The sequence below is a fragment of the Rattus norvegicus genome, chromosome 13 (assembly GCF_021556685.1).
Source record: "Rattus norvegicus strain SHRSP/BbbUtx chromosome 13, alternate assembly SHRSP_T2T, whole genome shotgun sequence".
NCBI lineage: Eukaryota > Metazoa > Chordata > Mammalia > Rodentia > Muridae > Rattus > Rattus norvegicus.
Genome location: NC_141546.1, coordinates 88,225,596 through 88,297,684, shown reverse-complemented (window position 1 = coordinate 88,297,684; position 72,089 = coordinate 88,225,596). Strand labels below are relative to the sequence as shown.

Sequence of the window (72,089 nt, the reverse complement as noted above, 5' to 3'; positions counted from 1 at the left end):
ACACACACACACACACTCACACACACCCCCCACAAAATTAACCAAATAAAACCATGCACAAAACCACTTGTGGAGTCCATAATATGTTGGTTAACTATGCCTGAAAATGAGGCCTGTTCTGGAGTGGTTGATATAGCCAGTTTTAATCTATTGGCTAAGAAAACAGATTTTCTCTCTCCTAGCAGGTAAAAATGACATTTCAGTTGTTAGAACATTTAAAATAGGTTTTCTTTCTTTCTTACCTTTTTTTCTTTCCCTTTCCTTTCTTTCTTTCTTTCTCTCTTTCTTCCTTTCTTCCTTTTCTTCCTTTCTTTTTCATTCACTTTTTAAGCTATAAGAAAATAAAATATATTAAAATAAAACAAAAACCATCACAATGTGAAGTAGGACAAGATGAACCAACAGAAGGAGAAGATCCTAAGAGAACCCACAAAATCAGAGACCCACTAATTTACACAGTTAGTAGTAGTCCCAAAAACTGGAAGCCATAATATATACCAGAGGATCTGGTGCAGATCAGGCCAGGTCCTGTGCATGCTGTGTCAGTCTCTGTGAGTGCTCATGAGTTTTGCTCATGTTGATCAAGAAGGCCTTGTTTTCTTGCTGTCTTCCACCTCCTCTGGCCTTACACTCTGTCTCCTCCTCCGTGGCGTTCTCTAATTTCTGTGGAGATTTGATGGAGACATCTATTTGGGGCTGAGTGTCCCAAGGTCTCTTACTCTCTGTAGAGTGCTGGCTGTGAGTCTCTGTCATCAGGAGTCATTCTATCACTACATATTTATCTGTCTGTCTGTCTATCTATCTATCTATCTATCTATCTATCTATCTATCTATCTATCTATCTATCATCTATCTATCTATGGCCACTGGCATTTGCTTTTACCTCAGGTCCCTGGGCTATTTAATCTCTGTTTCTCAGTCACCCTAGCCATGTTAGATATGGGTCCCATCCCATCAAAATGGGCCTTAAGTCATCTCAGTTGGTTGGTTACTCCTGCAAGCCTTGTGCTGTCATTGCCCTAGCATATCTTATAGGGAGTACATCATTATAGATAAAGGGTTTGAGAGAGGAGAGAACAGAGAACAGCCATCAGCTTCTTGTTTTGTCGTACGTCCTCTTACTGTATATTCTTCCCCCTTTGTAAGTTAAGGTGAAGGAGTAGTGGGGTTTCCCTTGTGTTGGTTGTCATAGTTACTCTAACAGTGATCGCATTTCCTTGCTTACCCATCGTTCACATGTTGTTTTGTAGATGTTCCCTTTTAGTTTCTTCATTTGCATTTCTGTCTTGTCCGTCTCCTTATTTCTAAGAATGATCTAGCCATCTGAGACTCCATCATTTCACTCCCCTCTCAGTGCAGGAAGCCTGTTCCACAGCCTCTCGCTGGTATAGTCCTTGTCAACCACACATTGTCTCTCCTAGGATAAATAGCTCTGAGGCTTGAGATTTCATATCTCACACAGACACACACACACACACACACACACACAGAGAGAGAGAGAGAGAGAGAGAGAGAGAGAGAGAGATACAGAGAGAGAGAGAGAGAGAGAGAGAGAGAGAGAGAGAGAGAGAGAGAGAGAGAGAGAGAGACTATGGAAGAACTAAGTAAATACCACATGAATTTGGACTGCATGTGTCAACTCTGTGTGCCCTTTTGGGGGAATCTATCACTCTTGACACTCTCCTACAAATTCTAGTAGTATTGAATCCTCTGGTGATACAATGCTTGGTAAATACAGCAAAATTTAGACATGAGATTCCAACTTACAGAAGATGGAATGGTTCAATAACCCCAGCTTTTGTAGCAAACATGTTAAAAACAATACAACACACTAAACACCTTCCTATTCCCACACATAGAATCCTGGCCATCCAGACCTTTAAACTTCAATATTGACTCTGTAAGTCATGCGATCTAAACTTCTATGTCTTATGAAAGCCACGGGTGCTAGCAGAGCTCATAGGACTCCTGTGAATCTCAAGTGGGAAAAGCACGGCAGCTGACACACAGTAAATATTCAATAAGTGCTATGAATTAATTATGGCTGCTCGATAATTATTATTTTTACTAAAATATGTTTAAATGTTTTCATGATGATTTCTGCCTACCGAGATTAATATTTTTAAAAAAGCAGTACATTTAGAAAGTAAAAAAACAAGCCCTTCTGTGAATCTTTGTCCCTATATAGTACTCAGTGTATTGCTAAGCACATAGCAGCTGCTTAATGAAGGTTTTAAAGAGCTGCAGTATTGCTGTGACCCAATGCATGTTTATGAAATTCAGGTTAGTTCTTATTTTATTAGCAAGACAAAGGATAATAATACAAGGTGGAAAGCTCACACACAGTTTTTCATTGTATGATAATATATTATACCACCAAGAAAGAATTGCTGAACACAAGCCTTCCTTATACAGTGGAGAACACTAAGTATAGAGTCCCTGAACAATGGGTATTCACTCCAAGGTTTATTTTTTGGTCAAGTTTTGACAATAACTTGACGTGAGAATAATTCACATATTTTCCCTCTGGATCTATGTCTTTTTATCTTGTCTTTTTCTCTCTTATCAACCACTGGGAATGATAAATCTTTGCATGTATTGTTGGTTTTATTTAGCATTTAACTTAGATGTTCAATTATTTGGTTGAAATTAAAATGTTAATGTTAATTGGTTGAAATTAAAATGTGAATGGTCTAATGATGGGTTTTGCACGATTTGAGATCTTTTTCTTACGGAAGTATTCTTTGCAGAGTGTTTTTGCAAGATGCAAAAATAATTTAAAAAATCGTATGCAGAGTACTATGTCAAAAACAACTGTATTTTAATCAGATGGTGAAAACTATTTTTCTTTTCATTTGCAGGATTTAACTCCTCAAGTGTTTACCCACCTCTTCAGCTTACTGGACCTAATTTATAAGCTAAGAGATGCCATCTAAATCTTTTCAACTGAGAACTCACCTTGTTCCTGCATCCTCCAACCCCTCAGCCTACTGGAAAGCTTCTCTGACTTTATCTGTCGAGTTCCTTCTTTCTCCTGTCCTGTTCTCTGTAGCCCACTTCAGCTTGGCTTCCACACGCACCCCTCCACAGAGACCACCATCATTCATTCCCAGAGACCTCCACAGCGGCAGGCCCAGTGTTGTTTATCTTCGCATATTACTTCATCTTTCAATAAGATTCAGAAAGGAACCATTTCCCTAGAAGTGTGCTCTCTCTCCAGCTCTGGTGAGGACGCTCTTATCTTATGAGCTGTTTCCTCTAATAGCTTCTCTGGACCTGTCCCCTGCTCCACTCTTGAGATGTTGGCCTTCCTCAGTGCTCCATCCTGGGATTTGCTTTGTCTTTACTCTTTCTCTCATTTTATATTTTAGCCAACTTTATCTTATGCCAGTGATTTAAATGTACATTTCTAGTCAAAACATGTATTCCTTCAAAACTTTCTAAACTATTTCTCATTAGCAATGTATAAAAAGAGCACGACATTCTTTAAATCAGATCACTTGATTTTTTTTCCCCGAAACTGATACTTTTCTAAGCTGTAGTCCTTCCCCAGGCTTCACAAATGCATGATGTCACCACTCACAGAGTTATGAAAGGTAGAAAACCAGGAACTATCTTTTATGCTTTCTTTATCTTCCAATCTGCCAGTAAATCCTCTTAATGCTCACCTTGGACCCATGAACCCTTTATTACCATCTCTCTAGGACAACTTATTATCATATTTTATTGTCAATTAAATCATATTTTAACAATCTCCTAAGACACTGGAAATCTATAACACATCTGACTGCTGAAATATCTGTGTGCGTATCTATTTCAATATCTATGCATATAAATGTGGGCATACATTAATTATGTATATACATGTATAATATCTATATGTATTCAAAAGCCCTCCAAATGTCTTAATAGAGGGAATACATATTTATACAGGCCACACACATGTCTATCTACATGTGTGTAACTTCCCCTGCTGTGAACAGCTTGTCATGACCATTCTAAGAAATTTTGAGTCTTTGCCTTGTTCTCCGACACCCACAATCCATCCCCACTCACAGTTCCATCTCATTTTGTGCTTTTGCCTCTCTGCTCACCAAGTTTACATCTTACTGTTCTCTTAATTCCTGGATCACAACGGTCTTTCTTGTTGTGGAGACTTTGAATTCCCCGCTGTTTGAAATTTTCTCATCTCAGCTTTTGGCGTGCGCATCTTATCTCACTGTTTAATGCTGTTCCCATTGAAAGGCTCCCCCTTTAAAATAAAAGGAAAGCACAGGGACATCATTTACTTTTGGAAAACTTCAATGGAAATGAAGTAGTTCCACATTAGCTGCTTTCGTTGTCTCAGTTAACAGAAGACTCATCACAGATGGAAATGATCTTGTCCTTTTACTTTTGGTATCAGCAGTCAATAAAGATGTTTGACACATAGAAATATATAGATAGATATAGATATAGCTATAGCTATAGCTATAGCTATAGCTATAGATATAGATATAGATATAGATATAGATATAGATATAGCTATAGATATAGATATAGATATAGATATAGATATAGATATAGATATAGATATAGATATAGATATAGATATAGATAGATATATGCATGATTAACTTTATTCTTCTTGTGAAACTAAATGTTGTGCCGGGTTGAATGGCAGAAGGATCAGGATAAAAGCTGAGCCTTTATTTAATTCATTTCTTTCTTTAGTTAAGATAGTTGAAGCTCAAGAATTTTCCATTTGGAAAAAAAAATGTGGTGTACAACATGGTGTTACTGAACTTCACAGCTCAACTTCTGCTTTTTATTAGATTAAACCACATAATTTATGAAAAAGCTATGTTCAGGTCCTAACTTTAATGAGGCAGACCTTGATAATTATAGGTAGTCTCCTTATTTTACATATCAGTATCATGACATTACTGAGATATTTAGTAAATTAGTAGTATGAATCCAATATGAAAATTAAGAAGACAATTTTGCATTTTATTTTGACTAGCATGCATTGCTTCTAATTAGTTATTGGCCCTTAAGTCGTATGGAAATAGGATTTTCAACATGTATTTTTCTAAAATATGACTTTTTATTAGCAATGGTAAAGAGTACTGTTTTATGTTTGGAGATTCTTAATGGCGGGTTTTGTCTTTTTATCTGAGCATTCTAAGTGCTCCTTCAGAGGTACGATAAGGCAACTGGAATGAATTATAATTAAAAAATGAGAATGCAGAATGGTGACTTATTAACTAATCATGTAAGTAATCTGTAATATTTATACTTTATGCCTTTATTTTGTCGTCAGTGAAAATATGCATGTACTATCATTTTAAATGTGTTTCTATCCTAGGTCCCTGGGCTATCTAGCCTCTAGATCTTAGCTCTCTGGGCTGTGTCAGGGTTGGGTTCCCTTTTGTGGCATGGGTCTCAAGATGGACCAGTCATTGTTCGGTCCATCCCACAATTTCTGCAGCATCTTTACCCTTACACATCTTGCAGGCAGGATAAATTGTTGGTCAAAGGTCTTGTGGCTGGGTTGATGTCCCAGTTCCTCTACTGGAGTCTTATCTGATTATAGGAGGTTGCCTGTTCAGTCTCTGTATCTCCCATTACTAGGCGTCTTAGTTAAGGTCACTTTCACACATTCATCAGACTTTCCATTGCATTAGGGTTCTGGTTTGTCCCAGAGATGCCCCAAAATAGGACTAGAGAGAGAGGTGGGGGAAAGTGTAAAAGTCAATGAAATAGTTTCTAAAGATATTCTGCTATACTCACAGATTGGTGTCTAGTCCAGCTGTTAAATGAGAGGCTTCACCCAGCAACTGATAGAAACAGACGCAAAGACCCACAACCAAACATTAGACGAGGGTAGAGGGATCCTGTGCAAGAGGCGGAGGAAGATTGTAGGAGCCCGAAGAGTCAAAGACACCACAAGAAAACCCACAGAATCTGCAAACCTGGGCATAGAGGGACTCAGAGAGACTGAGCCACACAACCAGAGACCGTGTACGGCACTGACCTAGGCTGTAGATACGGTACAGTTGTGTTGCTTGATCTCTTTGTGGGACTCCTAACAGTGGGAACAGGGACTATCTCTCACTCTGTCGCCTGGTTTTAACCCTTTTTTCCTGCTGGGTTGTCTTGTCCAACCTTATTATGAGAGGTGCCCGGTCTTACTACAACTTGAAAAGTCATGGTTGATTGATATCCACGAGAAGCCTGACCTTTTCTGAAAAGTAAGGAGAAGGGCTTGATGGGGGAGGAGAGAAGGGGGTGGAGAGGAAGGGACTGGGAGGAAAGGAGGGAAGAGGAAACTGGGGTTGGGATGTAAAAAATTAAGTAAATAAATAATCTAAAACAAAACAAAAAACTGGCAAATCATGCATGTAAGAAACATTGGCTTAACGATCTGGCCAAGGAGAGTTCCTGGATATTGTGACAATGACTTTAATTTTAGTAGTTTAGCATTACAATGTTCCACTCACATGTGAGATGCTAAGTTTTCTTTTGGGGCGAGATCCTTGAGATTTTCCTTGAACTTCTACTATCTGTGGGTCTTAATAGTCTGGGATGAGGAAAGCACAAAGCAGTGAGGAATCCCACTGGGCTAGATTGTGTTCAGAGTGTCGTTTAGCTTTCTGGGCCCATTTTCCTTCCGTAAAGTCAGACCAGTGACTTCCATTCCCAATAGGCCCTGTTTGCTCTCATGCACATCATAACACCCTGTGCTGATCTGATATGACATCTACAGATCAGAAACTGCCAAATAGGTAGTTACAGTAAGGTTAATGAGGGTCAGGGCCTCCTGTCTTCTCACTTACAGGACATCTCCAAGGCAGTAAATAAATCTTGTATTTTTATAAATTTTAAGATATCTGTGGTACAGCCAACCATAGGACTGAGCCTGGGGACCCTAATGGAAGAGCTAGAGGAAGGACAGAAGGAGATGAAGGGGATTGCAACCCAATACAAAGAACAATATCAACTAACTGGACCACCCAGAGCTCCCAGGGACTAAAGCACCAACCAGAGTACACATGGAGGGAGCCATGGCTCTAGATACATATGTGTCTGAGGACAGCCTTATCTGACATCAATGGGAAGGGAGGGAGACTTGGTGCCCCAGCATAGGAGGATGCTAAAAGGGTGAGGCGGGAGTGGGTTAGTGGGTGGAGGAGCACCCTCATAGAGGCAAAGGGGAGGAGGGAGAGAGAGCATGGGATGAGAGTGTGTAGAGAGATAACCAGGAAGGGAGATATCATTCGAAATGTAAAAAAATAAAATGATTAATAAAAAAGAGTAAAAACAAAGATATCTGTGGTAGTAAAGTTTTTGTTCCTATTTTGAAAATGTCTTGGTACTCTTGACTGAAAAATATAACATTTTTACTTCGTTCACAGTTTGTGAGGTTTTAGTCCATTTTACCTCTTGCCTCTGAGTCTGTGACAAGCAGAACATCCCAGCAAGTGTGCCGACCAGATCTACTTGCCTCGTGGTAGAGAGGAGAACGTTAGCTGAGGGGTGCTTAGCTAGGCATTCGTACAACAGTTGGCTCTAGTAGTTCTCACAGGTAGTGATCTACTCCAGTCCGTCCTAGTGTAGGTGTGAGACTCTTCCCCCCAAAGCTGGCTCTCCTGCCTTTCCAGCACAGCGATGGAAGGCTACCCAACACTCTGCAGAGTAATGCATGTGCCAATGCAGGGCACTGCAAATCCGTGGGCAGAGATGGACAGACAAGAATGAAATATCTAACCTGAGAAGCTATTTAGAAAAAACTGTAAGTTTCAGATATGTCTAGTTTCACTAGCAGAAGACTTGAGTTCTTTCAACCTAATGAAAATACAAGTTTGCCCCCATGAAAAGTAGTCAATAATTACAGAATAGAAAATTGTAAATACATCCCAATGTTTTAGCTTTCGTGATGGGATTCAAGCACCCAGAAGCATTAGAACGCCTGCGTGTGCGAGCCCAAGCCCGCAGCTCTACAAACACTAATATCACATGTTGAAATTGCATCTGCCATGCACTCCAGCCACAATAATGGAAAATAAACACTGATCAATGATGCTAGAGGAATGAATTATACTTGTAGATTTTCCTGCTAAAGTGATATTAGAAAATTATTCTCCAATAAAGAGAAGATCAAATATGAAGTAAAAACTTGCAGAAAAAGAAAAATATCATAGAAGAGTGAGTATGAGCAACAAATTAATCTGTGAATTTCGTGTTTGTGTTACCAGGTCTTGCTCTTTGTAGTGTGTTGAGGTTTATTTACTTGTTTCAAATAAGTTGTCATCAAAATACCTAATATTGTATTCATTATTTTCTATTTACTCATTGTTTTTAGGAAGAGATCCCCGAATTACATGAATCCCAGAGTCCTAAAGCTGGATCTACCTCAGTGTAATATCTACACAGAGATACATTTTTAAGCCAGAACGACTCAGAATTTTAAGATGAGAAAGTAATAAGATCTGAACATTTATAAGGAAGTGGGAGCAGGGCGATTAAGTAAAAACCACACAGTCCACCATGAGCAGGCACATGGACGCCGACCGTTGTAGCTGCTGCTGATCTCATTCTTTGGAAACTGAAGATGGAAGGATATGGTTCCAAGAAAGGGAAACAGCATTCCTCCTTCGATATTCATGGCGGCTGCTTTTCCCTAAAATCCGGTAGATATGAGAAAATGCAAAAGCTGTTTTTGCATTTATTTGCCAAAGTCAAGATAAAAAAAATTATAAAATTCAAAACGATGTCCAGAAGCCTTGGTGCCTTGGGTGTTTGGCTGCCTACTCTTCCCACAAATATCTTTCTCAAACTTGTTACTGAGACGAGCAATCACCAACACACACACACACACACACACACACACACACACACACACACACACACACACACACACATTTCCCAAGGCTTCCTGTAGATCTTTTTCCCTTCTCTTTTATTTTGTTATTCTTGATATTCTGTATGCGAGTACATGAGTATGCTGTGTGTGCATTTGTGTGCTGCACACAACTCTTTTGTGTGTATGTGTGTATACGTGTGTGTGCGTGCACACGTGCGCCTGTTACAGAGAAACCAGAGGTCAGTATTCAGTTTTTTCTTCAATAATGATCTCCTTATTTTTGGAGACATGAATCTCAATGATTTCTCTAACCATTTCGTCAGACAGCCCCAGTGGTCCTCTGCACCCACCTGCTATCACTGGGGTTAAAGCATCTCTATGCCCGGCTTTTATATGGAATCCCAGCCTGTGTGCTTGGAAGGGAAACACTTTACTGAGCTGCTTCTCCAGCCCTATCCATTGCTTCTGTTTCTGTTCAAGACAGTCTTACCTTATAGCCCACGCTGGCCTCAAGAATGCAGCCATCCTCCTATATCTGCATCCTGAGTGTAGAGATTACATCATGAGCTGCCATTGAGAGCTCTCTCCTTTTTATTTTCAACTCCACATCAGAGATAGTTTCACTTCTAAAAACACACTGGTCACCGCACAGTGTAACCACAGTTCTGAAAGATTAGGAATCGTAATTCACTCATCAATATGTAAGTGCTCTGGGCAAGGCCAAGACCTCTTGTCTTATCTGCTGACAGACAAACAAGATTCCTTTAAGAGTAGGCTGTTTCCATGGTTCGGTTCTGTAAGGAAGCATAAAACAACCCCAGGCCATACTACATTTGGCCAGTGGGCTGAGAGCATAGCAGGAATTTCTGTCGGGAACCACATCTGTCAGTGACCTCTGCCCCCTGTCCTGTCCCTGCAGGCCTGAGAGTTGCAGCTGCTTCCTTAGGGTGAGGACAGTATTCCTAAGCGATGCCTGAGTCTAGTGACAATCCCCATCAGCTCAAGTGCTAGTGTCGTCAGTAAAACATTAGGTGCTAGAAATAACCCTTGCCAACTATTCTCCATTCAAATTTTGTTTCCGGGAAAACTTTCACCTACATCTCTCTTCCCTAACCACAAAAACTCCACAGAAAACACCCAGTTTAACAGTAATAGGCTGCTGTCCAAAGGTGCAGTAACTACCATGCTTTGTGCTAAGCACTTTACTGTATTAACTTATTTAACACTCACAAATAAATGCCTTTAAGGCAGGTACCACCACTACCTGTATTTCACAAGAGAGGTTTCAGAAGCATAAGGCAGTGAAGCCCAACTCCACCACACACCGTGTGGATGTGCCAGGCTGTGGGAGCCACCGCTATGGGAGAATGTGTGGTGGAGAGATGGGGAGCAGAGTGTTGCATGCGCTGTTGAAAGAGAAAGACTGGAGACGTGATGATGGTGACAGGCATGAGAGACATTGACAGTGGAACAAGTCTTTAACTCAGTGGGGTCACTAGGATGGTGTGCAGCTGCCTGGAGCTTACAAGAACACACTCAACCCTGAAACACACGGTCTGGCCCCAGGTTCACCCTGGCTCTGGACAATGATAGACACCTGAGATAGAGAAGGTTCACTTTTTAAATTGGACCTTCTGGAAGGATCACCATAGTCTGTGATGCACTGAGGGCCACATATGGGTCAGTGGTCCTGGTGCAGCCAGGGGCCTGGTTGATGTCTGTTGCCTGGATTACCACCTAATGCCATGAGGACATCTGTGGTCTAAGTCATAGTCTGAAGCCATGTTGATGTCTGTGGGCTGTTCCAGCCCCCAGAGCCATACTGGTATGAGTGGCCTGTGATGCCACCTGGGGCCATGTTGATGTCTGTAATCCAGGTTGTTTCTGAGGGCCTTGTCTGGTTCTGTGATTCATCTGTAGCTGGGGGACACACTCTGTGCTGCTACCAGAAACCATGTGGAAACTCATGATCCGAGTAACCCCTGACTGTTAATAACAAGGAAGATATTTTGGCAATGATATCAATGACTGCAGACACACAATTGAGAAAAGGGTATATGGAAGGTTTCCTTAACAACCCCCATCTCCCAAACACCCCTCAAAAAGTAACAGACTAAAAAGGAAGCCATCAGCAAGAACTCTTACAAATTGTGATAAGGATGCTGAAGTGTGGCTCTGCACCCCTGATGGCTCCTGGTGTGGGTGCAGGTAGAGTAGGACTCAGTTAACCAGGCTCCAGTAAGTATAAGGGCAACACAAATTGGTCTTTAAAAAAAGGTCCTGTTGGAGGGGCAAAGGTCACAAGTGAGGGACTACAGACTGCCTGCGAGATGAGTGTGATCAATGTATATGAATTAAAATTACCGAAGAATCAATAAAAGTATTATTTTGGAGAAAAGAAAAAAAGAAGCATAAGGGCATTTTGTACCTTGAGAAAGCAACATAGAGAATTGAGTGGTCTGAGTTGAAAATCACGTTTGAGAGTCTGTTCATGTCCTTTGTGAACCTAGTTTCTTTGAAATATGTTCAAATAATCTTTATTATTTAAAAAACCCAATGTGATATTTTAATATTCCAGCAACCTTTCCCTCAATGCACCCCCTTTGCACCTTCCTTAGCAGCCTTAGAATACAGTTCTCCTTGCTCCGAATGTCTGTGAATACTCACCAAATGCCTGTATCTGTAGGAAGACAGGAAGGCAAATCTAAATTCCTTTGTGACTCTTGGCTAGAAATGATGGTCATAGGCAAAGCTAATTGTCAGTTCATGTTAGAACTCAAGGTTCAGACTCCTCCATCAGTTATAAGATGCCACAAGATGCCTCATCTGCAAAGGGAGAGTCTGTTTGTATGTCTTAAATATAGGTAGCTTAACTCTGTGAAGTACTGAGTTGGAATTTTGGTGAAGATTCCATTGAATCTGTAGATTGCATTGGGCAAAATGGCCATTTTTACTACATTAATCTTGCCAATCCATGAACATGGGAAGTCTTTCCATCTTCTGAGATCTTCTTTAATTGCTTTCTTCAGAGATGTTGAACTTCTTTGAAGTTCTTGTCACACAGATCTTTCACTTGCTTGGTTAGAGTCACCCCAAGGTATTTTCTGTTATTTGGGACTATTGTGAAGGGTGTTATTTCCCTAATTTCTTTCTCAGCCTGTTTATCCTTTGAGTAGAGGAAGGCTACTGATTTGTTTGAATTAATTTTATACCCAGCCACTTTGCTGAAGTTGTTTGTCAGCTATAGGAGTTCTCTGGTGGAACTTTTGGGGTCACTTAAGTATATTATCATATCATCTGCAAATAGTGATATTTTGACTTCTTCCTTTCCAATTTGTATCCCTTTGACCTCGTTTGTATAATTGCTCTGAGTATTATATTAAATAAGTAGGAAGAGAGTGGGATTAGTGGGGGTGCTTCAAGTTTCTCTCCATTTAGTTTGATGCTGGTTACTGCTTTGCTGTATATTGCTTTTACTAAGATTAGGTATGGACCTCCAATTTAATTCTTCACAGAGTTAGAAAGATCAACTGCAAATTCATTTGGAATAACAAACCCCCAGGATAGTGAAATCTATTCTCAACAATAAAAAACTTCTGGGGGAATCACCATCTGTAACCTCCAGCCCTATTACAGAATAATAGTAATAAAAATTGCATGGTATTGGTACAGAGAAAGGCAGGTAGATCAATGGAATAGAATTGAAGACCCAGAAATGAATCTACACACCTATGCTCACTTGATCCTTGTCAAAGGAGCTAAAACCATCCAATGGAAAAAAGATAGCATTTTCAGCAAATGGTGCTGGTTCAACTGGAGGTCAGCATGTAGAAGAATGCAGATCGATCCATTCTTATCTCCTTATACAAAGATCAAGTCCAAGTGGATCAAGGACCTCCACATAAAACAGATACACTAAAACTAATAGAAGAGAAAGTGGGAAAGAGCCTCAAATACATGGGCAGAGGGGAAATTTTCCTGAACAGAACACCAATGGTATATGCTCTAAGATCAAGAATCAACAAATGGGACCTCATAAAATTCCAAAGCTTCTGTAAGGCAAAGGACACTGTCATTAGGACAAAACGGCAAACAACAGATTGGGAAAAGATCATTACAATCCTACATCCAATAGAGGGCTAGTATCCAATATATACAAAGAACTCAAGAAGTTAGACTCCAGAGAATCAAATAACCCTATTAAAATAGGGTACAGAGCTAAACAAAGAATTCTCAGCTGAGAAATATTGAATGGCCACAAAGCACCTAAAGAAATGTTCAACATCTGTGCTGATCAGGGAAATGCAAATCAAAACAACCCTGAGATTCCACCTCACACCAGTCAGAATGGCTAAGGTCAAATATTCAGGTGACAGCAGATGCTGGTGAGGAGGTGGATTGAGGAACATTCCTCCATTGTTGGTGGGATTGCAAGCTGGTACAACTACTCCGAAAATCAGTCTGGTGGTTCCTCAGAAAATTGGACATAGTGCAACCTGAGGAGCCACCTATATCACTCCTGGGCATATACTCAAAAAATGTTGCAACATACAACAAGGACACATGCTCCACTATGTTCATAGCAGCCTTATTTCTAATAGCCAGAAGCTGGAAAGAACACAGATGTCCTTCAACAGAGGAATGGATACAGAAAAATGTGGTACATTTACACAGTGGAGTACTACTCAGCTATTAAAAATAACGAAATTCTTAGGCAAATGAATGGAATTAGAAGATATCATACTGAGTGAGGTAACCCAATCACAAAAGAATACATGGTACGTACTCACTGGTAATGGATATTAGCCCAAAAGCTCAGAATACCCAAGATACAATTCAGAGACCACTTGCAACTCAAAAGATGGAATGCCAAAGTGTGGATGCTTCAGTCCTTCTTAGAAATTGGAACAAAAATAATCACAGGAGGAAATATGGAGACAGTATGGAGCAGACACTGAAGCAAAGGCCATTCAGAGACTGCCCCACCTGGGGATACAATCCATGTACATACAGCCACCAAACCCAGACAATATTGTGGATGCTAAGAAATGAATGTTGACAGGAGCCTGATATAGCTATCTCCTGAGAGGCTCTGCCAGAGTCTGACAAATACAGAGGTGGATGTCACAGCCAACCATTGAACTGAGAGCAGGGTCTCCAATGGAGGAGTTAGAGAAATGACTGAAGGAGCTGAATAAGAACAAAAATATCAACCACCCAGATCCCCAGAGCTCCCAGGAACTAAACCACTATCCCAAGAGTACACAGGGATGGACCTATAGCTCCATCCACACATGTAGCAGAGGATGGCCTTGTTGGGCAGTGGGAGGAGAGACACTTGGTCCTGTCAAAGCTTGATGCCCCAGTGTGGAGGAATGTCAGGGAGGAGAGGTGGGAGAGAGTGGGTGGGTGGGTGAGGGGAGCACCCTCATAGAAGCAGGGGAGGTAACAGGTTTCTGGAGGCGAAACTGGGAAAGGGGATAACATTTGAAATGTAAATTTAAAAATCCAATAAAAGACAAAAAAGAATTTTAAAAAAAGGATAGGTAGCTTAAATATCACACATGTCCACCCTACCAGGCTACAGCTATAACATAGATTATGAAACAAACCATATTACTAATTTTTGGTTCAGCGCATGCAAAATATAGTGAATCTCTGCCTTTTTAATATTTTGTAAGTTAGTATCTAAGAATTGTAACAATGGTTAGTAATGTTGTTTTCAGTCTATTGAGTTTTTATTTGAACCCAGAAAAGAACCACATCTTTTTTTTTTAACATTTGGCTTTCACTAATGTCAATCAATTGGTATAACCAGTATAGCTATTTATAAACAATCTATACTATATGACGGCAGTTCTATTAAGTTTTATTATCCAATTATGGGTACCTTTAAGTTTGAATGGCAGTATTATTTTGTTGTTAATGCATCAGGTGTGAGATACACGTTTTCCAGCTCGTCTCCATTTGAGTATTATTTCTGGGAAGATTTCCACTTGACTCTCCCTTTCTAGTTACAGAGAAATTAATCTTCTAAAGAAGGAGGGAAAGGATCGTAGATGACATTATTTATTAAAGTCTCAGGTTTCTTTTCCCAAAGTAATAATCTGTCTGTGCCCAAGCCAGAGCTCGGATAATCCCCCATCGTTCTCTCTTTCTGAGTGGCATTTACTGTGAGTCCCAGGAGTTTCCATTTATTTCTTTCAGATTTATTTTTTTCCTTGAATCAGAGGTAGGTAACCGTTCAGGTCAAGACAGGAAGTGAAAAATATCAAGGCCACTGACTTCAGTGGGAAACGCGTCAGCTAGCTAGTGCCCACTTAAAATGTTCTTTCTCGAGCAGACTTCCGTTTAAGGTGTCAGGAGGAAGACAAGGGAGATGACCTCCTTGCCCTAAAAAAAAAAATTAATGATTATGTGGGGTTGACAAGGTTTTTCTGCGGTTAAGACTGTTTACAGGTCTTGCAGAAGGCTAGACTGCAGTTCACAGTACAATTAAAAACCTTTAAATAAAAAAAATTGGGATGAACATACTTACAATACCATCATGACAACTATATTGCATGGCTATGCATTCATAAACCAACCCTTGGATTAAGGACAAGAATGTGTGAAACAGGAAGTGCATAAACTACGTCAATGATTCTCTGGGTGATGAGCTCTGGACAATCTAAGCGGTTTTTAAGTAGTTATGACAAATCCTCAGGCACGCAGTGTTCATATAGTGATATGTTGATTGATTGAAAAAAGACACTGGTCTGTCTGGTTATACATGTGTGCTCTCCTGCCAAATTGCCTGAGTTCAAATCCTAAGTATTTAGTTTACCCTTGTGAAGTCCTTCAAGAAACTGCCTAACGTCTTTGTGATGTAATTTCCTCTTTACTAGTCACATAGAATTGGTAAGAGGGACAAAGAGGATAAAGCATTTCATACTTAGCCCTGTCTCTGATCATCAGAGACAGAACGCTGTTCATGAGATGCATACATTGTATGGAGACAGGTATATGACCTTTTCAGCATTTCGTATCCAATATTATTGGACCTTGGGTTTATAAAGCATAGAATAAGCCAGTATATTGTCCCTTCTTGTTCCTGATTTTGGAAAAAACAGGCTAAGCTCTGCCACTTCTCTTTCAGACACATTCCAGGACAATAAAGTTCCAGCTAAAATCTCCTCACTCTAGCTTCAAGGACACCCCATAGAACAAAAGTTCCATCGTTTATGCACAGCCATTAGAGTTTTATGTCTCCATGCCACAAAATGAAATACCGATTAAGTCTTCTGAGAACTGGCAACAGGTTTAAATCTAAGCATGAAATGTCATAATATACATATGTTTTCAGACTCAAAATCCTGTGGTAAGAAATGAGATTCCATCCAGTGTGCCGATTTTGTTACGTACACCTTTTTCCTTCCTTTTTGATTCCATATTTTAACTCTCACAAAACCTTATAAGGCATAGAAGCCTTTTTTTGGGTGGGGGGTACCCTGAGCTTTTTGGTCCCTTTCAGAACAATGTTTTCAAATACTCAGAAGACTAATAATTTCCTGGGAAATCAATTAGTTTAAAATATAATTTCCATGTGCTCTCCCTGTGCCTCAAAGCACATGTTCTTAATGAAGATACACTGAGGACAAGAAATGAGCAGCTATACCATACAGACAGTGGTTATAAAATAAATCTGTAGGCCTCAGAACATCTGCTAAAGTGAGTAAATAATAAAGAAAAAACAAACAAACAAAAATTTGGAAGGAATTTTCAAATAAGGTTAAAAGTTACAGGACCCAAACTATATTAATCAAGATAAGTGAAACTCTTATTTAATGTTGGTGCTTTTTATTTCTTCTGAGTTTTTGTCCTGTTCCTTTTCTCATTTTAGCAATATACTCTGGGCACAAATAGTTTATTCTTTCTGATGTTCATGTTGCTAATCGTTTACTCTTTTAGGGTCAAAAAGAGGAACTATAATTTGTTTTTAAGCTTTAACGAACTTCTGTGTTTTTTTCCTGTTGCCGCTTCTAACAGAACTCCTTCATCTCAGTTTTGGGCGCACAAGTGCAAGCTTTAGATGGTGAAGCAAATAAAAATGATCTCTCTAGCAAACGATCCTCTTCAGACTAAGCAAACATCTCTCAGGGAGTGCACTCCTGCTCCCACAGAAGTAGGAGCTGTTTGGAGAGTGTATAGACTTCAGGGAAAGCCCTTGTAGAAGCCGCTTGAGACACAGTAAAGTGACGGCATCTCAGACAATTTTACTGGAGGACATCTCTCCTGGGAAAGAAGAACCCCCAAATCTCTCAATAAAAGCTCAACAATCTGTAAAAACCTATTTTATCTCTGTCTGTTCCAGGGTTGAGGAATCAAACATTACCCCCCACCTAGCACGTCAAACTTCTCTTTCCCTTCTTGCTTTCTCACTGCAGCAAACTTCTTTCCAGATCTTTCTATTTCCTCAGGACTCGAGGAGACTGAGATCACTCCAAGTGCCCTGCCTTAAGATATCAGCCATTGAATAAAAAGCTTATCTAGGTTTCCTATTGGCTAAACACAGCCAAAATGAATGGTTCTGTTGCCATTTATTTAGCAAATAGTACTAGTAAATGGAAGAATATATATTTATGAATATTTTCACATTCTAGATACTGTGCAATGTGTTTTACATATAAGATTATTTTTATTAGATCCTATAATGAAGTCAGTGCCTAGATATCACTCTTTGCAGTTTAAAAGTAAAACCCAACCACATGGTCATTAGGAGTATTTGACTTCTGCCCTGTAAATATCAACAACATGTGGTTGTCAAGGGCTAAAAAGTCAAAGAAGACATCGGATAGAAAACCTTTGCAGATGGAAAGACATTTTGTCATCCTTTCTATGATCATTGGCAACATTGGATTTTAATCTATACGGAAAGAAACCAAGAAATGAGTCAGAGGGGCCCTGATGAAGAGGACTCAGGTACATTTTAAAAAAACGAAACCTTAAAGTTGAAAGTTGACCAAAGCTGAGATCTAAGACTAAAATGCTGGAATCCCCTAAGTTAGGATTCCCTTCTACCTTCCTTGTCAGGAGCCACATAAGAACCCAGTGGAGCCCCGGAGGCTATCTTCAAAGAACCAATTAGATAGTAGGTCACGGTGAATCAGACGAAACTTGTGAACTGAACAGATGAGCAGGAGACCAAGTAGGAGAGCGAAGGTAACTTAAAGGACCCTCAGAGCATTTTATTTCTTCTTCTCCACGATACGGAGTGCTCTTTAAAAGGGGCATCATGATAATGAAGAGATTGGCTTCTGGGTTATATTTTTACATGTTTAAAGCCCGAATTACCTTTTAAAGTGACATCCGATCTATTTTTCAATGAACAAATTATAGATTATAATCAAATCAAATTAGGCAGTAATATCTAATGAGATTTTTTTCTTGTATGCACCGTATCAGTTATATTTAACATAGAGCCTGGCATTTATCAGGGTATTAAGTATTTGTTTCATTCTACAGTCCTCTTTACTCCGTGGTTTCAAGTCTCAAATCAAATTCTTGGGCACGGAACGTCACCTTAAGAAATCCACATGACTCTGCTTAGGCCCTTGGTTCTCACCTACCAGATTCTAGGTGTCAGCTGAAGGTACAATCGGAGAAAATGGGTGACTATAAAATTGCCCAACTTGGCCAACCCTATTATTATCTCTGGAGAAAGCCAAGCCCAGGCACAGCTGATGAGTTAACCAGATATGATGCAGAAGACATTTCCTTCTCCTTCGTGGTTTCAAGCCTACTTTTGAAGCCGTAGCTCACTGGTGCAGTTAGCACCTGAAGGCACAGGGGCAATGGATACTGGAGGATCTGCCCGGCTGTGCCTAGCATTAGTGCTCATATGTAAGTACAGGATCCTGTTATTGTCCAACCTGAGGGACAAAAATGCACCAACAGAGTGTCATGGTGGGGGCACTGATGGGTTTTGGGGACTTTGCAGCACGTATGCAAACCACGGGGTGCTTTTCAGGCAGTCTGTAATAGAAAGAAGCCGAGGAAAGTGGGTTGAGTACCACGTCAGTGAGAAATCTGGCTAACAGCTTGAATCTTCACAATCCTCTGACGTCTATCAGATTATAGACAGATGCCAATGGAGGAGGCTAGAGGAAAGAGAGCTCCTGCTCCACATGATCATTAAAGCTCCAGGGATGTGGGTCCCATTCCCATTCCGATCCCAGAGCTCTGGCATCGAGGCACACTGGGGACAGACACTAACTTAACCTTTATTGATTTTGCAGCTCTGGGTGTCATGCTAACAGGTAAGTCCTCTGTCCTTCTTCCCTCAGTGTATCTGGACATTGTTCTCTCTTTGGGTTTGTTTGTATCACATCCTGTGTTCTTAGAGCTCCGAGTCTTCTTCCTGGAGAAGTGTGATTTCCAAATCGACCTTGTCTTCTCCTCTTTATTGCCTGTCCCAAACTCCCCCATATACCATTGCCCTCTCGAGTTGTCTCTTCTGCTTAAGCCAACATCCACGTCTGCACTGATGTTCCTCGGCATATCTTCTGTCACCCAACCTTCCTATTACTATTTTATAGTTAAGAACCTTGGGGCTGGGGATTTAGCTCAGTGGTAGAGCGCTTACCTAGGAAGCGCAAGGCCCTGGGTTCGGTCCCCAGCTCCGAAAAAAAGAACCAAAAAAAAAAAAAAAAAAAAAAAAGAATCCTGCAACAGACTACATCACTTTCTGGAGATTTCACAATTGCCAAAAACTACACTCTATCCTAAGTCTCTTGGGTCTAAATGTATTGATTGACTCTATCACTCCTTTGTTATCACCACAAGCTGTTTTTTAGCCTCTGTTTAAATTTTCCCCACACGTCCTTGCTCCTGGAATCCTTTCACGGCTGATACCCTCTTCGTACTTCTCATGACCTTTTAAAATCACAAACATTTCTCACTGTCTATATTCACAATTAAATAGTTATAAAAATCTAGAGCGTACAGTTTTTCAAGTCTATTATATATTTTTATTATCATTAAAGTGATTTATTAACAAATCTTGTATACTAAAATGTACCAGTACTCGGTAGATAATCTAAAAGGACTGACAGTTGCTCCCGGCATGAATTAATGAAACGAAGGCTTTAAAATCCATCCATTATTTCTACATTTAGTCTTTCAATAATTATTTAGCAAACATTAATTATATACAAACAATTATGCTAAGAAATGATGCTAAAAATTATTACAATTCATATTTATGGACACCAATACTGAAGTTAGAGTAGGTTTTCACATCGTAAATAAATTGCTAATTGTCTCCAAGTTCCTTGCATTTGTCCTCTATGTTGATGCCTATATTGGTTGCTCCCTGAGACCACATCATTGTTTACTTCTTTTTTTATTGCTTTTCCTAATTATCAGGGCAGAGGATGGTTACTAACAAGATGAAACATTGATTGTTTATAGCTTTGAGACTGGACAATTCTCAACGACTTAAAGTTTATTTATCTTCACAATTTTACCTTCTTTAAGCCACTCAGAAATCTGTAGTGTCCTTGGACCCACCGTGGATTAGAATACTTACAGGAGATAAAGTGACTCTTATATGCAATGGGAACAATTCCTCTCAAATGAACTCTACTAAATGGATCCACAATGATAGCATCTCTAATGTGAAATCGTCACATTGGGTCATTGTGAGTGCCACCATTCAAGACAGTGGAAAATACATATGTCAGAAGCAAGGATTTTATAAGAGCAAACCTGTGTACTTGAACGTGATGCAAGGTACGTTCCAGGGATATGGGAATACATATCTTTCATGTGAAGAGTGACCCACTCAACCTTACTAATTCTGCAATCCTTTGAAATAGTTACTCATATTATAGTGATCCCTAACCATAGAATTACTTTTGTTGCTAATTAATTAACTGTAAGTTTGCTATTATTATGATTCATGAATATCTGTGTTTTCCTATGGTGTTGGGCAACACATGAGAAATTGTTGTTTGAACCCCACAGAGGGTTGTTACTACAAGTTGAGAACTACCGCACTAGAAGATGGCATGGATGTGTGTTATTCTAGGAGACTCAGGGGCATACCACTCAAGACATCTCAGTGTATCCTTCTGCATGGCTCCCTACATTATCTTTCAGTATTCTACTTAGTCTTCAATATTGTTCATATGCCCTGTTTTTAAAAATCTATTTTACCTAGGTATACGTACAAATTCTGTGATCAAATAGCATTATAGACTTATGGATATTTCAAAAGGCTGTGTATGTATACTTGGATCATGATGTTTGAGTAAAGATTTGCTCTGAACAATCCATAAGCTGTGAAAGATACCTCTGTTCATTCTGCATGTGCTTTACTGTTACTAAAAACAATTCTACTGCTTATTTTAATTCAAGAAATAGTTTATTACTCTTTTGTGTCAAAACTTATTACAACATATCTAAGTATCATGAAAGGTTGAATGGGCAAACTATCTCTTGAAAGGAAAAGTTACAAGTTATATTTTTCTTTGAGTGAAAAGATATGGTTTTTAACACTTATAAAATTCCAAATACAACCTAAACAACAAATAACAGCCTTTTGTTTCCTGATAATAGATACACTATACTTGCACATGTTAGAAATGTTCTCATTCAAAACTCTGCAATAGTGAATGTTTTACAATTCTATAGAGTGATATTAGTCATAGAGTATGATTCTTATAATTTATAGAATCATTATTGATATTTAATCGCTGAGTGCCTACCAACTTCTTTTTTTTTTTTTTTTTTTTTTTTTTTTTTTTTTGGAGCTGGGGACCAAACCCAGGACCTTGCGCTTGCTAGGCAAGCGCTCTACCACTGAGCTAAATCCGCAACCCTGCCTACCAACTTCTAAACATTATGTTAGGTACTACTGACAAAACAGAACCAGATACAACCCTGTATTTTCATAGATCTACATAGGAAAAAGGACAGTAAATAAAAATTAAACAAATAATTAAAATTGGTATACATATTTTAAGGAAGCATTTTGTCCAACTTATGATTATAAAAGAACCGAGAAGCTTCTCAGAAGAAAGAGTGAACAAAAAAATTCTATGTTCAACCTTTTTAGAGTATTTTTTTCTGGTCCCTCTTAGCTAGATCCAGCTAGAACAGATGTAAGGGAATTCTTGCCTTTGGGCTTCCACATGGGGGCTCAGTAACGCAGCACAAGATACTTTATGACTCCAGACTGACTTGTCAGAGGGAAAAAGGATTCACTGGTGTGGCTTGCAGGTTATGCATATTATTTTGTCGATTTTTAAAATAAATTAATGTAATTTTTTATTCATTTACTTTGCATCCAGCTCACTGCCCCTTACCCCATCCCATAATCCTTCCCCCATGTCCCCCTCCTCTTCTCCTCTGAAAGGGTGCCCCTGCCATGGGTAACCTCTCCCCATGGCACTTCAAGTCTCTGCAAACCAGAAAAAGGAGCCTAGCTAGAGGAGCATGTCCCATGTATAGGCAACAGCTTTTGGCCTAGCCCCCGTTTCAGTTGTTTGAGACCCACATGAAGACCAAGTTGCACATCTACAGCCTTTGGTCCAGACTGTGTATGTTCTTTGGTTGGTGGTTCAGTCTTGGAGAGTCCCAAGATTCCAGGTCAGTTCATTCTGTTGGTCTTCCTGAGGAGTTCCTATCACCTTCGGGACCAGCAATCCTTCCTACTATTCTTCCATAAGAGTCTCCAAGAGCCATCCATTTTTTGGCTGTGGCCACCTGTATCTGTCTGAGCCAACTGCTGGGTGGAGTCTATGAGAGGACAGTTTGCTTCTGTCTGCAAGTATAACAGAATATCATTAACAGTGTTAAGGATTGTTGCTTGTTCATGGGATAGGTCTCAAGTTAGGCAGGTTATTGGTTGGCCATTCCCTTATTTTCCATTCCTTATTCGCCGTGCTACATTTCTTGTAGACAGAATACATTTTGGGTTGAAAGTTTTATTGATGGATTGGTGTCTCTGTTGCTCCTCTGGGATTCTTACCTGGCTATAGGAAGGTCCTGTTCAGGTTCCATATCCCTAATGTAGTGAGTCACAGCAAAGGTCACTCTACTGATTCTTGGGTGCCTCCCTTATCACAGGTCTCTGTCTTGTTCTAGAGATGACTTCCCTCCACCTCTTCACCCCCATCAGTTTCAGATTTCCATTTATTTTCATGTCTAATTGAGCTTATAAACCAAGAAATGAGTTAATGGTCGTTCATGGATTACCCCTTTTTAATCTGTCTGTGGATCTGTCTGCTCATCTGCCCCTGTTCCACTTCTTATAAATAAATTAATAACACTAATTTAATGAATGCTTTTCAGAGTGGCTGCTGCTCCAATCTTCTGCTGACGTGGTCTTAGACAATGGATCCTTTGACATCAGATGCCGTAGCTGGAAGAAATGGAAAGTCCACAAGGTGATCTACTACAAGGACGACATTGCTTTCAAGTACTCTTATGACAGCAACAACATCTCCATTAGAAAGGCCACATTTAATGACAGTGGCAGCTACCACTGCACAGGCTATTTGAACAAGGTTGAATGTAAATCTGATAAATTCAGTATTGCTGTAGTAAAAGGTAAGTTGATAAAGGAGAAAAAAATAGTTCATGGCAGGGGAAGAGAAAGTGGTCTTATGAGCCAGTGTTTGAAATTAGTGCAACAAGGCCATCGTGATTGCCTAGAAAGACTAACAAATTTGTAATGAGGTGATCCAGGACGCATCTCCAAAGCAGAGTCTTCATGTGCTATGTGCTATGTGTAACACCAAAACACTAAATGGAAATCTATAAAGATTAGTCAGATACTTTTGTCAAATTGCTTTATAAACTATAAAAGCTTGTCCAGATATAACACATTATAATTAACATTTGAGATTTTTTTATCTATTGCTGTCTAAAGAAGAGTGTTTGTATTTCTCAAATGTAAAGTGGTCTGGGAAGATGGAGGAAGCAGATTCAAAGAGTTTGAAGAGTCCCTATTAACTATTGATGGTAGGGGAGAAAAGCAGCTCCTCAGAGAGTTGTGTGTGCAGGTCCAGAAGAACGAGAGTGTGCCTGTTGTGGAAAGGCAGGTGGGCTGGCCCCAAGGTTCATAAGAAAAGCTGCTCTTATGTAATGTCATGTAAGAGGGCAACTTTGAAATGTTTGCTTGCCTTTGAAGGAGGAAATCTTGTTTTATTTTGGCATGTTTAGAATTATCTATAAAAAGGCAAGATGGTCAACCATAGAATCATGCTCTGATGTTTAATTATCTCTGTCTCCATGCTGTGTCTTTTCTACATCCAAGTCATTAGATAAGAGCATCCTGTCTCCTATGACTTTCACTGTGTAGAAGAATGGGTGGATGGGAGTTATTGAGAAACATTTCTCCCTCCACAGTGCTCTAGAAATACAGACCATAGAACTCAGGATCTTGAGTATTCTCTCTCTGTTCCTGGATACTCTATTATCCTAATGATGGACCGTTATGCTTGAGTCCCTCTTAAGGAAGATGGCTCTCTGAGCCCCATTTTTCATTTTCTAATGTGAATTGTATGCTTATTGTATCTACATTCCATTCTAGATTACACAATTGAGTATCGTTGGCTACAACTCATTTTCCCATCATTGGCGGTGATTCTGTTTGCTGTGGACACTGGGTTATGGTTCTCAACCCACAAACAGTTCGAATCCATCTTGAAGATTCAGAAGACTGGAAAAGGCAAAAAAAAAGGTTGAAACCTAACTCTTAACCAAGGTATATAAAGGAACTAATGTCATCGCTTAAGAGACAATTCTTAACAATTATTTCCCACAGTATCTTCAATAGCCTTTCAACTGTCAAAGGACACTCATGTTATCCATAGAAATGTCTGTACCCCAGGAATTGCATAAATGCTTCATTAAACCAACAGCAGCTGGTTAAGTGACATGCAATAAATAACAAATACTCAATAAACACTGGTTTAAGAAGTTAAAGAATGAGCTGATTGCTTTGTCTATATCTGTAAAAGAGAAGTACAATTTGAATAAAGTATGGAATCATGTAGAATGGTACTTTTACAGATTCTGGTCTTATTAATTTGTTCGTTTTCTTCTAGATGAACTACCATGAGGGTATATATACATTCTCTCTCTCTCTCTCTCTCTCTCTCTCTCTCTCTCTCTCTCTCTCTCTCTCTTTCTCTCTCTGTCATTATAAACAGTAGGTGGCACAGAAGACATGGTAGGTAGGATACTGGTGAGTTTGGTCATGTTTGTATCCTGCCTTCTGTTGCTAGAAGCTTTTGATTCTCAAGAAAAAGTTAAGTTGACTCAGAAGACCAGGATTCATATGTGATCAATTCTTCCCTACGTTCAAATAGATGCAACTTGTATCAGATCTCCATAGACTAACAGAACAAATAGCTTTTGAGGAATCCCAGCAATGATAAACATTGTTTATAGTCTAAAACCAAATAAGTTTTTGGGTAAAAGAAATAGTTAGGTTTGTATGTTTCTATTTTATATCTTTCCTTTTGTTACCAAAGTAGTCACTGAGGGCCAGTGGTCTGTCTCACAATGTGAATGGGATTGAGTTTCCTTGCAGCAAATGCATCCATTATTAAGACTAAATAACACAGTATACATAAGGCATGGATCCAGATCTTGATTCTTTTAATTTCTGGGCTTGTGATTTGGGAAAATCAGCTTATATATGTATGAGACAAGTGTTTCATTTCTAAAGTAGAAATGAGGATAGGTATCAGGTCTAGTCCGGCTCCTGTTCCATGCCTATGTAGACAATGAGCTGGGGCTTAAAGAAAACTCTACGGGGAATGCTGTCAGTGCTGAACACTGGCATATGACAACCAACATGTGAGAGCAGAGGGTCTCAAGTTTGCCCAGACTCTGCCCCTACTTACAGTGTGGAGAAAGGTATGAGGGTAACTTACAAACACTGACTAGATTGAGATTTTCATTCTTCCAAGAAATGTTAGTGGGGTATACATAATAATGACTTCAGATTTTTATTTTTTAAAGATGGGCATATGGGTATATGATGTGAATCTCTTTAGCATCTTCTTCTTCCCCAATATTCTTGTTATTTCAGAGAGTAAGGAGTGACTACATTCCTGCTATATGGGCTTTTGTTGTTGTTTTTTGTAAATAGGTGTGGTCAATTTAGAAGAAATTCCTATTAAAATACAGGCAGGGGAAAGTCCCCACAGGAAACTCTTCGGTGCTTTTATGGGAAACTTTCTTTGCTACCTGCCCAAGATTTATTGCAAGATAAAGCCTTGAGACCACAGTGTTGCCTCCGCACACAATTGAGACCCTTTGTTTCATAGAGTGCCCTACAGTATCATTGTTGCTGACACTGAGCTAAAAAGGAATTTCCACCTTTATCTCAGACTTTGTGTTTATGCCAAATCCTCAGAGATAAGAACTGAGAGGTGCTTGAAGCAGAAAGAAATTCCAGAACTGATCAGCTTGGAAAACTTCTGAAGGAATATCTAGAAATATTCTAGGAATCCTGAACATTGCTGTTCATGTTTACCTCCCTCCTTCCCCAGTCATTCATGGGAGGGCCATGGACAGAACAGAGGAGAGGGATGGGAGTCCAAGCTGCTTCTCACTGAGTGCTGGACCAGGCCAGGTCACTTGTAAATCATTGAGCTGCTATTTGTTTCTGTATGAGAGGGGATTGGACAGGGGGTTTCTAGAGTCTCCCAAATCTCGCATTTTGCTACTCATTTTCCATGTACTGATCGTTGAGGTGCAGACTTTCAGAAGTCATTTGCCACGCAATGCAAGGCTGGATTTCTTCTCATGCTCTCACACTAGGCACTCAGATCTGTCACCACTTTGATATGTTGGATGTCATATATAACTTCCTAATTAATTTCAGATCGTACCTGACATTTCTGTTTTATTTCTTTAGTTTTCATGGTCATTCACATACTATTCCAGAAGTAACATTGAAAATGAGGTTAATATTCAAATAGTTACTGCCCACCATCCCAAATTAAACCTTCTGTTCCTTCTAATAGTGTCTCATATATATGTACATAAAGTATTTCAATCTGTGACAAAAGAGTCAGTATGTTATACAGGTTAGTCAAAAAATATTCCTTTCTTGATTTACCTGTGGCCTCCTCAGTCACCTCTGATCTGTTCTAAATAGGTCCAAGTCAGAGCATAAAACAACATTTGCTCCCTCAAAATAGATAATCACAAATCTTTATGATTTTCTACTTAGGGAATAGGAAAACAGATGAGCATCTCTTGGCTTGTGACCCATAGAAGATAAATTCCTTGGATGCCTCCAAATAAAGATTCCAACAAAAGATGTATCAGGAGACTGTCTGGAAACTAAGTTCTTAGAGGAAATGTGGGCTTCTCTTCAGATGGGAAATGTGGAACACAGGAGTACCTCTCTAAATCTGGAGTTGCAGTTTCCTCCTGCGGAAAGCAGAAGTGTAAGAGACAGCCCAGGCTTATGGATGACCTCAGAGTCTGTCTTCCTGCTTTAATTCACCTGCCCAGGTCCAGACAGTTACTTACCAAGTCCATATCCCCATCTTGTCCTCCATCAATTACCACAGCATTCACACTGGAAACTGGGTTCTACTAATGAGCACCGAATGGCTGTCAAGTCCACCTGCATCTACCACTTGTACATCCCACAATCTTTCACTTTCAAAACTGAAAAGGCATAGGTGTACCATCAGTTTTGTTGATGTTCAATACAGCACAGGCAGTGGGCAAAATATCTCTGTACTGTTGTGAGGTCAGGGGGCAAAGAATGTGAAATTTCAGAAAATTCAGACAGAAAAATTAGATATTTATTTCTTAACCAATTTTCAAGATCATACAAGATAATCATTAGGTAAATTGTGACGTGGTGGGTATGACTCAGTACTTGTAAACAAAAATATATTTTAAAACTGGAAGAAAAGATCTCATCCACCTGTGCTAGAATAATTTCAGGCTAAAAAAAAGTGCTTTCCACAAATGCCAACTGTTGCAGACACGGGGTTCTAAAACGCTGCCATAGATTGCTGACCCCAGGAAAGAGACTCCAGGACAGAGGCTTGGATGCAGTATCCATGCCTTTGCTAGAGTGGAAAAAGCAAGGTTGAAAGAGAAAGCTGAAATGTGAAACAGTCACGACAGAAACCCTAAGCCATGTCACAGATGACAGCTCTGGACCTGAGATAACGCTTCCTAATCACCATAGAGAGGAGATACCACGGATTAGACAAACCACTAGAGGCAACACGCCCCCAGAATATGTTAAACTCACAGAGATGCAGTTCCTTAGCAAGGACGCTTCCTGAAGGGGACTCACTGAGAGCCTCACTCCAGAGCTCTCAGTTACCTGGGGAGTTTATGAGTGCAAGTCCTTCATACCTTTACTTAAACCAGAGTTATCAGAATTGCCAATTGTCCTTTAGTCAACTTCACAGAACGTAACTGGCTCTACTGTTTCTGGAAATCTGGACACATAGCCCTCCACACTCCTTCCCCGTGCAGACTTCACTTTCTAGTGCTTTTGTCCAAAGTGCTGTGCTCCCCTCATGTCAAACAACAGAACTGACGTTCCTTTCACTGGGATATCTACAGGTTCCTTCCCGCTTCATCCCCATTACTGCATCCTTGAAAGGATGAATAAAGCTCACCTTGTCCATATGTCCCCCTTCTCTGTCTGAATCTTCTTATGTGTGTATAAAAGGTTGTGCAGAGGCCATACCTGTGCTCCCTTTAGCTGATGCAAGTTTCCTTTCTTACATCTGCGACACTGCTTTAAAAACGTACTTTATCGCTCTTGAAAAGTCCTCAAGCTCTCAGACAAATCAACTTCGTATTTGTGAAAACAGAATACAAGGAAATTTTTGACATAAAGACGTGTGCTTCTGTACCAACTAACCACAGCAAACAGGTCTTTCTGGGTTTGCTTCCAAAACTGATATTTATCAGATTTAGAAACTTTATGGATTTAGTGTTTTAATAAATTGAAATCAATGCAGTCTTTCATGACTACCAGTGAGGATCTGTTCTGAAAAAATACATATTTGCAAGCAACTTTGTCATTGTACCAATACCACAGAGCATACCTACGTATCACACATTAGCTCATAGTATATAACAAGCTGTATGGTTTGTGCCAGTATATATGAAGTCTATCATTGGTTAAAAGGTGACTGTGTGACACGTGACAGCAACTCACAATATTCTCATGGAGAGTGCAGCCATATGCACATGTGAACAGTTCTAAACACAAGGCAGTTTAGCTCTTATATTGAGCAAGTCAAGGCCTGAAGGAATTGGGAACATATTAGTTGATCATGACATTCATAGTTGGACAAAAGCTTAGAGACAAAGGGGATATGGAATGAGATGGGATGGGATGGGGATGTTCTAGAGTGGAGACCTGGAAGGCAGACAAGATTTGAAATATAAATAAACAAAATAACCAATTAAAAAAAGCCTACTAAATCTCTGGCCATAGGTAACCTATGTTTATATACTTTCTCTGATGGCATAGAGTGAAGCCTCTAGGTTATCAAACATCAACGTTTTCTGTTTTTGCTGATGCTATAAAGGCATTATTAGAAACAACTTAAAATAATTACACATTCGCCAACTGAAAGTAATGAAATTTACAAATGAACCTGATTAAGACAGAAGTGGCTTCTGCCACAGGGCTCTGCGTAGGGCATCTTTGACCTCCTTATTCCGCAGACTGTATACCAAAGGGTTCAGTAGAGGGGTGATAAGAGTGTAGGTCACTGAGATGAGTCTTTCCTGGCCCAGCAAGCTCTGGGACTTAGGTTTCATGTAGATGATTGCAGTGCAGCCATAGTGGATGATGACCACTGTGAGGTGGGAGGCACAGGTGGCAAAGGCCTTCTTCCGACCTTCAGCTGAGGCAATCTTAAGGATGGTAGAGATGATCACAACATAGGAGACGAAGACCACGCCCATTGGTAGAATAAGAACACAGACACTGACAACAAAGTTGATGATCTCATTGATAGTGGTGTCGGTGCAGGCCAGCTTCAGCAGGGGTCTCACATCACAGAAGAAGTGGGGGATAACAAATCCATCACAGAAGGGCAGGCTAAATACTGATGTAACCTGGACAATAGCCATGCCTAGGCCAATTCCCAGTGACCCAGATGCTAAGTGGAAACAGGCCCTCTTACCCATGATGACTGAATATCTTAGGGGATTGCAGATGGCCACATAACGGTCATATCCCATGACCATGAGTAGGAAACAGTTGTTGATGCCAAACGTTAGATAAAAAAAGATTTGGACCACACAGTCTCGAAAAGCAATGGTGTGGTAAGGATTGAGGAGGTCAGAAAGCATGCGTGGAATAATGGTCACAGTATAGCAGGTATCAGAGATGGACAATACGGCCAGAAAGAAGTACATGGGAGTATGCAGATGATGATCCAGGTGAATGATACTCACAATGATTACGTTGCCAGACAGAGTGAGAAAGTACAATGTTAGGAAAATAGCAAAAAGGGCAAGCCTGTGCTGCCAAGCAAAGCTGGAGAAACCTTCAAAGAGGAACTCTGTTACAGAGGTTGTGTTTGACTTTAGCATTGAGACTAGTATATGTTTCAGGGAATGAGGCAAAGGGAGGAAAGCTTTGATGATTCAAACATCAACCAGAGTAGGCTGGACCAAGATCTTCAGTGAAGAATGTGTCTATCCTGGGCAAGGCTGAAAACTGCAGAGTCTCAGAGCTCTGCTGTTGATAAGCTGTTCAGTCTTCCTTTTTGGACTATCTTTCCTTTGAAATGATAGAATCTTTTACACTAGGACCATGAGATTGAGAGCACAGATGGAGACAAGAAACAACATATATCAAAATTAAGAGATATTTGTAGAAATAGCCTCGCTTCAATTTCTTAATTATATGGTTCTTGTTAAGTCCTGCTATAACCTTTATATGAACTTTCCTCCCCTGGTTTCAACAGATCATATGCTTTGTTTCTAATCCATTAACATTGTATAAGGTTTGCATTCATTTAACTATTTTCCAACACTTGCATATATTAATAACCTTACTTATTATTATTCACAATAGCATACATGTTTAGAGTCTATTTTAGATCATTAAGATGTAAAATTTAATTGTATATTTTAATATGTTAGGTAACTTTTGAATGCATAAACTAAAAGCATAGCATCAAAGTGTTATCTTTATTCACATTTATTACAGCACTATACACAGTAGCCAATTTAGAGAAAAAAAATCCCAGCTGTCTGTAGACAATAAAATGACTAAAGAATATTGACACTTATGTAATAGTTCATTCTGAAGGGAAAGAATTCTAAAATGTGTGTCAATAAAGATTCGTTTGGAGGATGTCACACAAGTAAAACAAGGTAGTCAGGACTGGACACACATGGCTTGATTATATCTGTGTGTTATTTAAAATATTCAAACTAAAATAGGTTAAATTAGCAGTATCAGTAATTATCATTAGCCAGAGTGGAGGAAATGGGTAATTGTTCTCAACTATAATATGTCAACATATAATGTAAATTACTTAAGAGTTTTCTACATAGCATATTGGCTATGCCAGTAACACTGTGCTGTATGTTAAACACTTGAGAGGGTAGAACACACAATAACGCACTAAAAGCCTCTGAGGAATGTTTGAAGCTGAGAGATATATGTCTTTTTTTTCCCTAATTGTGGTGTCCACAATCAACTGGTATATTTGTTCCATATCCATGGGTTATTGCATATCAAGTATGCTTCAGGGAATTTTTCTATTAAGAAATCAAGAAATGGTGCTAGCAAGATGACCCGGTGAGATAATGCCAAGACTTGGTCCCAGTATCCTCTCAATGGAAGAAGAGAATCAACTTCCAGAGTTGTCCTTTGGTGTCTACATGCATATCATCAGATGCATGTGTACACCGTGTGTACGTGTCTGCACACACACACACACACACACACACACACACACACACACACGTAAAAACGAAAGAAAAATATTTTTAAATAAACAACTATTTGACCACTAGAGAACTGGATATAGGTCAGAGCAGTACTGATATTGAATGTGATAAGCTCCATTGGGGGAAAAAAAGAATAGTGATTTAGTAAAAGATAACAATAGAAATAAAGCTGTGTGAGACTACTACTCTCTCTATGTATTACCATCCAATACCAGTGTCAGATCCCATTTGTAGCAGGAGCTCTCTAGTCTTGTCCAGACCAGACTAGAGAACTCTGGTTTAGTCCTAGCTTTGCCTCCTTAACCTTGGCACCTATCTGCCCTATCATCTTCAAAGATCCCAGCATTCATTTATTATTTATGAACGTTCCTCCACCGTTTTCAACAGAGCATATGTTCCGCTTCTAGTCCATCGACAGTGCATAAGGTTTGCACTCATTCAACTATTTCCCAACACTGGTATATATTAATAACACCCACTTATTATTCTTCACAATGTCACACTTGCTTATAGTCTATTTTAGATCATTAAGTGTGTCATCTAATTGTATATTTTAATGTTAAGCAACTTTTGGATGCATAAATTAAAGACAGAGCATCAAAGTGTTATCTTTACTTTCTTATTTATCACAGCGCGATACACAGTAGCCAACTAGAGGAAAACGTAGGCCTACTCTTCCTGCAGACCCTGAAACCACTGTACTCTGACATCAAGAAAATAGTTTCATAATATTTCAATACACGCATTCTGTTGTTTCCTAGAATTCTAGTCAAAGGAGGGAAGAGGGAACAGCCTGAGCCAAGCACCATTGTCTACGAGATAATGGAGTTCCTATGTAGAAGCAACGAGAAAATCCATTTAAACAAAGAAGGAACTGAAATCTCATGGTTCACTTCATTTCTTCACATCCCACACAATGCTAAGAGACAAGAGAAACAGGACCATCTACCGTGTGTCTTTCCCCCAGGTGAAACTAGCATAAGAAACTGTAATAGGGTGGAAATATCCTCCCATATTAATTAGGCATATCCTTTACTTCCATGCAGAAAGCTTAGAGTTCACTGGATTGCTTCCCTTTCCTTCTACACTGCCCTAAAGGTGTAACTTTCTATAACCCTCCCATCTTACCTCTTCTTCCTACTTCCCAATCGCACCCAACACCTGATGCTCCTCCTCCTCCCCTGTATCACTGCGATGGTTTCTATACCCATTTCCTACATTCCTGTTGCATTGATCATTGTCCACACCTGCACTTGAACTCAGTAATTGTGTTTTCATGAGAAACTACCCGGACACTCTTGCATAAATTCCTTCGATCACTTCAAAGTTTTAACCCACAATGTTCAAAACTCACTTGCGGGCTGATTACAGTAATAAAGTGCAGGGCCGCCGTGAACACTAAACAGGTTTAATGCAGGTGAGGAATTTGATCTGGTACATGATGAACAGGAAATCCCAAATAAGTACTCATTTTATTAGCAGCTACTCCTTTCTGTCTGACAACTTAGTTTAAATTCAATCGCACCGCTCTGTACTTGTGAGCGATTCTTTGAATATTTCAAATGCAATGTTGTTCATTTTCTAATTTCCCCTTTCCATTCTCCTTTGACATATTTTGGGTGTACATAGAGCAGAATCAAATCATGAATTGCTACATGAACTGTTCTAACAGAGGATCAGGTAGAGACCAAATTTCAGCTTTATTTCTAACTGTGTTTATGTTGCCCAGAGCTTTACTTCCTTCCAAGGCCATAGTGGCTGCTTATTCTAGGGACAACTGGGAACAGCAGGCAGTTTCATCAGGATTGTTGCCTGCTATGCAACTGATAACTTGGAGGTGACTCCTTTACAATAGGTTTCATATATATATATACGTATATATATGTATATATATACGTATATATATGTATAAGTTCATGCATTCATGTAAATTCTTAGGATTTAATTCCATTTCCGGGAACAGAGGCATTATTTGGGTCTGTTGTTTTATGCTCATGACCCGGAATATTTTTTCCTCCCTTCTCAAGATCACTTATTCAAAGTTACTAACACCCTAAAATTTCCCCTCTCAGTACCTTTACGTAAGACCCTCTCTAACAGAGAAGAATAGGTAAATCAGAAAGATTGAGGAGAGTAGGGCTACTCACCTTGGCCATGGGAAATGTAAGTAAGGAGGACAGGAGGTAAGGTAGCGAGTGACAGCTGGATGGAAAGCACACGATTCAGAGAATGCTTTCGAGTTTAGAGCTTTCTAATCACCTTTCTTTTTCTCTTGAGTAGATAGCCTAAAAAATGATACGAAGTCGCTGGACAACATCTGAATGAGGGTACCATTTATATTATTTTAGAGACAGGAATGTATTTATCGTGGCGCTTCCTGGATGCTTCAATCAAGAATGATCCGGTTGCCAAAACCAAAATTTGTTTGGTTCTCACCAGGTAAAGCCTGCCTTCAGTAGTACAGTTTATTCAAGGGTTGAAAACAAGCGCAGTAGCAGTGGAAGAGAAACATGGTCAAGGGAGTCTTTTGGCTCATGGAGCTTGCATTCCTGAACTGCTTCAGACATCAGACATAATGCAAAGCCCTGCAAGTAATTCGTTCCCTCTTCGCCACATTATACAATATGTCCATCTGTATTTCCAGATATATTCATATGGGAGGCCATGTTCACCTTGCCTCTGTAGACTGCCCCTGGGATAGATATATAACAATTGAGGGTTCTTGTAAATGTTCCCGATATGAACAGAAAATAAAGTGAGACTCACCAAGTATCTTGCTTCTTACATCTTCTAGGAGAGATGTGCTCAAGCCTGAGTCCCATGCGTTATTCAGAAAATGTTGTCATCTATAGTAATAGATTATTATTTTTTAACTAATAGATACAAAATGTTTCCCAGGGTTTTTCGCCAGGTACTTCTTAAAATTATTTGAAAACCTACCAGTTACTTAACTTTAAACTATTTAGAAAAAAAAACCAATTGTATTTTACCAAATACACAGAGTTTTATGTCAGGTTTACTGATGTCTTGGGAACCCCTGATTTGATGGCAGCTTTCTGACAACCTCGCAGAAGCCACACCTAGAAGTGACTACTGCATAGGAGTGAAGCAGTGCCCTTCTCAGTCATCCTGTGCCTGAGACCAAAACAAAAGTCAAAGGAAGTCTAAGTTCCTTCAGATTTTTCAGTCCTACCCAGAGTGAGCTTGCCTGTGGATCACACAGTAACTGTATATTGGAGGAGGGTAATAAACTACTAAACTTCTGTCAGTATCCTGGGTATCTTTTTCCCAAATAACACTTTTTAATCCCTAATGATTAATGGAAGAAAACCAAATATGTACAGTACAGTGCCTGGAGACCTCATTACTGAGGCAGCTTATTATGTAATCCTGACATCCACACTTGGGAGGAGAGAGAGAGCTGGTTGCGTTATTAGGAGCTATCTCTTTGGGTTAAAAGGTTAATTTTCCATCTTGGAGTGAGCCAGGGTCCTGTTGGGATCTAGGATATGTTTTCTACCCAATTCCCCAGTGCCAATGGAGGGGGGCAGGTGCTAAGGTCTGATGTCTTCTAGGAAGGGAATAGAAGCAGGTATTAAAAAGAGTTTGAGCAAAAAAAAAAATCTCTATTCCAGACATACACAGAGATGGTCTCTGGTATTGACACTTAAAGTCAGTTTGCAGTGTCTAGGTAGAATCGTCAATCCTGTCCCAGAATATGTCTTTGAACTCTCATACTTTTAAATTAACCTTTCGTGTCTCTGCTTCAATCACCTCACACCCTACACTCATTCTTGGGTCTTAGCTCAAGTTGTCACCAAACCTCATCCTTGATGGTCATCCTCTGTACCCTTTGGTCATTTGATTTCCCATAGCCAAATGAGTTGCTAATACCCATTTACAACTTTAAAATACCTAAGATCAGGATTCATTGTCACATTTGGGAAAATTTTAGAGTCTATTACATTCCTCTCTATTCTCGCAGTATTCTTATAATTGAGTCTCTTAAGCAATAATGACTAAGACCTTTCATATGTTCTTATAAAGTACTACATATAAAGTTGTGCGGTATACCAGTATACAGATATTCACTCATTTTTATCTCCCCCAAAAACTACTTAGAATATAATTATACCTGACTTCTATAAAAGAAAACTGTTAGACTGTGGGATCATCTTATTTTCCCTAGGACATTATCTGATAAATCGGACACCAGCATTAAACACAAGACACCTGATCTCACAAGTTATGAGGGGTGTGTGTGTGTGTGTGTGTGTGTGTGTGTGTGTGTGTATCTGATTTGAAGTTTTCAACGATGATGCAATTAATTGCCCATGATAACAACCTAAGAAGTAACTATATAATAGTGAACAAAAGGTTAGAGTCCTAAATCAGTTTCCATAGAATGTTAAGTTTTAATTTATGTTTTCCATTGACTACATAGATGCTTAGGAAGCTGATTTCTCTCACCAGGCTCTTTGTCCATTCTTCTCTTAATGATGATATGACAAATGAAATGACTTTGACTATCTGCCAGATTTTGCCTCACATTCTAAGATCTTCACATTTCATTATGTCAGCTCAAACAAACAAAAGCTGTGTGTGTGTGTGTGTGTGTGTGTGTGTGTGTGTGTAAGAAACTGTGTACAAGTTAGCGAATTTGAATCATAGATCCTTTACCAGAATTATTCTCAGCCTCCCGATTTCCATTTTTTCTACTCTGAAACAATGTTAGCACGGTTAACACAGATATTATTACATTCTTTAGGAGTCAAGCGTTTAGATTGAAAGAGTGTAAATAAATATGTTAGTGTGACATTCAACTCCCTATGGTCTCTTTTAGGAACTGTCATTTGATTGTAATCTTTGGTCAAAAGAACCTAAAAACTGAGCAGAGCATCTGCAATCTCCATATGTGCTTGTACATGAAAGAGAGGGTAGAAATAAATTAACCCTCACAAAGATTGAAACCTGATTCAAATTAACCTAGTCCCTAGTCAGATAAATAGGATGTCGTCCCTACTACCACCTGCCAGGGAGTACAATAAAGTCCCTACTACATGAAGATAATGTAATCTAGAGCTTCAATTTGTGTTCATAATTTATTCATATACCACAGGAGTAAGCAACCATGGTCTGCCAGCTAATATGGCCACTGTCTGCTTTTGTATGGATTGTAAGATGTAGAAGGGTTTAGAATCTCAATCAAAAATAAATAAAATAAAAGTTATTACGTGAAACAAAAAGTATGCATATTTTAATTTTATCAACCACATGTTTAAGTTGGTTCTAAATGACTATTACACTCAATTATATATTATCTATAGCCATTTTGTGTTACCTGTCCAATCTTTAGTGTAACAAAGTTTATGGTCCAAAGCCCTAAATTATTTATTATTGACCCTTATCAAAAAATGTAGACTCCTGATAAAGTGTTCAGAATGCAATAGAGCTGTACAGATACATCAGAAGAAAGGAAGAAACTGCTAAATGTCAAATAGAAGGCAAATCACACAATAGGAAGAGCCCGATCACATTTACTCGGTGGGCTTCCTAAGATACAGCTTTAAGATGGCTTTAATTGTTGCAAATCCTTCCAAGGAAGATCTACAATTAATACCACCTCTGTGTAAAGCATCGCCTTTTACCATGGGCAGAACTGGACTTGCCTCTTCCAAATGTAATACAGACAAAATGATAAGATGTCACCCCATGCTAAAATGCATTACATGGAGATTTGTCTTATTATTACGCATTGTAGATATGCACACAGTGACATGTACAGTTAAACTCTCGATAATTTTTAGAAAGTCAAAGATCTATGCAATCAGCTGGAACAAGAGGTAGGTTTTTGGTGGCTTTGAAGAAGTAAGGTGTTGTGTTTTAACATCAGCTGTAACAGGACAATGTGCAAAACACCTTGCCACAACATTCCCACGCTAAAGCTGTACTCTGCTGATGTGTCCGGGGGAACTGTGTAGTTCAACAAACGCCGTGACCAAAAACAAGCTAGGGATGAAGATGTTTATTCACCTTACACTTTCACACAACAGCTCTGACATTGAAAATCTCTGGTTTCTTTGGAGTCTCAGTTATGTCAGCTGATTTTTTTTTCTGGGAGCTCTTATGAGAGGATGTTTTGCTGAAGCAGACACAGGAGAGGATGTTTTGCTGAGAACAGACTTGCGATTTTTCTGGGAGCTACCCTGAAAAGGGGCATGCGATTTTTTGCTGGAGCAGATGCTTGAGGGGACACATGATGTTTGGAAAGGGTATAAGCATAACCCAATAGAAAACGGTCAGTGCGGTTTTTTGCTAGTGTTTGTTGGGCTTTGCTGACACTGGTCTTCACTGACAACACTCTGGCGTTTCTTCGTCTTGCCTTCTTCCTTGGTCTTTGCTTGTCATGACGTCACAGAGAATTATGCACTAGAGAGCTTCCAGTGGTATTCCAGCAGCTTCTTGCTACTTCTCACAGCCCCGTGGGCAGAGCCTCCTGCTTTCTTCTGGATATAACTGCCATTGCTGATTCATGGGAACTAAACTGTTGATATACCAACAACAAAGATTAGAATCACCCCAAAGAACTATTTATAAACAGGTCCACATCAACCTTTGCCCTATTAACCTTCCCTTTCCACTACCTCTGGTGGGTGGTGGGCTAGAAGGGAGGTTAATGTGTTTAAGAACCCTTATTAAAGTAGGTTTTGAAAATTTAAGCCTACAGCAGTTCATCATCAGAGGAAGTCAGGAACTCAAGCAGGACAGGAACATGGAGGCAAGAGCTCATGTAGAGGCCATGGAGGAAGGTGGCTCACTGGCTTGCTCCTCATAGCTTGGTCAGCCTGATTTTGTTTGTTTTTTTGTTTGTCGTTTTGTTTTAATTTAATTTAATATTTTTTTACTTATTCGCTTCACATCCTGCTCACTGCTCCCTCCCAGTTACCACCCCACCCCTGCAATCTGTCCCCTATATTCCTTTGCCTACTCCTCTGAGTGGATGGGGACACCTCTGGGTATCTCCCACACCCCACCCCTTCAAGTCTATGAGAGGCTGGGTGCTTCCTCGCCCAGTGAGGCCAGAAGAGGCAGCTGGTGTCCCACACACGACTTCTCGCCGGCAAGAAACACGCGGGTACATAGAAATCCTTACTGTGACCAAACTTTATTATAATCTTAAAGAGGAAGCCTTGGCACGCCAACATGATGCGCTTATATACACCCTAGTGCGGCGCATCCACACCTGATTGGTTGTTTACCCATGATCTCATCAGGCACGCCCTGGAGTGGGCAAAGACCTGGCACGAAGGCACTCTTGCACATGCGCACAGTTAACTTCCTGAAAGGGAGTCGGCTGGCGAGGCTGGCGAAGGCTGGCGCCATCATGTAATGGCGGAGGCTATCCTGGCCTTCCACGTGGGGCACAGTGGAAGCCAGCGCCATCTAGTGGTGGCGAATGTTATTGCGGCCCTCTACAGTCTGGCTGGTAGAACATATGACAAGTACACAGTCGGCTTCCTTATAAAACCCGGGACTACTAGCCCAGGAATGGCACCATCCACTATGGATTTGGTCCTTCCGCATTAATTACAAAAATCCCTTACAGGCCTGACATTTTGTTAATTAAGACATTCTGTTCATTAAGGTTCCCTCCCTCAAGATGACTTTAGCCTGGGTGAAATTGACGCAAAGCCATCCCGTACCTTCATTTGCCTCACTTGCATCACGAGCTCTTTCTCTAACACTGGGAAGATAAGCATGCATAAGTGTGGCTCATGAGTGCTGTTTTTGAAGATACTATATATAGTATTGAAGCTTTCTCACTGGACAGTAGAGATACAAGACTGAGCTGAGAAAATAAAAAAAGTTGCCCATGAAGAGAATAAAGACTCCTAGATTCTGATGGGGGGAAAAATCACATTTTTATTTTAAACCAGTTTCGAGGAGATACTGTATTGCCGACATCTAAATTGAGTTGCAGTGAATTCAGCTCAATAAAAATGATGAAATCATCTTTTTTTAACGTTTCGCTACAATACATCATAGCTAAACTATTGAGCAATTGTCTTATGCCAATCACTGTCTTAGAAATAGAATGGTAAAATAAGGTTCTGGTAACGGAATGAGCAAAAGACTTAAACGCCTCCGATTCATTGCTAGGAGTTCCCTTCTAACACACCTCAGAGACAAGGAAGAGGGGGTGAGAAGGGAAAGGAATCGAAAAGATAGGCAGTCACAGCAAAATCCTCAGACTCTCTTAGACGAACACTCTGGACCCAGGAGAGCCTTTCATAATCATCGTAGAGCGGAAGTATCCCAAAATAGAAAACCACTGGAGGCAGCATACTTGAAAACAAAGTAGGAACTGAGAGGCTGAGATTCCTTAGTGAGAATGATTCCTGACGGGACTCACTGAGAGCCTCAGTCCAATGTTCTCCCCTCCCTTGGAGAACTGTAAGCCCTGCTGGGTACAAGGTAGGAATGTGTATCAATATCCACCAGATGATGTTAGAAAAAAAGATGGTATTGCATTCGCCACCAGACTTAACACTCGAAAGCTTTGAATTAATTTCACCACAACCATGAGGTAAACATTTTGAATTGTATTTTGACCAACATCACAGAAGTGAACAATTCTGTCATGCAATTCTGGAAGTCCAGGCACTAAAGCAAAGGTATCTTATTCCTGATCAATCTCCACGTGTCATATTTTTTTTTTGCAAAGTGATGCATGTTTATTTGAATTTAAAAAACTTGTTCATTTCCACAGACTTGCTTAATCTTCAGGACCTCACAGGTCCAATGACATATTCACAAATGAGCATCGCCCCATGCAGAGTCATACGGCAGGATTAGATGCATCATAAATACCAGAGAAACTGCTCTGGTGAAACTCGGGGAGTGTTTGTTTCCCAGTATAGATGAGCAGAGTGAAAAGGTGAGAGCAAAGCTTCTTCTTCAAGTCAGAATATCCATTCTCTCCTTCTGTGACAGATAGAATAGACATTAAATGCTGTGCCAAACTTTAAAGTGAGGATTCAAAAATGTTCTGAAAATTGACCAAGAAAATAGCAATATATATATATATATATATATATATATATATATATATATATATATATATATATAGTTTTGGCTTTCTCTTCATTAATGAGTATTACCAAAGTTGTAATTAAAGTGTTTACATTTGTAACAACTATGTTTTTCTGGAGTTTCAGTTCACTCTTAAAAATTAAACTACTTTTACTGGGCTTTTTTCAACCTCTACTTCTCTTTACTCCTATGTTGAAAAGTAAGAAAAATCACGTTAAACCTTTTTTCTTTTGTTTTTGAGATTGCAATTTTATTTATTTTTATAAAGAAATTAATACTTTTATTATTACTATTATTAAAACTTTTTTATAGTCCAGTAATTTACCCCCCTTCCAGTTCACCCTCTGACAGTTCCTCAAACCATTTTCCTCCCCCCACTTCTAAGATGGGAATTCATCCCTGTAATTTTATTAGATCATTTCTTCTTTTCCTTTTTGCCTCTAAACCCTCCCGTATACTCCTTCTTGCTCTCTTTCATATATGTTGCCATATATATGAAATATGAATATGTATATACATATTCAGGTAAAAAGCAATTAGCATTTATATTGCTATTCATAATCAACACACACATACATATGTTCTTTTTTCTAAATATATCCTGCACAGTGTGTATAATATACTTCTATATATATTTCTGGGGCTGACCACTTGGGATTGGATAACCAATTGGTGTGCCTGAGTAAGACTATTTCCTCAGCTCTCAGCATTCTTTAATTGTCTGTAGTTCTCTGCATATGGTGGAGGTCTTCTGGGCTTTCCTCCATCTTCTTTGGAGTGTCTACATATGTTGTCCCTTTTCAGCTCACGTTTAGGTTCATTTTAGTGAGACTTTAAATGTGTAGCTTCTGACATTACCATAAGACACAGCAAACTCCCAGAAATTCTGTATCTTACAAATTTTCTTTTCCTTCTGCAATATTGCCTGAGTCCTCGGTGTGGAAGATGTTTTGTATATGCATCCTTTGAGACTGAGCTCCATATTGCTATGCTATTTATACTAGATAGAAATGGAAACAGTATGAATGTTCTTCTTTCATGCTGATGAACAATGAAAATGTGGTGTATGTGCATTATGGAATATTATTCTGTAGAGAAAAGTGAAATCCTGAATTTTGCAGGGAAATGGATAGCACTACAAAAGACCATCTCCAATGAACTAACCTAGGTCAAGAAAGACAAATGCTGCACTCTCTCATTGGGTGCTCCTAGCTCCAAATATCCAGATATAAGTTTAATCTTCACCCCTCATCAAGGAAACATCTCTTTACAACAGACAAAATCCATTACAGAAAACCACAATTGATCGGAACATGGTCAACTTTTGACATGATGTCCATTTCCACTCAGTGTTCTCAGCTAAGAGTCTCAGGTCTGTGAGCAGCACCATGTCTTTGAAGCTGCTGCATTTTCTCTTCCTGTGTGCACTCACTGTATCTAGGTCAGTAGAGTAGTTCCTCCTTCTTAGAAGGTGTGCCTCTAGGGTTTTGAAGTTATCCTGATTATAATGCTGTATTAGCAACTAACCGAAACAGAATATAAAAAATGATTTTATAGAAAGCTGCATATTTTGTGTCTGCTCGGTTATCACAAAGGCTACACACCAACACCTTTAACCACATCAAAGAAGTTTTGTCAAATTGTGGTCAAAATCATTTATTCATGTCTTTCAGGATCATGGTAGACTTTGAGTATTTCTTCATTTGCATAAGTGACCAAAAACATGTTAAGGTACTTATAGTGGCATACATGTGTATAAAGGTACTAAGGTGTGAGTAGTACAGGTATGCCATTTTCTACCACCTATTTCCATGTATGCTTAGTGTAGAACCCAGACATGTACTCCAGAAGGAAGCTACTGTTTTATCAATCGATTCAAGCTAAATTGTATATATAATTGAAATAGCAGAAAAATACATTTATTTCTATATCATCAAAGAAAATGGCTTCAAAGAATGTCCTATTAAGAGGAAAGGGGCCTAAGACCTATGGCTTTTCGTAGAGCCTCTTTAACTTCTTTGTTTCTCAAACTGTACACCACTGGGTTCAGTAGAGGGGTAATGACAGTATAAGTCACTGAGATGAGCCTGTCCTGCCCCAGGGAACTCTGGGACTTTGGTTTTAGATAGATTATTGAGGCACAGCCATAGTGGATGATGACGACTGTGAGGTGAGAGGCGCAGGTGGCAAAGGCCTTCTTCCGACCTTCAGCTGAGGAAATCTTAAAGATGGTGGAGATGATAACAACATAAGAAATGAAGACAAGGCCCATGGGTAAGACAAGGACACAGACACTGACAACAAAGTTGATGATCTCATTAATAGTGGTATCTGTGCAGGCCAGCTTCAGCAAAGGTCTCACATCACAAAAGAAGTGGGCAATAACGAAACCATCACAGAATGGTAGGCCAAACACAGATGTAACCTGGACAATAGCCATGCTCAGGCCAATTCCCAGTGACCCAGATGCTAAGAGGATACAGGCCTTCTTACCCATAATAACCGAATACCTTAGAGGATTGCAGATGGCCACATAGCGGTCATAACCCATTGCTGTAAGGAGGAAACAGTTGTTGATGCCAAAAGTTAGATAAAAGAAGAGTTGGGTTGCACAGCCTTGGATATCTATGGCCTGGCGAGGATTAAGAAGGCCAGCTAGCATACGAGGAATAATGGCGATTGTATAGAAAGTCTCAGAGATGGAGAGCATGCTCAGAAAAAAGTACATGGGTGTATGGAGATGGCGGTCCAGACGAATAATTGTCACAATGATCACGTTGCCAGACAGAGTCAGAAGGTACAAGGTTAGGAAAGCAATAAAAAGGCCAAGCCTGTGCTGCCAACCAAAGCTGGAGAAACCTTCAAAGAGGAACTCAGTCACAACTGTGGAGTTTTTCTTTGGCATTGAGGCACATGTAGACTTTAGGGAGCTGGGTAAAGGGAAGAAAGTTATGATGAATCAAATATAAACTAGAGTAGGCAGGACCAAGACCTTTTAGACCCTTAGCATTACAAGGACTCAGCTATTGGTGCCTTGTTTCATCTTCCTCTGTGCCAACCCTCTTCTTTGAAAGTGCTATTAACGGGGAAGTCTTGGATTGAGGGAAGAAAGAGCAATGATACATAGAGTAAATTCAAGGTAAATTAACATTGACTTTATATCGATTTTTCAACCACATATCCAGAAATTGGGTTGCTGAAGCATTTGGTAATTCTATCTTTAAAGTTTAAAGGACCTTTTTCCTACTGATTTCATCATTTTATATTCCCACCATCAATATAAAAGATTTCAGTTGATCTGAACCATCCCCATCTCTTGCTACATCTTTTTAAGAGGTTTGTAACGCCACCTCACCATTAGCGATTATCTCCTTGTGCTGTGGATTTTCCTTCCCCTCCTGGTTAGTGATCCTGAGGAAGTTTCTGCACACTTGAATTGAAAACAAAACTTTTACATGGTGGACTCATATATTTGCATTCACTGTGGCTCAGTGCATGAACAGCAACTTATGGAAACCACTTAGACATCCCTAGCCTTGAGAAATGAAAACATGGCATCCATATAGAACAGAGTGCTATCCAGCCTTAACAGAAGGGAATACTGCATCTGTAATAGAATGGATAAACATCCGTTATAATAGAATAAGTTAAATGGGTGACTCACAGAAGAACACATGATTCCATTTATATGCAATTCTTAAAAATTGTCAAAAGATAAAAGCAAAGAATGGTATTTATCAGAGTATAATACCAGGGAATTATGGAGTGGGAATTCAAGTACTGTAATATTTTACCTCTTCAAAAGATTTGGGCTTCCATATTATCCCTACAGAATAGTACATATAGTTGATGATATTGCATTGCCAACTTAAAATTTGTTAAAGATTTTGATCTCACATTAAGTGCCTTACTACCAAAGTGGAGGGAAAAAAAGCATCCAAAGGCACAAAGAAATCCTTGAAAGTAATAAATATGCCTTTACTTGGTGGTGATGGTGATGATTTCAGGAATGAAATGTCTATGGTCAAACTTGGTCCCATGCATATATTCAACACATCTAATTTTAGGAGGTAATTAAACAAGTTTTAGTAAAATTTTTGTTTACTTTTATAATAAAACCATTTAAATAAATCAAGACACAGCTTCTTGGTTATTGGATAATTGGATCTAGGTCATGGGAAAGGCAGTTGAAATATTAAATATGACCGGCTCTTTATTTCTTCCACAATACATCTTGAATTAGGACTCCTGGAACCAAATGAACATTTACCTAATGAAAGATAAACATCATCATATATTGATTTTTTCACCATCCTATTAGCTGTAGTCAATAACAAGTTCCCTGCAAAGACCCTAAGATGAATTCTCTACAGAATCCCACCCTTGTCTTAATTGTCTCCATAATCCTGGCACTGACCGTCCACTGTCTTCCTGAAAGACGGGAAAAGCTGCCTGTCTGCCACCCTATCTTTCCAGAGAGCCTACAACTCATAAATGATCTCATTCTGAAAGACTCTACTGGGGCAGATCCAATCCTGCGCACTCAGCCAAACTCTAGGGAGATAGAGATATGAAGAGATGACCCAGTGCTTAAGAGCACTGAATCCTCTTCCAGAGGACGTGGATTCAATTCCCAGTGCCAAAGGGCAGCTTACAACAGTCGGTAACTCCAGGATCTGATTTCTTCAGACAGACGTATATACAGGCAAAACACCATTGCACATAAAAAAAATAAAATTTTAAAAGGTACATTGGATTGATTTCCTTCGTTTTTCATCCACTCAAAGGCAATTCTTCCTAAAGATTTCTTTTCTGTCTCTACCCCTCTCCTTCCTACCCCCCACCAACACTCAACATCTTTCTCACCAACACTCAACATCTTTCTCACCAGCACGCAACATCTGATGTCTGTTATAATTTCTGTAGTGTTGCTGTTGTCTCTAAACCCATTTTCCTTGTTCGGTTTATCGAAGCTCATATCTTCTTCCCAAATGCTGAAATCACTCTTTTCCAAAAGATCTGCCCATTAAATACTCCTGCATAAATCCTAAGATTGTTCTTTAAACCTTTAAGCATAATATTCAAATTCACTTGAAAATTAATTATAGTAATATAGCAGAGATCTGCCATGGACATTAACCAGGTTAATGTAGGTGAAAAATCTGATCTGGTACTTTACATACAGAGAGCTGTTAAAAATGGGAATTTTATTAGTGGATATTCCTTTTGTACTTTGTAAAAATGAGTTTGAATACATTATGGTAAGGATGGAGGTGAGGGAGTCAGTTAAAAATTCAGAGATTTGTAAACAAACATTTGAATATTGTAAGTTTGATTTACAATTTTTATCATTCCTTTCCTATTGCACATAGGATTATTTTATAGTTAAAAAATTTAAACTTTTCTCTGCCTAGGAGATAGCTCATTGATAAAATAAACTAACCATGAAAATCTGGCTATCTGAATTAGATCTCTGACACCATGTAATGGTAAAAAGAGAGAATTAACACCACAAAATTATCATCTGACCTGGACACATATGCTGTGGCACATGTACCTACATACATACTCACATATGTCTTGTACACACAAACACACGATAATGAATAACATTTATCTAATAAAACCCTCTCTATAATCATATATATACACACGCATGCTATCCTCACTAAGGTGTAGAGTATGTGAAAAAAATTAGTTTTGTTTTAATCTGCTTTCAAGGTGGTGCCAATCATTTCACTTCTCCTTTGGATCAGAATAACCTATCTAGTTAAAATATGTGGAGACATTCTTCAGTGACACTCAGATCCTTTGTTAGGTTTAGGTGAATAGCTTAGAGCCCATTAGTGACAAATCAGTCACACCATGTGTATATAAATTTCACACTAAAATTCATGCATGTTACTCCTAACACTAATCCCACTTTATTTACTAATCAACCCCTTTTGTGCCTATAACCTGGAGGGCCCCTGTTTCCATTTTACACCAGTCTGTTAGTCAGTTGTAAATTACTAACATCTTTAAAGACTTAATCCCAGCATAAATATGTGGTACACACGAGAAGACACAGTAATCTGTCAGGAGTGTGGACTAGGATGGTGCATTAAAAGCACCTGGAAAAGGAAGAGTGTGTAATCGGTGTCTTGGAAAGTCAGATAAGGAAGGAAAAAAGAGAGAGAGAGAAGCAATAATGCAGAGATGAAAAGAAACCATCAAACTCATAAAATTGTCTGTGAGCTTGAATTTTGTGTTACCTTCCCTTCTACAAATAAACAACAAAGTGCAAACACAAGGCTTGCCCATAGCCCGATGCTAGGTAAACAAAATATCTCCAGTGTTTCCTAAAGAAAAATCTTAGCCTGTTGCCTCATGAATTTTTTAATGTTTTTGTTTATTTTTGAAGTTATAATTTAATTATACCATTTCTCCCTTCCCTTTCCTCCCTCCAAACTCTCTCACATACCCCTCCTCATTCCCCTCCAAATTCATGGTCTTTTTCTTTCACTACTGAATTTTTAATGTCTCCTATGCATTTTGGTTGCTAAGACCAAAACATATTTTATTTTATACCCCAAAATAATTCCTACAGCAATTAACGTTGTTCAATAATCACAAATAAAAGACTATTTTAGTGGTAGGGAGAGAGAGAAATGACCATGGTGGTCTTCATATGCTTGGGGATTGCATTCTTGAATAATCTTTGGAATGCGACCCAATTAAAGGCCCTTGAAGAGTTTTACTCATCTCTGCTTTATTTAATGATTCATCTATGCTCCCAAATTCCCAGAAATCACTTTCTCCCCTATAAGAGACCTGACTCCTCTTCTCCGACAGACTTCAGCTGTCTGGAACATAGGCCCTAGTGAAGCTCCCCGCCCTAAATACAAAGGGAAGTCAGACTCACCAGGTATCCTCTTCCTTTGGGCATTTAGAGGGCTGTACTCATATATGAGTCACATCCACCACTCTGGAAACGTGAGCACTGGAAATAACAGGCTGCAGATTTTACTGAATTATAAAATGTTTCATGGGGTTTTGTTAATGCCCTTCATAGTATCATTTTAAATCCACCCATTTCTTAACTACAGAATTTAGAGTCTTCTTATAATAGAGTCACTAATGTCTTAGATGCAAAGCTGTGGCCTAATCACTACCTCTTCTTTACTGATAACTCTTTGTGTATCTCCCAGAATATCATACCTAAGGGCATTTAAGGAAGGAGACAATGCTGGGTGTAGCCTTCCTGTGTCTGAGATCAAAAGGAAGAGCAATCAGTTCTACAAGACTTTCAGTCAAACCCAGTGGAGTAAATGAGCAGCAAGCTCGTTACAAGTAACTATGGATAGAATTCTTAGTAAAGTATTAAGCTGCTGTCCCAATTGCTGGGCATCTCTCTCTAAAACAGCACATTTTTCTCCCTAGTGGACAATGACAGAATTCAAAATACAAACCACTGAGTAGTATCTTGAGACCTTGTTACTGAGACTGCTTATTACCTGATCTGGAGATCACATGGGGCAACAGAGCTGGCTGATCTATTAGGGACAATCTCTGGGGTAAAGTGGCTAATTTTCTTCAGAGAGAGGCCCTGGTCCTCTTTAGGGATATGTCATGTGTCCATTTTCTCCAATAGTAGTAGAAGGCCTTATTCATCCTCAGAAGCAAGCATAAACAGTTATTTAATAGAACTTGAGCATTGATCCCTAGAGCCATGGACACATAAGCTTGATATTTTGATACTCTGACACTAGAATCAAGTTTAAAATATTTGAGTGAACTCAAAAATTCTGTTTAGAATGAGTTCTATATATTTTTATGTTCATTTAATTATTTTCATAGCCCAACTTAAGTTTCCCTCCTCTCTTCTCAGTCCCCACCCCCAACAAGCCCCATCCACTCTGTTTCTCTTCAGAAAAGAAGCAGGCCTCCCAGGGATATCAACAGGGCATGACATACCAACTTTCAATAAGACTATGCAACTCCCCTTCTATTAAGGATAGGTGAGGCAACCTAGTAGGAAGAAAGGATTGCAAAAGAAGACAACAGACTCGGAGACAGTCACTGTTCCCACTATTAGGAGTTACACAAGAATACTAAGCTATCCAACTGTAAAATATATGCTAAGGGTTTAAGTCAGGATAATGAAGACACCCTGGGTTATCACTTCAGTATCTGTGAGCCTCTATGACCCCAGGTTAGTAGATTCTGTGGGTGTTCTTGTTTTGTTCTTGACCTCCCTGACTTTTACATCCCTTTTTCCCCGTGTTCCACCCCCCCTCCCCTTCAGAACTCCCTGAGCTTTGCCTAATGTTTGGTTGTGGGTCTCTGCATTTGTTTCTATAAGTTGCCAGATGAAGCCTCCCTGCTGACAATTGGGCTAGACAGCAATCTATGAGTATAGCAGAATATCAATTGGAATCATTTCATTGACCTGGAGTTTTTATTGTTTCTCTGCCAGTCATGTTTGGTTCTATTTTATGTTTCTGGGCTATCCAGCCTCTGGCTCCTGGCCCCCTTTCTCCCCATGCCTCCAGTGTCACAGGTAGGCTCCCTCTCATGGCATAGGTATCAAGCCGGACCAGTCGTTGTTTGGCCACTCTCACAATTTCTGCTTTACACCCAACTACATCTTGTACATGGGGCAAATTCTAGGTCAAAGTTTTCTGACTGGGTTGGAAGTCTTGCCTGGTTACAGGACATATCTCTAATCTATCTAATCAGGCACCATATGCTCGATTATTAAGGGTCTTAGCTAGAGTCACCCGCATAGATTCCTGGGAGTTTCCATTGCACCGAGTCTCTCACTATTGATGTGTGGGATTCCATGTATGATTTAATCTTGGTTATGTTTGTTTTACAAATATGGTTGCCTTGGATTTGGGGATTAGATGCTGAGAATAGAAAACCCATCTCAGTAGATTTTTCCTTTGATGAATATGAAGTGTGCTTCCACGTCTCTTTTGGCTAATATTGGTTGAAAGTCTTTTTTTTTTTTTTTTTTTTTTTTTTTTTTAGATATTAGAATGGCTACACCAGCTAGCTTCTTGGGTCCATTTGACCTAGCAATTGTTTTCCAGAACTTTACTATGAAGTAATGTCTATCTTTGATATTGAGGTGTGTTTCTTGTATACAGCAGATGATGGATTTGTTGTTTGCTTCTATTATGCTATTCTCTGTTTTTTTTTTAAATTAGGGAATTGAGTCCACTAATGCTAAGAGATATTAATACTAAACATTGTTAATTCCTACTATTTTAATGTTGGTGGTGATAGTGTGTGTGTTGTATGTGGTGTGTGTGTGTGTGTGTGTGTGTGTGTGTGTGTGTGTGTGTGTGTGTTTGCGCACGCGCGCATGTGCTTGTATTTCCTTTCTTCTGGATTTGCTTGTGTGAAATAATTATTTATTTTTGTGTTTCCTTAAGTGTGGTTAACCTCATTGAGTTGCAGTTTTCCTTCTAGTGTCTCTTATAGAATTGAATTTGTTTAAATTTTCTTTACTTATGTAATATCTTGATTGAAAGTTTTGCTGGCTATAGCCTAGTCTAACATCTTGGGTCTCTTAGAGTCTGGAAGACATTTGTCCAGGATCTTCTGGCTTTTAGAATCTCCGTTGAGAAGTTGGGTGTAATTCTCATAGGTCTAGTTTTATATTACTTACCCTTTTCCCTTTCAGCTTTTAATATTCTGTCTTTGTCCTGTAGAGTTGGTGCTTTTATTATTATGTTGTAGGGGGACTTTTTCTGGTCCAATCTATTTGGTGTCCTGTAAGCTTTTTGTATGTTTATAGGCATTGCATTTTTTAATTTAGGAAAAATTTCTTCCGTGATTTTGTTGAAAATGTTTTCTGAGATTCTGAGCTATGAATCTTCTCCTTCTATTTCTATTATTCTTAACTTTGGTATTTTCATATTGTCCTAGATTTCCTGTATGTTTTGTGGTTGGAACATATTTTAGATTTAATATTTTTGTTGACTGATATATCCATTTCCTCTTTGTATCATCTTTGTCCGAGATTCTTTCTTCCATCTCTTATATTCCATTGGAGTTGCTTGTATCTGTAGTTCCTGTTCTTTTTCCTAGGTTTTCCATCTCCAGGATTGCCTCTGTTTGTGATTTCTTTATTGTTACTATTTTGCTTTTCAGGTCTTGCACAGTTTTATTAATTTCCATCAACAGTTTGGTTGTATTTTCTTATATTTCTTTAAGGGATTTATTCATTTCCTCCATCATCTTCATAAGATTGGACCTGAGTTCAATTTCCTGTGTTTTGGCTATGTTGGGATATCCAGGGTTCGATGTAGTAAGATATCAGGGCTCTGGTGTTGTCATATTGCCCTGTCTGTTATTGATTGTGCTTTGGGGTTGCCTCTAGCTATCTGGCTTTGGGGTTAATATAGGTATAGGTGTTAATTTTTGAGTTTATCCTTAGATGGACATTTTACTCTTGGTTTTTGATTCCTTCTCTGTTCTTCTGACCTGTGTGGCCTGGGGTTCAGATAGCCAGCAAGTCACCAAGTCCAGTAAGATGTTCCCTCTGATGTTGTTGCAGCCATTGTGTCCTCTTAGGATTTGGTTCCCAACATAGCCTCTGGGTGTCCAGGTACTTGTGTTTTCTCTGGGGTTCTAGGTACCTGCTTGTACTCCGAAGTTTCTAGTATGGTGTGGCCTCTAGTAAAGGAGAAGTCTTCCGTGAAAGTTGTGGGCTAGAATATGGAACCCTGAGGAGAGAGTACTGTTGTGGGGCACTTTATGAAGTGTTAGTAGGTAGTATGAGGTGTTTTACCAGTAGTCCTTAGAACTGGATGAGCCTTTGATAAAACAGCCAGAGTTGTGGACAAGAATATGGAACCCTGGGAGTGAAGTGCTATTGGATGCTATTGCATGGCCTTTCAGGAGTACTGGCAGGCTGTGTAAGGTGTCTTATCTGGGGTCCTTAACACCAGAATGGTCTCCAGTACAGCAGAAGACTCCTGCTGGAGTTGTGGGCCAGAATAGGGAGCCCAGGTCAGGGAGCAAAATTTTTATATTTTTGAACTGTTTTTTTTTTTTACACTTCTGCATTGATTATCTCATATCTTACACCAAGTCTCAAGCCTTCGGTTCAGTTGGCCTTGGGTATCAGATCTTTCATCATCTACTACATACACCTACATTTGACTTTTCATGGCCTTAATATAATTTAGTAGGTCTTTATATCTTCAGAATTTGAAACAATTTTTAATATGTTTACCTCTTTACTCATGTTTTACATGGACCTTGTACCTTAATTGTGATCAACTTTTTATGGAAACTTTTCTCCTTGCTCATATTTTGTTACCTTATTTCCCTTAAAACTAGTTATTCTAAGAACCATTGCTAAGATTTATCATATGTTAGATATAAAACTATGAAATATATGCTTTTGTTTTCATTATATGCTTAATTAAAGTTGTTGAGGCAACTCTGGACTTTGTCTTACATTTTAAAATTTCAATATTTAACTTTATTTACTCTCTTCGGTTTATAAATAGAAGTTACTGTATAATATAATACTTAGGTCTTCTTTTTTTTTTTTTGGTTCTTTTTTTCGGAGCTGGGGATCGAACCCAGGGCCTTGCGCTTCCTAGGTAAGCGCTCTACCACTGAGCTAAATCCCCAGCCCCAGTCTTCTTAGTTGCTTATTAGCACCACCATTGTTGTTAAGCCTGGAGTACAAGGAATTTCCTTGTGACTACTTAGTTCAGTAGTCAGTTGATAGTTTGGGCAGATTACACACCAACAGCTGGAATCCTTCAGCATTCACCTTAAAGTCAACCTGGGTGCAGATAGTTGCAAGAATGCAAAGTTCTAGCTCCATTTTTAGTTCCTACTGTTTGTTTTTGTTTTGGAAAACCGTATTTTTGTATTTTGAAAGTTCCATACAATTATGCATATATATTGATAACATAGTTTCCCTTTGCTTTCATGTTTACTCGGGCTCTTGCAACACTCCATTGTACATGAATTGTTTCTACACAGCGAGAAATTCATGGGATGCTCAACTGTGCTCATCTTATTTCAAGATTTCCCGGCTAAACTTGTGTGGCTTATTAGGGGCTTTATCAGAGTACTGATGTTGATGATTGTCTCCATCCACTCCCAAATAAGTGGATCGCACTGAGCCAGTATATCTACAGATTTTACTCAGCCTCCACTTCAAATAAAGACTGATTCCTCTGACACCAAAGCACTATTTGGCAGAGAAAGTCAAAGCAACAAGAACAAAATATTCTCATCCCTGAACTATGTGGGTAAGAAGATTGGTGGCTGGCCATTTAATATTGAATAAACAATTGGAGGACTCTTTCCTGCAGAACACCATTTTTCCTACCCTAAGTATTCATTGGTTGTCTGTGGCTTTTGTCTAGGACTGGGGTCTCTTGAGATTTGCCCCTTGTGACTAGGAGCCTGTTGTTGTCATCCTTGTCTTTTTAGGCAACCACTTTGTTGAGACTTCACAGGTAAAACTTCACAGGTATAGTTTCTAGGAGAACTAAACCCATTTCCAAATCTCTGTTCCTCTGGCTCCTACCCTCTCTCCAGTCCTCTTCCATGGTGTTTTCTGAAACTTAGATGCATCAGTTGTATGGATCAGATGGGGCTTGATCATGTAAATCAGATGGGCTTGGCTACCACAGGATTTTTTTTTTTTTTGCATTTGCTCTGTTGTGGTTTTCTGCAATGCTCCCCATATGCTACAAAGAGCAGTTTCTTTGTTGAGGGATGAGAGCTACATTTATTTGTGAGTATAAGGATAAATATTTAGAAACTATATGAATGCAATTAACATATGCCCTAATCAGATCAGATTGTTTCTATATATTTAGGAACATCATGGTAAAGTGTATATGTATTTATGTGATATGTATGTATGTATGTATGTATGTGTATATATATATATGTATGTGTGTATGTGTGTATGAAACAACAATATAGGAAAAATAGAGGCCATGAATCTGAGAAAGTCTAATAGGGGGGTCTAATAGGCATGGCTGGATGAAGGAAAGTTAAAAATTAGATCATTGTATTTTAATTTATAAAAATTTAAATAATGGATGGCAGAAATTCCCATAGATAAAATATTTACAGACTCTTGATATTCCAAATTCAAACTCTAATACTTTAATTTCACATAGTTATTTGCCTTTATTGAGCTTCTATTTCTATTTCTGGACAAGTTGTTTACTAAAAAGTAATTTTATTTTGTACGTTTGTTTGCTCTCTTCTCTTCTCTATAGAAGTTTTATCAGTTCTATCATTTGTAACAGTCTGAATCCTCAACTGGCTCTAAGCCACAGAACCATCAACCTGGTAGATTTTAAAAGATATGCTTACTTTCAGAATATTACTGGTCAATGCTTCTGAACTGACAGTTATTCAAGATAACGAGCAGAACTCTGCCTGAAGATTCTTGAATGTCACATTAAGAAATAGGATCTTGGCTTTAATGCTTCTACAGTCAACACTTTACAGTGAGTACATTTATCCCTAATCATGTTCTGGTTTATTTTCTTATTTCTAAATGTGTCAAATGAGATACCATGTGGCAATGTGTTTCATATCTACCACTTTAACCAATTTCCTGAGTGAGCCATGACACTATCAGTTGCGAGTAAGATGCAAAACAAGACAAAGCTTTGAAATTAGTCCAGTGTAAAGAGTTCTACAACCAATGCCTTATGGTACTACATTTCATACTTACATGTGTTTCAAGAGTATATTGCAAGGAGAGAGAACCATTCCTTCATTCCTTATATCTGCTTTGATAATTTGAAGAGACTATTCTTACTCTCCATATAATGAGTTAAACAGTATTCTATTAAGCTGACCCAAGAGGCCTGCACTGCAACTCCTTCAGATTTATATAAAAAGCTGTTATAAATAATCACTTTCTGGGAATTGGTTCATGGATCACTGCTGGGTCAAGACAGTTTTCTTGATCATGTGTTTTAAGATTCCTATGGTGGATTAGATTTTGGGGTCCCCAAAATTCAGTGTTATCACCTTGTCTTCCACCAGAGCTCTGGCTTCAAAGCATTTCCATAGGACATTAGCTTGCATCCCCCATTGTCTTTCCAAGGCCTGAACTGCTTGTCTTGATTTCACTCTTTTATATTTTTTATATTGTGAATTTTATATATGATTGCACCATCACTCCATAGAAGCTTTTGTAGCTCAGAATATGCCTGAAGTTGTACAAAACTTTGTGTATTTTCAGGTTCTTTGCCTCCAACATGATCTCTTCCTCGCAATCTCCCTCACAATGAGGAGTGTTTCACATCATGAAAGGAGTTAGACCAGCAAGCGCAAGGCCCTGAGTTCAGTCCCCAGCTCCGAAAAAAAAAAAAGAAGAAAGAAAGGAGTTAGATAAATTCATCAAGTAGTTCATGCATCTTCTCTTTCTCTACATTGGCTTCATCTAGTTGACTGACATATGTCTTCAATATTCCATCTCAAATTTTGTGACTCAGATAAACATTGAAAGGCACAGTTTGGTAAACTAGCATAACCTTGCTCCCCCCCACCCTATGTTTTTCCTCCTAGTATTTATTTTTTTCTAGTACTACCATTGTGATATTTCTAGTTTGAAATTTGCTTGCCTCAATAGACAGTGTATACCTTAAACAATACTATCCCCTAGTGAAGAAGACAGTAAGAGATAGGATCCAGTCACGGCCCACTTCATAAGCTCTGTGTGTCAGAGAGAGCTCTCTCTAGGTAAATTGGTGAACTACCTTTACTAATGACATAAGTGCATTGTCTGGTGACCAAATGCTTGTACAAAGGCTACATGTGTCCAGAAAATACTCCCTTTGCAAACATGTGCATACATACTAATGGCTTAACTACACATTTTTTTGTGTTCTACTGCTTGATAACTCTATAGAAGCAAACACCATTACTGGTTTTATTGTGCTATGATCCCCAGACAACATAATGCCTTGCACATGAGTGGATGCTCAATAATATTTGTTTATTCAACAAAAGAGGAAAGCATCATCAGACATACACTAACAGATAGTTACTTTCTTGGTGTGTTTATTCTGGGTTTGCTGGTTTGCTAACAAAACATTTTCAGTTTCTAAAATACAAGCTGTTGCTGAGTCTCTAACCAAAGGCAAGGAGTTTCACTTTACTAATTGCCCAAATTTCTAACTAGGCCCCTGAGATAAGGTGTCACACTAGTTCTTTGGTGCCCCCTGTGCCCAAGAATGATTCTCAAGGGAATTCTTCAGAGTATCAGAGTTAATAGGCCAATTTCTTTCTGGGTAAACCTAAGAGAGTGTTCTTAGATTTAGGGTTTCCAGAGTTTTCTGCTCTTCAGAGAGACTTTCTGAGGTGAGCAGAGTCAAAGTGTTAGCCTGGAAATTGTCACTAAATTATGAAATACCTTCTGACACTCTGGAAACGCTTACCTGCTTGCCTTAGGATTGTTAACTTCTTCCACTCTTGCTTCCTGGAGCATCCAATCTGAGGTCTTTCATTTCCACTTGCAGGTACATCAGCTCCTAAGGAATTTCTATAATTCCCTTTTCCAAGTTTTCAAGAAGTGTATTTGAATCAAAAATTAAAATGAAAAGCAGAAGAGAATTGATTTTTAACTTTTCTGGTTTTCATCTACCTAATCTACTCTCTTTCCGATAATTTCCTCAATATTGAAGTTTCAGACTTTCTCAGTAAGTTTCACAATGGCTGGTTGACACCTAAAGTGAAATATAGTATTCCTGCAGGTTTCATTTTAAATAATGGAAGAATCTGCTGAAAGTCAGGGCAAAGACTGTAAATAAGATTACCTTTACAATGCCAGTGTTGTCATCTGCTACTAAGGGCGCTCTTGCCTTTGGCAGCAATGAAGAGAGATAGGCATTTCTCCTCCAGCCAGTGTCTCCTCTTTTAACCCAAACCCCTTGCTTGCATATTCACCCTGGAGAGGAAATACTTGAGGTGTCTATTCATATCTGCCTGAGCTTCAGACCTGGCCTGCCAATTAGTAGAAATGTGAGTCTGGCAAGTGGTTTATTCCACTGGGCTTCAACTTATCCATTAATAAAATAAGATCAATTTGTGTATTTTCAGAGTAATTTTGAAGATGTAAATCAAATAGCTTGTCTATACAAGATAGCATATTTTAAGCAAATGCTAGTTTCTGTACTTTGTTTCTAACTATTTCAGACATTTCAAGGTGAAGGGCAAAATTTGTACTTCCAACAGTTTTTGATATCCATATACTAGGTTGCTTTCATTTTTTTATGATTAGTTCTGTGTCAGAGGAATTATTCTATATCTCTCAGGAACATAATCTGGGCATCTAGCTGCTCCTTACAGAAAAATGTACCTCTATCTCTGTCTGTCTCTCTGTCTCTGTCTCTCTGTCACTCACTCTCTCTCTCTCTCTCTGTGTGTGTGTGTGTGTGTGTGTGTGTGTGTGTGAGAGAGAGAGAGAGAGAGAGAGAGAGAGAGAGAGAGAGAGAGAGAGAGAGAGAGAGGAAATAGAGATTGCTTCAGGGATTCTATATATACTTGGAGCAGAGGATCAAAAAAAAAAAAGGAGTACTATTCTTCCCTGAGCCTTTCTCATTCAGTTATTAACAGTTTTCTTTTTTTTTTTACAAGTGCATGAGCCTTACCAAGTCCTTGAATGTTACTCTCAACAGACAAGATCCAAACTAAGACCTAACAAAATATGCAGTTTCTTCTGTCTTGCAGTGCTCTCCTAAGGAGAAAGCATTCCCTACCTGGTATCAACTTTCCATCTGGCAGTCCGTCAGCTGAGATGGATCTTTTTTCTTCCAGAGTTGATATTTTCAGTAGCAGAGGGTTTGAACCTAAGGGTCATGATCTCAAGGCCTCAGAGGTAGCTCTGCCGTATCTGTGACACTGGAGAACTGTTTTGTATATTTTGAAAATAGTTCTTCACATGTCCACCCTGTGGCTTCTTCTTAAGTAAAATGGAAGCTCCTGTATGCAAAGCTCACCGTACATGTTTCTCCTCTCAGTTTTAGAAATGGAGCTGCTTACCTAAACGTGGACTGGGATCTGAAAAACGTCAAGATCCACTTGTGTGTGCCGCCTGAAGGAAAAGCGGTAAGCCAGCATTAACATCATCTGGCTTTCTCTCTGCTATTCCTTTGTGTCCATTCTCTCAGGCAACCTTGCAACTTCTCTCCTTATGAGTCCTGAAGAGATTAGTGTTTCCTACCTATCTATAGATCCTGCCATGTCTCGTGTTCCATATGCCTATAATGTCCCTAAAGAGAGGAATCCCATGCCCTACCTCTCATAGCCCAGAAATTCTGAAGTCCAGGTTTTTACTTAATTACACTTCCTGGTTCTGGGTACCCAAGGCAGAGCTTCTGTGGACATCCAATGAAAGGATGAGTCTCTTCCTGTGGACTGGAAGTACTCAAAAACGTTCCCTTATTCACTGGCTCATTTAACAAGTATTTGTCAAAAAGATAAAGGAAGCCAAACATTGGGTTCATTCTATAGATATGGAAATAAATGTGTATGACCTCTGTAATCAAAGAGCCCATTTAAAAGTCAATACAAATAATTGTAATTACAAGTTACTAGAGTGACCAAATAATAAACAAAATGTAAAGCATATGACAGAGATATATAAATGGAAAAGAGTAGGAAGAATAGCATTAAAGAGAAAATTTTTAATCCCTTTCTATGATCAAATATGTATTCGTTATCCTTCACCACTCATTTTTCTTCCTCCACTATGATTGCTTTGCCCTGTTTTAGCATCACACCATCTTAATTATGAATTTCTGACATTATGATAAGTATTGATAGGTGAAAGATAAATCCCCTTTTCTTTGGTTGCTCCTGGGACTTGATCTTGTGTATAAATATTAGTATTAGTTGTTAATCCTATAAACACATAATTAAAATAATCAACTTGAGTCCTGAGTGATGTGGATTGACTCTGTAGGTCTACCTGGGTTAGGTAAAACTGACAGTATTGTCTTGGAATTCATGCACATAACCACTTCTTTTAAACTTCTTTAGAATGCTTCATTAAGGTTTTGACAATTTCTCCATAGAAGTCTTTATTCATGAATACTTGATATTTTCAAATGATGATAAATGATACATTTTCTAGACTTAATTTGGTATAGGCTTGTTGAAAAAAGAGATGCAGGGAAGTTTTACATAATAACTTTTGTGCCAAACAGCGTGCTAAGCTCTCATAATTCTCAAAACTTGTCAGTACCATCTTTTGAATTTTCTATGAATGTAATCTTTAAGAAATGTCTGGTTTTATCTCTTACTTCTCAATCTTCATTTTCTTTTTCTTACTGGGACGGCTGGAATATTCAATATAATGTTGAGGAGACACAGATAAAGCCATCATGTTTGTCTTGTTCTTAATCATGAAGAAAACCATTTAATACCTTGCACCAAGTGTGATGTTGACTATAGGATTGTTGCCTGTGTTTATCAGCTTGGAGAAAATGTTTTATTCTCAGCTTTCTACAGGTTCTACTCAAGTGCAAATATTGAAAAAAACTTTAAATCTGTGTTAGTAGCAAATCAAATAATCACATGACTCTCCCCTCTTTAAACAGTGTTTTCATGAAACACATAATCGGAATCTTAATTTTAAACAAATTTTCCATTCTGAAACAAACTTTTGACACCTAACTGTTTTATATCCTGGTGTTTTTAATTTGTGAATATCACATGCAAGAATTTGCCATCTATATTTTCAAGGGATTTGGTCTTGAAGATATTTTCTATGATAATAACATTAAACTTTAATAATATTGATGTTTTAAAATAATTTCCTTATGTTTTTAATTCTTATTGAAGTTATTTATCTTATTTTTGAGATTATGATGTAGATAAATTATTTCTCTCTTCTTCTTCCTGCCTCCAAACCTGCTCATTTACCTGCCTCTGTTTCCTCTCAAATTCATGGCCTTTTTTCTCATTAATTGCCATTAGATGTGCACACACACACACACACACACACACACGCAAATATATTGCTCAATATAACCAGCTCAGTCCATATAATGTTAGTTTTATATGTGTTTTCAGGGCTGACCATTGGCACCAATTCATGTGCTCCTCTCTGGAGAAACCTCTCTCTCTCTCAGCACTGATTCATTGATTGTCGCTTTTGTGTATGGTTGAAGCCTTGTGGCCCATTTTCCTCTATCTTGGCATGTCCATTGGTGCCACCCTTATTCAAATCATGTTTGGGGCAGCCATATTGGTAAGCCTTTATGGGTGTCGATTCTGACAGTACTAAAGGACAAAATGTCACAGCAAACTTTCTGATCCTCTGGCCCCTCTTCTGCAATGAGCCTTGGATAGAAGAGTGCTTTGTACATGTATCCACTGGGGCTGGACCCCACAGATTGGATTTTACATTTTGATTGCTTGTGGGTTTTTCCTACTTGAGAACTGGTGCTGCCCTCTGTGGGATAGGCTGTCCTGCATCAATGAACAATTAAGAAATTCCCACAAAGACACCATCACAGACCAACCTTACCTAGGCAATTTCTCAGTTGAAACTGGTTCTCTTAGATGACTCTAGGCTGTGTCAATTTGAGAATTAAGTCTTACCAAGACACAGAGTTTTTCATGGGTGTTTTTATTTAGTTTTCATTGGTTCTTTGAGAAGTTCATTCGATATGAATTGTTCATTTTCATTCCTCTCCAGCTCCCACACTCCTTTCCTACCCACCCAAATTTGTATCCATTTTTTTGAACTCATGAAATTAAATTTCTGTTATTTATATATTCTTAAATGTGTGTCCTTCTACTGTAGCATGGTCAACTTACCAGGACCAAGATTAAAAACTGACTCTTCCTCTCCCAAAGGTATTAATTCCTAATCGCACCATGCTTGGGGTGGGATTTCATATTTACCTCCCTTCTCTGTGTTGAGATTTGGTCCAAGTTTGCACAGGATTTATGCATGTAACCGTTGCTATGACTTCTGTGCAGTTGTCCTGTTGTGTCTGGAGGACACTGTTTCCCTGTGTTCATTGACCACCTCTGCCTCTTCACCTCCTGCTGCAGTGATCTCCGGGTCTTGGGAGGAGGAGAAGTGATAGAGATAAGCATTCTCTGAGCTGATTCTAGACCTTGGCCAGATGTAGATATCAGTACGATTCACTGTCTACTGCAAATAGAAGGTTCTCTGATAAGGATTGGGATATTAATTAATCTATAACTATAAGTCATTAAGACTCAATTTAATATGCATATTTAAAATAATGATTTATTTTGTTCTCATCTACCACTTATAACCTGTGTAGCCACAGGTTTTGGCTCACCAATGGTTTCAAGTATGAGATTTTTGAGTAAATAACTTATTCCTAGCAGTATAACCATTTTATTTTACTAAAAATATCTATAAAATTGTGAAGCTACATTTCCTCTTTTGTTCTGAAACTTCTCTAATTATGTTCCTCTATTTGTTAATAAGAAAATTATTCATGTTCTCAATTATTTTTCTTTTGTCAATTTCACTAGCATCTAACATGTAGGCATGTAAACATTTACTTTTCTGTGCCTTATCATTTATTCTTCCTTTATGCTACTGTCATCAAATTCATTGTGTTCTCTTTCTACCTTACACTTGGCCTTGTTTTTTTTAAACCCAATGAGATCAACACTCTGCAAGCCTCCTTTTAAAATAAACATCTTAAAGTATAAATTTGCATCTAATTATTTCCTGCATGTATCACACATATTTTTGTTATATCATTTTTTATTACTATTTGGTTCTGAATAGTTCCCAGCTATCGTTCCTGTGACCATGGGCTAGTACATCAAACAGTGTCCTTTTTCAGCCTATATTTTTTTAATTCCTAATTTGGTGGTTACCTTTTAAGCAATAATCTAATTTTAAGAAAATTTCAAAACCAATTTCCTGTGCTATAGGTAATCATTATAGGATCAAGATGCACTCGAAAAGAATGCTTTCCAACAGCTTCTTAGGAAAAGGCTAAACAAATTCTATCTTGTATTTCTAGTTCAATTTATGAAGGATCTGAGTTCATCTGTTGGTTCTGCTTTTTAATTTCATTTTAGTGTATGCTCTTGTTTGTGGAAGTGCAGTTGTTTATGTAATCGTGTGTGTGTGTGTGTATGTGTGTGTGCGTGTGTGTGCGTGTATGCAAGTGTGGAAGCCAGATGTCAACATCAGCTCCTGTTGTTTAGATGCCACCGACTTTGATTCATATTTTGAATTTTCTATGACAGAGTCTCTCATTGGCTTGGAACTCATGGAAACTAACTGATTACCTTCTAAGGCCCAGGGGTCTGACTGTTATCAACTCCACAGTGCGGGGATCACAACCACACACCACTACCTGGTATCCTTTACAACTCCACCTAGGGAGTGTGGACTGAGTCTGCTATGCTCAGTGTTTCTCTACAGTGTACTCAGGGTCAGGGTCATGTCTTTACTAAGACTAGTATTGACCTTCTCTTTAGAGTTCAGATTTGAGATCCTCAATGAAGAGAGCCAACTACACACCGGTAAGAGAGTTTGTTTTCCAAGGTTTCTCCAATTTGCAAGAGCATTGGCTCACGCTCTTCATTGTCTTCTCTGCCCTATACATCCTGACTCTGACTGGCAATCTCATCATTGTGACCATTATCCGCATTGACCACCACCTTCACACCCCCATGTATTTCTTCTTAAGTGTTCTCTCAACTTCAGAGACTTTCTATTCTCTGGTCATCATCCCACGCATGCTTGGTAGCCTTGTGGGTCTTAGCCAATCCATCTCCCTGGAGTGCTGTGGGATTCAGCTATTTTTTTTCCTTGGCTTTGCAATCACCAACTGTCTCCTGCTAGCAGTCATGGGTTATGATCGCTATGTGGCCATCTGCAACCCACTTCGCTATAGCATCATCATGAATTGGAGGGTGTGTGTCATTCTAGCCTCTTCAGTCTGTGCCATGGGGTTCTTGCTCTCACTAGCCCAGGCTGTGGCCATATTCAGGCTGCCATTTTGCAACACACTGATTGAACATTTCTTCTGTGATGTCCGACCTATTTTGGATTTGGCCTGTATGGTACCAGTCATCAATGACATCTTGACATTGGTTCTCAGCCTCATGGTCATCACAGCCCCTGCCACTTTCCTATGTGTCTCCTATGTCCTTATTATTTCCACTATTCTCAAGATTGCCTCAGCTGAAGGCCGGAAAAAAACATTTGCCACCTGTGCCTCCCACCTCACTGTGGTCATCATCCACTATGGCTGTGCCTCTATTGCCTACTTCAAACCAAAATCAGAGAATACTAGTGACCAGGATCAGCTGATCTCAGTGACTTACACTGTAATAACACCTCTACTAAACCCTGTTGTGTATAGTCTGAGAAACAAAGAAGTCCAGAATGCTCTGCGAAAAGTGTTGGGTAGAAAATCCTTATCATAGTTGTTCATATCTCTCCAAATAATTTCATCTTTGTCTCACATGAAATCTGATAGGTTAAGGTGTAAAGCCAGTGTTTCATGTGTTTAGAAGACTCATACATCATAGCCAGGAACAGGGCAAAATGAATCTGGTAGCCAGCCTCTAACAAGTGAATTTCATTTCCTCAACTTCTTTGTTAACATAATAAAAACACAAGTGACTTCCAAGACCTGTACACAGACAGCCATTTGGCCCTACTCCAGAAGATAATTACAAGGTTAAAGTATGATCTTATGTCCATTTCAAGCTTAAATTTAGAGGGAACAATCTATTTCTTGCTGAATTATGAACCACACATTAAACATTACTCAATGGAATATTCTCTTAATATAAATTAGATGCTTGAATAAGTCGTGCAATGAAATTTAGATGCTTTGTGTTTTAATGAGATAAGCAATGCAAAACTAAAAAGATCTTTTTAAAGAAATGAATACGGAATAAGCTAAAGCTTTCCAGACCAACTATCTTCAAGCAGCCACACGTGGAACTCTAAAAGAGCTTCACATTTCCTATCTGCCACAGGTAGAATTTCAAATGAAAGGGATATAAGGAAAGGCTGTGAATAGGAAAGGGGATATTAAATAAAAAACAGAGGGTAGCCAAGGCATTCTGGCCATATCATTTGATGCAGTGACCATTGGTCTAGTTCTTTGCTTATCCCTGAAGATAAGCCAAATGGAGAAGTGCTTATCAAGCTACTAATAAAAACATCCTTCATAGAAAATAAGTTTTGTAAGTCTCAGAAAGTAAAAGGGTGCTGTTGAGGAAGAAGATTGCTGGAAATCACTGAAAATTGGTGAAGAAGAGAAGGTCAGGAAGAAATCTTCATGGGAACTTCCTGATTGTTGAGTTGATCTCTGAGTTAACATGGTGAAGAGGGGAAAGAGGAGAGGAATTGATTCAGAAATAGTCTTTCTGGATGAGCCTTCCTCTTCCCCTTGTAATCCAAGGCACCAAGGCAGATAAAGGGAATTTAGTAGAAAAGTAAGTCAATACAACACCTTTCTGAAATAAATTAGATGATCCCACTACCACTGAAAAACTGAGAAATGTAAATAATAAGGAATTCTCACATGCAAACTTCCATAAAATTCAATTAACTGTGTGAGAAAGGAAGTAATAACCTTATCTCAAAAAAAAAGCCGCCAATGAACAAGGGGAGAAAATTTTAGATTCAATTTATGAGAAAAAATAAGTAATGAAAAAACAGTAATTAGCAGGTATAATTATTGAGCAAATCAAAGTGTTTTACTGAAAATTAACTTCAAAATTCACAAAGAATACATGAGTGCACATTTTCTTTTTTGTGAAACATTGTCAAAATGCAGAAATATCAAATAAAATATGTAAAGCAATTGTGTATTTGAAATGTGGCATATTCAGGTTAGTAAATCTAAGATAGTTCTATTCTTCAATCTGCTTTGTCACACAGCTCCTAATACTCTTGATGGAAGAAAAATTACCTACATATATTTTATGTAAACCAAGTCAATTAATCACAAATAATCTAGGTTATGAGTAAAACCAATAAAATTTGAGGTTCTTTACTTTCATTTTCCCTCGGTGTATTCTTGTAGCGAATCCAGTTATAATCAGTTTCTTTCCCTGGAGGAAAAAAATCTTGTCCATGATCATTTCTTGCTCTACTTCTTTGATTTCAGTAATATACAAGACCCCACAGGCAACCTAGTGTCACACATTGAGAGGGATTTGGTGTTTTCATGTTCTTTCATCAATGTGAGTCCAGCATTTCATTTCTTGCTTGTGGCCAGCCAAGGGCCATTCTAGGTTGGTCATCCTCTCATGAACCTCTTATTAATAATCTTAGACTGTCCAGGTGCATTATGGTCCTGTAACATAGTGAACCAGAGTCAACTTGGCATCTGCAAACCATCCACCTATCTCCTCACTTGCCCCACCAGGACTCAAGCCTTTCTGAGAGTCTTTTCTGGAAAGTGAAGAACATTAATATCTTCCTTGTTTCAATGATTCCTTTCTTTCCTTGATGAGGGAACTAAGGTTTAGCTGGGGATAGGGGCAAGGATATGCCTTCCCCAATATCCTGCTCACTGTGGGGCTGCCTTCTCCATAGGATGCATGTTTTTATTTTATTTAAACAAAAAAACACTGAATTCTTCTCAGCTCCATGGTTTACACTTTATGTTTCACACACAGAATATCTTAGTACTCAGACTTTTGATATTCAAAATTTTTCTCTCTAAACTATGAGAGGCATTACTCTCCAGAAAAGTTTGCTAAACTTAAAAACTATTTCAGTTTTCAATATAAATGTTTCAGTTATGAGTGTTTAAAGGTCTATTTGAGATGCAGTTGACTTCTCCCCCATGTAGTCTTCTGATCTTTCCCTGGGGCAAATAAAGTCCCCTAGAACAATGTAGAATAACAATAACAATTTTAAAACAAGGAAAAGCATTAAATTACTATCCACAAGACCTCTACCCAGAGTTCAATTTGGAAATTCAGGTATCATTTACTTGTCATATGGAAGCTTTAAGTAAAGAGATGCTGTCATTAAGCTCCCTGCCACAGAATAGAAAATCCCATTTTAAAAGTAGAGCTCTCCAACAGGACCTAAGTCTGCATTAGAATGGAGCTAGAATTTTCCTTACTGTAGGTTAATCCTGTCTGCTAGCAACATCCCCATCTGACATGTAGGGCAACTTTCCCCCTCTTAATTGTGGGAGAGAAGGCCATTTCTGTTTTATCAAAGGTCTAGCTCCTCAGAGTGACCAACACACCCATTGATTTGACAGAGATTTATTCTCTTTCTAAAAAAAAAGAAAAAGAAAAAAGCCATAACCAAAAGACTGTTAAAACATGGGTCCTCTAATCAGTGGTTCCTACAAACAACACAGCAAAAGATACAGTGTGAGGAAGGGAACTATAGAGACCAGGGAGAGGGTGATAGGATGGGAAGGAGAATGGAAAAGTTGGCGATTATAGTAAAGACAACATACTTTTCACGTAATTGAGGTTGTCAGATAACACATTCAATAAAAGCTGTGGAAAACCAAAGCATCATCTATCCATGCTTTTATCCCAGAAACAGTCTTCACACTGGGTACAGACCATTATACAAGTACCTGTAGGAACAGATGAGTTTTCTGACATTTGAAAGGATGATTGAATTTCAGAATTGTTGACTAGACACACACATTTAGAAAGGCCTCATTTTCTTTAAGAAGAGACTTGGTCTAGAAATACCTAATATAACATAGGCATGATACCCACCTACTCCTTTCTCATTGCTCTCCTCTAAAGTGGCATGGTAAGCCCACAGTGGGCAGTTTCATTCCTTGCATCCTACTGTCTTGGTATAATTTGAGAAATTGTCTAATATGCCAGGAGCCATCAAGGAGAAGCTAAAAACTAGCAGGTGATTTTCCTGAGATGGTTCTGCATGAGCACATTAGATGGCCTTTAGCACCTCTCTGAGATCCTGTGGGTATACTTGTTTTTTTGTTTTGTTTTGTTTTATTTGTTTTTTATGTTTAAGTCATTTATTAACTAACCTGAACACAGCCATCTTTCAGTAGGTGGGTCTTAGTGTGAATACTCTACCACGTGTCTTTCCTCTTTGGCAAGGCACTGACTGCTCTTCTTTTGTGTATTTGTTTAATTTTTGTTGGATATTTTATGTGTTTACAATTAAAATGTTATCCCCTTTCCCCCCCTCTCCAACCCCCTCCCCTCTTCCTCTGCTTCTATGAAGATGCTCCCACTCCCACCCACCCACTCCCACCTCATTGCCCAGGCATTCCTCTTCTCTGGGGAAATAAGCCTTCACAGGACCAAGGGCTTCTCCTCCTATTGATGCCATCCTCTGCTACATATACAGCTGGAGCCATGTGTCCCTCCATGTGTACTCATTTGTTGGTGGTATAGTACCTGGATTGGGGGTTGAGGGATCTGATTGGTTGATATTGTTCTTCTTCCTATGGGGATGCAAACCCCTGCAGCTCTTTCTGTCCTTTCTCTAACTCCCCCATTGTGGTCCCTGTGCTAAGTCTGATGGTTGGCTGCAAGCATCCTCATCTGTATCAGTAAGGCTCTGGCAGAGTCTCCCAGAAGACATCCATATCAGGTTCCTGTCATCAAGCATTTCTTGGCATCAGCAATAGTGACTGGGTTTGACGGCAGCATATGGGAATGGATCTCCAGGAGGGGCAGTCTCCAGAAGACCTTTTCTTCAGTCCCTTTTCCAGTCTTTGTCCCTGTATTTCCTCATGTGAGTATGTTGTTCTCCCTTCTAAAAAAGAACTGAAGCATCCACATTTTGGTCTTCCTTCTTCTTGAGCTTCAGGTGGTCTGTGAATGGTTTCTTGGCTAGTTCAAGCTTTTAGTCTAATATCCACTTACCAATGAGTGCATACCATATGTGTTCTTTTGTGACTGCGTTACTACACTAGGGTGATATTTTTCCTGTTCCATCCATTTGCCTAAGAATTTCATGAAGTCATTGTTTTTAATATCTGAGTAGTATTCCATTGTGTAAATGTACCACATTTTCTGTATCCATTTCTCTGTTGCAGGATATCTGGGTTCTTTCCAGCTTCTAGCTATTATCAGTAAGGCTGCTATGAACATAGTGGAGCATGTGTCTTTGTTATATGTTGGAGCATCTTTTGGGTATATGCCCAGGAGTGGTATAGATAGGTCCTCAGGAAGTACTATGTCCAATTTTCTGAGGAACTTCCAGATAGATTTCCAGAGTAGTTGTACCAGCTTGCAATCCCACCAGAAATGGAGGAGTGTTCCTCTTTCTCCACATGCTCGATAGCATCTGCTGTCACCTGAGTTATTAAACTTAGCCATTCTGACTGGTTTGAGTTGGGACATTAGGGATGTCTTGATTTGCATTTCTCTGATGACTAAGGATGTTGAGGCATTTTTTGGGTTCTCAGACATTTGGCATTGCTCAGTTGAGAATTCTTTGTTTAGCTCTGTACCCCATTTTAATATGGTTATTTGATTCTCTGGAGTCTCACTTCTTGAGTTCTTTGTACATATTGAATATTAGCCCTCTATTGGATGTAGGATTGGCAAAGACCTTTCCCCAATCTGTTGGTTGCCATTTTGTCCTAGTGACAGTGTCCTTTGCCTTAAAGAAGCTTTGCAATGTTATGAGGTCCCACTTGTTAATTCTTGATCTTAGAGCATAAGCAATTGGTGTTCTGTTCAGGAAATTTCTCCCAGAGCCTATATGATCAAGGCTATTCCCCACTTTCTCTTCTATTAGTTTCAGTCCATCTGATTTTATGTGGGGGTCTTTGATGTGGCTGGACTTGAGCTTTGTATAAGGAAATAAGAATGGGTCAATTTGCTTCCTTCTACATACTGTCCTCTAGTTGAACCAGCACCATTTGTTGAAAATGCTCTCTTTTTCCACTGGGTTGTTTTAGCTCCTTTGTCAAATATCAAGTGACCATAGGTTCATTTCTGGGTCTTCAATTCTATTCCATTTATCTGCCTGCCTGTCTCTAGACCAATACCATGCAGGTTTTTTTTAGATCACTATTGCTTTTTAATACACCTTGAGGTCAGGGATGGTGACTCCTCTAGAAGGTCTTTTATTGTTGAGAGTAGTTTTCACTATCCTGGAGTTTTTGCTTTTCCAAATGAATCTGAGAATTGCTCTTTCTAACTCTATGAAGATTGAGTTGGATTTTTGATGGGGATTGTATTAAATCTGCTGATTGCTTTGGCAAGATGGCCATTTTTACTATATTTATCCTACCTAAGATAAATAAGAGATCTTTCCATCTTCTGAGATCTTTCTTTGATTTCTTTCTTCAGTGACGGGGAGTTCTTGTAATATAGATCTTTCACTACTTGGTTAGAGTCACACTAAGGTATTTTATATTATTTGTGGCTATTGTGAAGGGTGTCCTTTCCCTAATTTCTTCTCAGCCTGTTTAACCTTTGAGTAGAAGAAAGCTACTGATTGATTTAAGTAAATATTATAACTAGCCACTTTCCCAAAGTTGCTTTTCAGGTTTAGAAGTTCTCTGGTGGAATTTTTGGAATCACTTAGTATATTATCATATCATCTGCAAATAGTGATACTTTGACTTTCCATTTGTATCCCTCTGACCTCTTTTGTTGTCTGATTGCTCTAGCTAGGACTTCAAGTACTATATTGAATAAGTAGGGAGACATGGGCAGCCTTGTCTAGTCCCTGATTTTAGTGAGATTGCTTCCAATTTCTCTCCATTTAGTTTGATATTGGCTACTGGTTTGTTGTATATTGCTTTTACTATGTTTAGTCATGGACTTTGAATTCCTGATCTTTCCAAGACTTTTATCATGAAGCAGTGTTAAATTTTGTCAAATACTTTCTCAGCATCTAATGAGATGATTATGAGGTTTTTTTTTCTTTGAGTATGTTTATATAGTGGATTATTTTAATGTATTTCCATATATTGAACCATCCCTGAATCCCTGGGATGAAGCCTACTTGATCATGATGGATGATCGTTTTGATGTGTTCTTGGATTTGTTTGCAAAAATTTTACTGAGTATTTTTGCATCAATATTCATGAAGGAAATTGGTCTGAAGTTTTCTTTGTAGGGTCTTTGTGTGGGTTAGGTATAAGTGTAACTGTGGCTTCAAAGACTGACTTGGGTAGTGTTCCTTCTGTTTCTATTTTGTGGAATAGTTTGAACAGTATTCGTATTAGGTCTTCTTTGAAGGTCTGATAGAATTCTGCACTAAACCCATCTGGTCCTGGGCTTTTTTTGTTTGGGAGACTTTTAATGACTCCTTCAATTTCTTTAGGAGTTATGGGACTTTTGGGAGTTTTATCTGATCCTGATTTAACTTTGGTACCTGGTTAAGGTCTATCTAGAAAACTGATAATTTCCTCCACACTTTCCAGTTTTGTTGAGTATAGGCTTTGGTAGTAGGATCTGATAATTTTTTTAATTTCATCAGTTTCTGTTGTTATGTCTCCCTTTTCATTTCCGATTTTGTTTATTTGGATATTGTGTCTGTGACCTCTCATTAGTCTGGCTAATGGTTTATCGCTCCTGTTGATTTTTTGTGTGTGAGTTTATTTCTGGATCTTCTATTTTATTCCATTGATTGACCTGTTTGTCTCTGTACCAATAATATGCTTTTACCAAGCTTTAGGTAAAAGATGGTGATTCCCTCAGAACTTCTTTTATTGTTGAGAATTGTTTTTTCTATTCTGGATTGTTTGGTTTTACATATGAAGTTTAGAATTGCTCTTTGGATGTCTGTGATCAGTTGCACTGGGATTTTGATGGGGAGTGCATTGAATCTGTAGATTGTTTTTGGTAAGATTTTTCCTATGTTAATGCTACTAATCCATGAGCATGGGAGATCTTTCCATCTTCTTAGGTTTTCTTTGATTTCTTCCTTCAGGGACTTGAAGTTCTTGTCACACAGATCTTTCACTTGCTTGGTTAGAGTCACACCAAACTATTTTATTTGTGACTATTATGAAGGATGTTGTTTTTGTAATTTCTTTCTCAACTCATTTATCCTTTGTAGAAAAGAAAGCTACTGATTTGTTTGAGTTATTTTTATAACTCAAACAGTTTCAGACTCTCTGTTGAAGTTGTTTATTAGCTATAGGGGTTCTATGGTAAAAATTTTGGGGTTTCTTATGTATACTCTCATATCATCTGCATATAGTGATTCCTTTACTTCCTCCTTTCTGATTTGTATTCCCCTGAGATCCTTTTGTTGTCTAATTACTCTAGCTAGAACTTCCTATACTGTACTGAATAGATATGGAGAGAATGGGTAGCCTTGGCATATATGGCCCCCAGCACATATGTAGCAGAGGACTGCCTTGTCTGGCCTCAGTATGAGAGGATATGTCTAATACTGTAGAGATTTGATGCCCCAAGGAGGGTGGGTAGATGAGTGAAGAGAGGTAGGTAGGTGGGTGTGTTGGGTAGCATCTTCTCAGGAACAAGGGGGACAGGGGATGGTGTAAAGAACTCTTGGGGTGGAGACCAGGAAGAGGCAACATAGGATTGTAAATAAATAAAATAATTTATTAATAAAAAAGAATTCACACACTCAAAGAAAAAGCATATGCTTATATAGACCTAATATAGACCCATGTATGCCCTGTTCTTGCAACTCCAGTCTCTGTTAGTTCATGAGCTTTGCTCAACTTATTTAGTAGGTCTTGTTCTCCTGGTGCCTTCCATTGCAGGCTCTTACTCTCTTTTTGCTTCCTATTCTCTTAGGTTCCCTGAGCTCTTAGGGGAGGGATTTGATGGCGACATCCTATTTAGGTCCCAGTATTCTGATGTCTAGATCTCTCTTTGCAATATCTGACTGTGGAAGGAATTTGATGGGAAACACATCATTGGGTGTTCCAAGTTTTATTCTGTCTCTGTTTCTCTGTTTCTCTGTTTCTGTTTCTCTGTTTCTCTGTTTCTCTGTTTCTCTGTTTCTCTGTTTCTCTGTCTCTCTCTCTCTCTCTCTCTCTCTCTCTCTCTCTCTCTCTCTCTCTCTCTCTCTTTCTCTCTCTCTTTTTCTCTCTCTCATCTTCCTGATGATGACTGTGGTTAAACCTTTATTGAAGTTGATTTTCTCACTGTTGGTAATTCCTATTTGCCTTTATATATTGGCATTCCAATATTATTTTCAGCATACTACTTTTTCAGGTTTAAAGCACTTTTATACACCCCAAACAGGAAC

General features: G+C 38.9%; 4 protein-coding genes across 4 annotated transcripts; 2 read left to right on the top strand and 2 right to left on the bottom strand.

The window, feature by feature from the left end:
* The first annotated feature begins 18,625 nt into the window (after positions 1–18,625).
* Positions 18,626–24,897, top strand: Fcer1a (Fc epsilon receptor Ia). Its single transcript, NM_012724.4, has 5 exons — positions 18,626–18,727; positions 19,123–19,143; positions 20,363–20,617; positions 23,183–23,440; positions 24,426–24,897. Exons 1-5 carry the CDS (start codon positions 18,679–18,681, stop codon positions 24,578–24,580), a joined length of 738 nt encoding a protein of 245 aa, NP_036856.1. The 5' UTR covers positions 18,626–18,678; the 3' UTR covers positions 24,581–24,897.
* A 4,606-nt stretch (positions 24,898–29,503) lies between these two features.
* On the bottom strand, positions 29,504–30,445 carry Or10j3b (olfactory receptor family 10 subfamily J member 3B). Its single transcript, NM_001000080.1, has one exon. It carries the CDS (start codon positions 30,443–30,445, stop codon positions 29,504–29,506), a length of 942 nt encoding a protein of 313 aa, NP_001000080.1.
* A 12,427-nt stretch (positions 30,446–42,872) lies between these two features.
* On the bottom strand, positions 42,873–43,814 carry Or10j3 (olfactory receptor family 10 subfamily J member 3). The gene is given in 1 exon segment (NM_001000079.1): positions 42,873–43,814. A coding segment is annotated over 1 exon segment (942 nt).
* Positions 43,815–62,413: 18,599 nt separating this feature from the next.
* Positions 62,414–63,346, top strand: Or10j7 (olfactory receptor family 10 subfamily J member 7). The gene has a single exon (NM_001000533.1). The coding sequence runs from the start codon at positions 62,414–62,416 to the stop codon at positions 63,344–63,346; it is 933 nt and encodes a 310-aa protein (NP_001000533.1).
* Positions 63,347–72,089: the final 8,743 nt, after the last annotated feature.

Excerpts from the sequence above, each read along its gene's own strand:
- Fcer1a (NM_012724.4), top strand. The coding sequence starts at position 18,679 with ATGGATACTGGAGGATCTGCCCGGCTGTGCCTAGCATTAGTGCTCATA. Across the intron at positions 18,728-19,122 it reads CCTAGCATTAGTGCTCATAT|CTCTGGGTGTCATGCTAACA; the intron begins GTAAGTACAGGA and ends TTGATTTTGCAG. Across the intron at positions 23,441-24,425 it reads CAGTATTGCTGTAGTAAAAG|ATTACACAATTGAGTATCGT; the intron begins GTAAGTTGATAA and ends ATTCCATTCTAG.
- Or10j3b (NM_001000080.1), bottom strand. The coding sequence starts at position 30,445 with ATGCTAAAGTCAAACACAACCTCTGTAACAGAGTTCCTCTTTGAAGGT.
- Or10j7 (NM_001000533.1), top strand. The coding sequence starts at position 62,414 with ATGAAGAGAGCCAACTACACACCGGTAAGAGAGTTTGTTTTCCAAGGT.